The sequence below is a fragment of the Pseudophryne corroboree genome, chromosome 3 (assembly GCF_028390025.1).
Source record: "Pseudophryne corroboree isolate aPseCor3 chromosome 3, aPseCor3.hap2, whole genome shotgun sequence".
Lineage (NCBI taxonomy): Eukaryota > Metazoa > Chordata > Amphibia > Anura > Myobatrachidae > Pseudophryne > Pseudophryne corroboree.
In genome coordinates this window covers 273,515,555-273,587,643 of record NC_086446.1, presented here as the reverse complement: position 1 = coordinate 273,587,643, position 72,089 = coordinate 273,515,555, and the positions used below count along the sequence as shown (strand labels likewise).

The 72,089-nt window shown below is 45.8% G+C and overlaps 1 protein-coding gene and 1 long non-coding RNA gene across 2 annotated transcripts; one reads left to right on the top strand and one right to left on the bottom strand.

Annotated features, from left to right (window-relative positions):
• Window positions 1–19,589: 19,589 nt before the first annotated feature.
• Window positions 19,590–64,963, bottom strand: LOC135057693 (uncharacterized). Its single transcript, XR_010244306.1, has 4 exons — window positions 64,855–64,963; window positions 57,476–57,575; window positions 56,944–57,046; window positions 19,590–19,817 (listed from the first exon to the last, which is right to left on the bottom strand). It is a non-coding gene; the product is annotated as an uncharacterized LOC135057693 (long non-coding RNA).
• On the top strand, window positions 50,164–54,516 carry TCF15 (transcription factor 15). Its single transcript, XM_063963487.1, has 2 exons — window positions 50,164–50,909; window positions 54,070–54,516. Exons 1-2 carry the CDS (start codon window positions 50,433–50,435, stop codon window positions 54,142–54,144), a joined length of 552 nt encoding a protein of 183 aa, XP_063819557.1. The 5' UTR covers window positions 50,164–50,432; the 3' UTR covers window positions 54,145–54,516.
• Window positions 64,964–72,089: the final 7,126 nt, after the last annotated feature.

Here is a 72,089-nt window from a genome sequence, read left to right as displayed (position 1 = left end):
ATAACTAGATATTTTAATATGTTTATAATAGTTTAACGATTACAGAGCATTCAATTTACATTTGTTGAATGAGAGCAACCTACCAAAATTATTTACAGGTAGACAACAGAATGTGCCAATCAGTCCAGCAAGAAGACATAATATGGGGCTGGTTCAGAATCAGGAGCAAAACGAAACATTTTTCTCTTACATCCTAGAGGATGCTGGGGACTCCAAAAGGACCATGGGGTATAGACGGGATCCACAGGAGACATGGGCACACTAAAAGACTTTGACTGGGTGTGAACTGGCTCCTCCCTCTATGCCCCTCCTCCAGACCCCAGTTAGATTCTGTGCCCAGAGAGACTGGACACACACTAGGGGAGCTCTACTGAGTTTCTCTGGAAAAGACTTTATGTTAGTTTTTTTATTTTCAGGGAGACCTGCTGGTTACAGGCTCTCTGCTTCGTGGGACTGAGGGGAGAGAAGTCAGACCTACTTCTGCTGAGTTAAGGGCTCTGCTTCTTAGGCTACTGGACACCATTAGCTCCAGAGGGTTCGATCACTTGGTGCGCCTAGCTGCTTGTTCCCGGAGCCGCGCCGTCAACCCCCTCACAGAAGCCAGAAGACAGAAGCCGGGTGAGTATGCAGAAGGCAGAAGACTTCAGTAACGGAGGTACAGCGCAGCGGTCGCGCTGCGCTCCATGCTCCCACACACCAACGGCACTCACAGGGTGCAGGGCGCTGGGGGGGGGAGCGCCCTGGGCAGCAAGTTACTGAGGTGGTTAAAACTGGCAAAATCGGCATATTTGGGTGCCGGGGCACTATGTATGAATCCCCCCCCCCCCCCCCGTATAAAGATTAAAATTTAAGCGGGACTACAGCGCCGGGAAGGGGCGGGGCTTAGCCGCACAGCTTACCAGCGCCATTTTATCTCTTCACAGTGCATGCAGAGACGCTGGCCCGGACCTCCACTCTCCTTTCAAGTACTGGGAGCAAAACGGGGGGGGGGGGCACAGTCGAATTGGTGCTATATGATACAGTGCAATTTAGCATATATTATTGGTTTAGTAGTATATGGGCGCTGGGGTGTGAGCTGGCATACTCCCTCTGTGTTCTCTCTACAGGCTTCCCTGTGGGTCTGTCCCCTTTGGCCAGTGTGAGAGTGTGTGTGTGTCGGTACCATGTGTCAACATGTCTGAGGCTGAGTGCTCCTCCCCGGAGGAAGTTACTGGGGGCGCAGAGAAGGTGTTGGGAGTGGTTCTGTCGGCACAGCCGACTGCTGATTGGGTGAATATGTTGAGTACACTGAATGCAAATGTGGCGTTAACTAAGAGGCTAGATAAATCTGATTCTCAGACACAAATGTGGAGAAAATCCATGGAGGACGCCTTGTCTCAGGTACAGGCCCCCTCAGGGTCACAGAAACGTTCCTTTACCCAGATGGCAGATACGGATACTGACACGGACTCTGATTCCAGTGTCGGCTTTAGTGAAGCCACTTTACATCCAAAATTGGTAAAGAGTATTCAGTACATGATTAAAGATTAAAAATTAAAGATGCATATTTCTAAGGAACCTCCTGTTCCAGATACAAGGGTTTGTTTATTTAAAGGGAAAAAGCCTGAGGTGAAGTTTCCCCCCTCTCATGAACTGAACGCTCTTTGTGAAAAGGCTTGGGAGTCGCCTGACAAAAGGTGGCAGATTCCCAAGAGAATTTTTATGGCATATCCTTTCCCCTCTGACGACAGGGAGAAATGGGAGTCGTCTCCCAATGTGGACAAGGCTCTGTCCCGACTGTCCAAAAAGGTGGCGCTTCCGTCTCCTGACACGGCTGCCCTCAAGGATCCTGCGGATTGCAAGCAGGAAACGACATTAAAAGCCATTTATGTCACTACGGGTGCACTCCTCAGGCCTGCTGTGGCGTCGGCGTAGGTGAGTAGTGCTATTGCTAAGTGGGCTGATAATTTGGCATCTGACATAGATACTCTTGATAAGGATAACATTCTTTTGACTCTTGGTTATATCAGGGACGCTGCAGCTTACCTAAAGGATGCGGCGAGGGATATTGGCCTCCTGGGATCAAGGGCCAATGCCATGGCGGTCTCGGCCAGGAGGGCGCTGTGGATTCATCAATGGAATGCTGATGCCGACTCCAAGAAAGCTATGGAAGCTCTCCCTTTTAAAGGTAGTGTCTTGTTTGGTGACGGCCTTGCTGACCTGGGGGGTCATTCCGAGTTGTTCGCTCGTTGCCGATTTTCGCAACGGAGCGATAAAGGCAAAAATGCGCATGCGCTAAGTATTTTAGCACAAAACTTAGTAGATTTACTCACGTCCGAACGAAGAATTTTCATCGTTGAAGTGATCGGAGTGTGATTGACAGGAAGTGGGTGTTTCTGGGCGGAAACTGACCGTTTTCTGGGAGTGTGCGGAAAAACGCAGGCGTGCCAGAATAAAACGTGGAAGTGTCTGGAGAAACGGGGGAGTGGCTGGCCGAACGCAGGGCGTGTTTGTGACGTCAAACCAGGAACGAAACGGGCTGAGCTGATCGCAATGTAGGAGTAAGTCTCGAGCTACTCAGAGACTGCTAAGAAATTTCTATTTGCAATTCTGCTAATCTTTCGTTCGCAATTCTGCTAAGCTAAGATACAATCCCAGAGGGCGGTGGCCTAGCGTGTGCAATGCTGCTAAAATCTGCTAGCGAGCGAACAACTCGGAATGAGGGCCCTGGTGTCTACCGCTACTGCGGGTAAGTCTTCTTTTCTTCCTTATGTTCCCGCACAACAGAAAAAGGCACCCCATTATCAGATGCAGTCCTTTTGGCCTAATAAATACAAAAAAGGAAGGGGCTCGTCCTTCCTCGCTTCAAAAGGTAGAGAAAGGGGAAAAAGGTCGCCTGCTGTGTCTGGCGCCCAGGACCAAAAGTCCTCCCCCGCCTCTGCCAAGTCCACCGCATGACGCTGGGGCTCCCCTGTGGGAGTCCGTGCCGGTGGGGGGCCATCTCCGTATCTTCAGTCAGGTCTGGTTTCAATCGGCCATGGATCCTTGGGTCTTAGATATAGTGTCCCAAGGGTACAAACTGGAGTTTCAGGAGATGCCGCCCCCCCCCCCCCCCCCCCCCCGACGCTTTTTCAAATCGGCCTTGCCAGTTTCTCTTCCAGAAAGAGAAGTGGTGAATGCTGCGATACAAAAGCTGTGTCAACAGAGGGTCATTGTCCCGGTTCCCCCGTCCCAACGGGGGGAAGGGTTCTATTCGAGCCTCTTTGTCGTGCCAAAGCCGGACGGCTCGGTCAGACCGATTCTGAACCTAAAATCCCTCAATCCATACTTGAAAACTTTCAAGTTCAAGATGGAATCTCTTCGAGCTGTGATCTCCAGCCTAGAAGGGGGGGACTTTATGGCATCAGTCGACATAAAGGATGCCTACTTACACGTCCCGATATATCCTCCTCATCAGGCCTTCCTAAGATTTGCGGTGCAGGATTGTCATTACCAATTTCAGACGTTGCCGTTTGGGCTTTCCACGGCCCCGAGGGTCTTCACCAAGGTGATTGCGGAAATGATGGTACTCCTACACAAGCAGGGTGTCACAATTATCCCGTACTTGGACGATCTCCTGATAAAGGCGAGATCAAAAGAGCAGTTGCTAAGAAATGTGGAACTCTCCCTGACGGTTCTGCAACATCATGGTTGGATTCTAAATTTGCCAAAGTCTCACTTGATTCCGACAACTCGGCTGCCCTTCTTGGGCATGATCCTAGACACGGAACTACGGAGAGAGTGATTCTTCCGGCGGAAAAAGTTCTGGAAATCCAGACCATGGTCAAGGAGATTCTGAAACCGGCAAGAGTGTCGATTCATCAATGCACTCGAGTGCTAGGGACATGGCCGGATTAACAATGGGGTGGATGGAGTTGCAGCTCCAAGCCCCCCATTGAAAATAGGCCCACAGACCTCCCTGCAGTGCAGGCAGTAGCCAGTGCTGCCAAGAAAAAAAACATTTCCTGTCAGCACATACATCAGCTCACTCACCTCCGGCTGCCCATTCACCCCCACCCCAAACTGGTCAGCTTGTGTCCTGACCGCTTTGTGTTGCAAGGGGCGGGGCTTCGGACGGGCAAGGGGGCGGGACTTCGGACGGGCAAGGGGGCGGAGCCACGTAAATAGTTACGAGACAGCAGCCTCCTGTCAAGACCCTGCCCCTCTTTCATGAGGCATGTTATTGTTGGAAAGCTGCAGCAGGAAAGGTATGCTGCAGCAAAAGCAATCATGTTTTGATGGGCGAGGGGGCGGGGCTTCGGATGGGCATGGGGCGGAGCCTCGGAGATATCTTCGAGGCTCCGCCCCCTAACCCATCAGAAGCCCCACCCCCTTGTCCATCCAAACGTAAATGTTTTTGCTGCAGCATACCTTTCCTGCCGCAGCTTCCCAACAATAACGTTGAAAGAGGGGAAGGGTCTTGACAGGAGGCTGCTGTCTTTTAGGAGAGCTGGGTCCCTGGATGTCAGAGCTGAGGGGGCATGCAAACCATGTGAGTAGCAGCCCACACCAGGCCCCGAGGTCTGCTACGTAAGTGGTGTCTATGTCAGTAAGTTTTGAAGGGGGGGGGGATGTGTGTGTGTCGCTAAGTAAGTAGTGTCTGTCAGTAAGTAGTGTCAGTGTCAGTAGGTTTTGCGTGTGTGTGTGTGTGTGTGTGTCAGTAAGTAGTGTCAGTAAGTTTTGCATTGTGTCTGTCAGTAAGTTTTGCATTTTGTGTGTGTGTCTACTGTCTGTGTAAGTTTTGTGTTGTGTCGTGTGTGTCAATATGTTTTGCGTTGTGTGTGTGTGTGTGTGTGTGTGTGTGTGTGTGTGTGTGTGTGTGTGTGTGTGTGTGTTAGTCAGTCCTGCAAATGTGGCAGTACGCTCTGGTATGGCGTACCATTAAGAATGTGTCTGCCAGTATGCCATACCCCCGCCACACTGTAAAACACCACCACCAAGCTCCTAGATCTTGCTCGGAGGCGCCGCCAGCACCTTCTTCCTTTTCCAGGAAAAGGACTGCTGGGAGCATGAAGGTGATGTCATCACCATTCCGCACCTGGCAGACTGGCAGAGAAAAAGTGACGATGGGGTGCCGGGCCACCGGTGTGTGGGTGGTATTCAGTATACCAGTTGTTGGGATCCCAGCGCACAGTATACCGGCGCCGGAATCCCGACAACCGGCATACCGACACCTTTTCTCCCTTTTGGGGGTCCACGAACCCCCTGGAGGGAGGATAGCGTGGCGCTTATGCGCGCCACTGAGCCCGCAAGGGGCTCATTTGCGCTCACTTTGCTGTCGGGAAGCCGGCAGTCTGGATCCCGGCGCCGGTATGCTGGCCGCCGGGGACCTAGCCGCCGGCAACTCATACTACACCCCGGTGAGTAACTAATGGTCGGGACCCCTCCCCACAAGTACAATGAGGCGGCACTACCAAGTTTTGCTGGTGCAGTAAGATTTATTGATCCAGAATCTTACTAAATAAATCTTACTGCACCAGCAAGACTCAGGAGTGCTGCCTCATTGTACTCTGTCCACAGCTTGAAAAACCGAAGGAGGGCACTGGAGCAAATATTCACAACAGGATGAGTGCTGGGTACACATCTTATATATAATATTTTTTATTCTATAACAAGTGTCACATCCTGCTATCCTTGTCTCTGTAGTCCGCAGGGACAGGCGGTGTCTGTGCCATGGATTCACATAATATATAACCACTTCACCTAGTGTCACATGGTTACATCCCTTAATGACATGTGACCACGCCCACGGCACGCAGGCACAGTACCACTGAGAAAAAATGCTGTGTGCACCACAGGTGTCAGTAAGAAGTGTCTGTCAGTAAGTAGTGTTTGTGTCAGTACATTTTGCATGGTGTCTGTGTCAGTAAGTTTTGTGTGTGTCAGTAAGTAGTGTTTGTCAGTAGGTTTTGTACTGTGTGTGTGTGTGTCAGTAAGTAGTGTCTGTCAGTAAGTGGTGGGTGTCTGTGTCAGTAATATCCCTTTCACACCGCAAAAATAACCTGGTATAGACTGGGTATATTGCTGGGTCGACACGTTCCGATGTGTGTTGTGAAAGGGGTCATGGGCGAATTCCGGATTGCCTGACCCAGTAATTCAACCCGGGAATAAAGAAGGGTTATTCTCTGGTTAAATACCAGGTCCGGTGCAGTGTGAACGGGTCACCCAGGTCGATGCAACCCGGGACCCGTTCACTGCATAGGGATGATCTCATCTCCCAGCACCGTCTCTGCACCAGATGCCGACTCCATCTCCGCCCACAGATGAGTACCCGAACCGGCAAATTGCCGGGTCGGGTTGGCGGTGTGTAGGGTCAAATGCCGGGTCCCACCCAGGAATGGACCCATTTCCAATTCCCAGGTGGGACCCAGCATTGTGATGTGAGAGCGGTATAAGTATTGTGTTGTGTGTGTGTGTCAGTAAGTAATGTCTGTGTCAGTAGTTTATCTGTGTTGTGCGTGTGTGTCAGTCAGTAATATCTATCAGTAAGTGTCTGTGTCGGTAAGTTTTGTGTTGTGAGTGTGTGTGTTAGTAAATAGTGGTGATTGTGTCAGTAAGCTTTGTGTTGTGTGTGTGTGTGTGTGTGTGTGTGTGTGTGTGTGTGTGTGTGTGTGTGTGTGGTCAGTAAGTAGTGTCTGTCAGTAAGTGGTGACTGTGTCACTCACATGGCATAGGCCACACCTCCTATTTAGACCACACCACACTGATCACACCCCCACATCACTAGTCACACCACCGCAGCGCTTGTTACACCTCCTGCCGAGGCACACAATAGGCCCTTCCTAAATTTCAGCTCCAGGCCCATATGGACCTTAATCTGGCACTGGCTAGGGAAGATGGTTGCGGCTTACGAAGCCATTCCGTTTGGCAGGTTTCATGCCCGGGTGTTTCAGTGGGATCTGCTGAACAAATGGTCCGGGTCTCACCTGCACATGCACCGGAAAATAAGTCTATCTTCCAGGACCAGAATTTCTCTCCTGTGGTGGCTGCAAAGTTCTCACCTTCTAGAGGGACGCCGATTCGGAATCCAGGATTGGGTCCTGCTGACCACAGATGCAAGTCTCCGATGCTGGGGTGCAGTCACACAAGGAAGAAGTTTCAAGGAAAAATGGTCAAGCCAGGAATCTTGTCTCCACATAAATGTTCTGGAGTTAAGAGCCATTTACAACGGCATTCTGCAAGCGGAGAACATTCTTCAAGGTCTACCTGTCCTGATCCAGTCGGACAACATAAAAGCGGTGGCGTACGTAAACTACCAGGGCGGAACAAAGAGCAGGGCAGCAATGGCGGAGGCCACAAGAGTTCTCCGCTGGGCGGAACAGCACGTGAGCGCTCTGTCAGCAGTTTTCCTTCCGGGTGTGGACAACTGGGAAGCAGACTTTTTCAGCAGACACGATCTCCATCCAGGAGAGTGGGCCCTTCATCCAGAGGTGTTTGCAGAAGTGACAAGGCGTTGGGGAATTCCTCAAATAGACATTATGGCGTCTCGCCTCAACAAGAAGCTTCCGAGGTATTGTCCCAGGTCAAGGGACCCTCAAGCCAATGCAGTGGATGCCCTGGTAACTCCGTGGGTGTTTCAGTCAGTGAGCAAGCAATTTCTTTGTGGTTTCAGTCAGTGTATGTGTTCCCCCCGTTTCCTCTCATTCCAAGAGTGCTGAGGATCATAAGACGAACAAGGTTTCAGGCAATGCTCGTCGTTCCAGATTGGCCACGGAGGGCCTGGTATCCGGATCTTCAGGAATTACTCATAGAAGATCCTTGGCCGCTTCTTCTAAGAGAGGACCTGTTACTGCAGGGGCCATGCGTGTTTCCGGACTTACTGCGGCTGCGTTTGACTGCGTGGAGGTTGAACGCCAGATCCTAGCTTGTAAAGGTATTCCTGGGGAAGTCATCCCCACTCTCCTTAAGGCTAGAAAGGAGGTCACGGAAAACCATTATCACCGTATTTGGAGAAAATATGTGTCGTGGTGTGAAACCAAAACAGCTCCTGCGGAGGAATTTCACTTGGGTCGTTTCCTCCATTTTTTGCAGGCAGGCGTGGATGCAGGCCTGAAATTGGGTTCCATCAAAGTGCAGATTTCGGCTTTATCTATTTTCTTTCAAAAAAAATTGGCAGCCCTTCCTGAGGTTCAGACTTTCGTGAAGGGAGTGCTGCATATCCATCCTCCATTTGTGCCACCCGTGGCACCTTGGGATCTTGGTGTTACAGTTTCTTTTGTCTCACTGGTTTGAACCTTTGCGAAAGGTTGAGTTAAAGTTTCTCACTTGGAAAGTGGTCATGATTTTGGCCTTGGCGTCTGCAAGACGAGTGTCAGAATTGGTGGCTTTGTCTCACAAGAGCCCATATTTGATTTTTCATGTGGATAGAGCGGAATTGAGGACTCGTCAACAATTTCTGCCGAAGGTGGTTTCTTCGTTTCACATAAATCAACCTATTGTGGTACCTGTGGCTACGGATGTTGTGGCAGTCCCAAAATCTCTTGATGTCGTAAGAGCTTTGAAAATTTATGTCGCCAGAACGGCTCGTTAGGAAAACGGAAGCTCTGTTTGTCCTGTATGCTTCCAACAAGATTTGAAATCCTGCTTCCAAGCAGACTATTGCACGCTGGATTTGTAATACGATTCAGCACGCTCATTCTTTGGCTGGGTTGCCGTTGCCGAAGTCAGTAAAGGCCCATTCTACCAGGAAGGTGGGCTCACTTCAACTTTGCCGAGCAGCTACGTGGTCGGGTTCAAACACTTTTGCTAAGTTCTATAAGTTTGATACCCTGGCTGAGGAGGACCTCATGTTTGCTCAATCGGTGCTGCAGAGTTGTCCGCACTCTCCCGCCCAGTCTGGAGCTTTGGTATAGACCCCATGGTCCTTTTGGAGTCCCCAGCATCCTCTAGGACGTAAGAGAAAATAGGATTTTAATACCTACCGGTAAATCCTTTTCTCCTAGTCCATAGAGGACGCTGGGCGCCCATCCTAGTGCGTACTGTTACTTGCAGTTGTATTATTGGTTGTTGTTTTCGGTTACACGATGGTTGTGTATCGGTTATGTTCAGCTTGTTGCTGTTTTTTTCGTTTATACTGTTATCTGGTATTCCTGCTAATCCAGTTGTATGGTGTGTTTGTGGTGTGAGCTGGTATGTATCTCACCCTTAGTTTAACAAAAATCCTTTTCCTCGAAATGTCCGTCTCCCCTGGGCACCGTTCTTATAACTGAGGTCTGGAGGAGGGGCATAGAGGGAGGAGCCAGTTCACACCCAGTCAAAGTCTTTTAGTGTGCCCATGTCTCCTGCGGATCCCGTCTATACCCCATGGTCCTTTTGGAGTGCCCAGCATCCTCTACGGACTAGGAGAAAAGGAGTTACCGGTAGGTATTAAAATGCTATTTTTTTTTATCAATGCTGCACTTGGGCAGGCGGGGAAGATAGAAGATAGAAAATATGCAGAGATTTGGATCTGAGAGGGGAATTAGGAGGGGGGGGGGGGGGGTGTTAGGCTTATACTACGGAGAGGGAGTGTTAGGTTTAGGACAGTTAGGGTCAGGCTGCGGGAGTAGGGAGGGGGGGTATTAGGGGGGTTAGGATCAGGGTTAGTTTTCTTAGTTACTCTGTTGGTATTTTAATCTCTGGGATGCAGCTGACGGTATTTTGACAGCCGGCATCCCGATACCAACTCTGCTGTACAGTAGGTGCAGGTCAGCATATGAGGGTGTATTATGTACTATACAGTGAGTGCAGGTCAAAATATTATAGTGTGTCTACTATACAGTAGGTACAGGTCAGATTGTATACTGTGCATACAGCATGTACAGGTCAAAGTTTTGTTCGGATATGAGGGAGTGTGTACTGTCAAAGTCAGAAAAATATCTCTATGCACACTACCATATTTGCACCTCACACAGGTCCGTGCTGCGCATGCGTACGCTCTCCCGTACGTGCGCATACTCACAGTCGCGGGCACCCGCAGGCGCACGGTATGCGTATTTACGGTAGAGTTTATGTGATCGTAGCGTGCGACTCAATCGTTACATATTTTCACTATATAATGTATTTTGTAGATCATGGTCCCTTTGATAGATTCTGAAAGTTTGGTTAATATAGAATGTTCGTGAACAGAGAAATCCCTCTTTGTTTGATACGAAGGGTCAGACAGGAGTAATACAGTGGTGTTTAGTACCCATCGGAAGAGTATTTAATTAGCAATATTCCGGTGTTGGTTTGAAGCGGATTAATCGCTCGTGCGAATAGTTATGGACATAAGAAGTTTATGAACATTTACTGTATTTGCACTTACTTATCCATGCGGCGGGAAACCCAGTTTCCCTCCCACCTGAGCTGTTGGAAATAGTCACGGCCCACCTGTATGAATCAACCTATGACCTTTTGTTATAATGCGAGGAGGAATTCCTGTGTCCAATGAACAATGAGATTGTAGGGACCATTGAATTGCATTGTGTGTGGGGCATAAATAGACAGGCCGATCACATCCAGCTCTCACTCTCTTCAACGGTTCTCATTGCTGATAATCGGGAGCTGGATATCGAGGCGCATGCGATCGTTTCCCCTTGTGCGTAAGTGTTTCTCCGCAACTATATTGATCTTCTTGTTATTGTGGGCCAATTTCTCTCTCTCTCTCTCTCTTCTCCTCTTTCTCTCTTATTTTCTCTTAAATAGTAATTGTATTATATTTCCGGTGTAGTTATCTGGTTAGGTAGTCTATGTTATATTGTAGTGTATGATTTGTATTTGTATTAATTCTTTTGCAAGTATATCATTCATAATATATATATTAGGCGTTGGACCCTAAGCCCAGGTATCTGTGTATTTCTTATAGTGTTAAGTATTCTCAGAGCGTCGGTGACGCTCATACAGCTTTTGAGTTAATAAGGTTATACTGTGTTGCATTTACACTCTATCTATACACTAAGGTTTTACTGCACAATACACTGTTTATGGTTTAGATACAAAGGTTTAACATTGTGAGCGTCAGCGCCGCTGGTGATCTCCTCGTGGTCCCGAGCATCCGCTACGCTATAGCGAATCATTAAGTTAGTCAGCAGCCAATAGCGTGCCTGCCTGTGATCTCTTGGCCGTGAGCGAACGTAACGCTTGAGCGTCTCGACTACGGCTAAGCGATTGTTACGCAACGTGCGTACCCTTACGGTACTTCATACGTAGATAGCGTACAGTGTTCTTAGACCTCATAAAGGGTGTTATATAAGATAAATATTTAGCTTTATCAATTGCGGGCTCGTCCTGTCCTTCACATATCTGCACTAGGTAATTTCAGCAGACATTATCCAGCAGCAAAGGGCGGGAGATCATATTCCTCGTAGTGCTGTTTGGATAAGCGTCTGCTTCTCTTAGTAAAGGGTGCTGAAGGAATCCGGAAACCGGAGGTAAGAACAACACGCTAGTCTCTTTTAAAACTGTTTATTTTTTCTGTCTTGCGTACACACACACGCACACATATATATCTGCATTTCTTTTTTTCATTTGTGTATTTTCGTATATCACTCTCCTGTTTGCCAGTTTTATAGTTGATAAACGTGCTAAGAGAGATTTGCTGCTATTTTATAGGTTAAGAGTAAAAAGGTAATATAGTTAAAGTATAGACAAACACAGCTGTGCCTGAGAGACAAGGCGAAGTCAGTGTGGTGCGCGGTAGATGATAAAGGATCATCTACATTGATAAACGTATAAATTGTGTTACGGTGGATCTTTGCTTTGCGTACACGTGTCTCTAACAAAGGACTGAGACTTGCGTACGCAACCCAAGGGCCGACGCACGCAGCGTATATTACGCAACGGAGCGTACGGGTACGCCCACGTAACTCAAATCACAAGTGTTAATTTTTTTCCAACGCGATAAATAGCGCAACGCGGTAAATAACACAAGGCGATAAATCGCGCAAATCTATTTTAACATTCGAAATTTAAATTAACAGATCCTTCTCCTAATTTGTAACACATCTGGTCTAAAGAGAAATTTCTGCGCAGAAATAGAAATAGAAACAAAAGTGTATATGTGGTGAGTGAGTGTTTGTTTTTACAATTTTTGAGGTTGAACCACAAGAAAAGTCGAGTTCTCGTGAGGTACATGCGTGTAAGTGACGTACATGGTGGCTAGGGAGGCATCCCTGGTTAAAACATACAATTTGAGCATTAGAGTGTAGCAGACCAGGAGGTCATACTGTAACAGACCAGGAGGTCATAACAGACCAGCAGGTTTAGGTACAGCAGACAAGGAAGTCCGCTATACAGTCCACAGGCACAACACCTAAAAGGGTTGGTGCAACACCCATATAGGCCATACAAGCTCTGGCTGAAGGAATTCGCAGCCGTAATTTTCGATTCCACTGGTCGCTCCGTACATAAGATTAGTTGCTTATGTGCTGAACGATTGTACCGCACGTAATTGTGTGCATTAGTAAACCTGACCGGTACTATTTGTGTACGAAGGTCATAAACGCTATTTGTACATTCTAACGTGATTTGTGTAATTTTTTTTATTTTAAGGGAGGTTCGCTGCTCACTCAGGAACTATCCAACAACCAATAGTTACTGGAAAGAGTAAGTGTTCTTCGGATCACCCTCGCAGGTTCCAGTAAATAGAGGTTCAGGTCGCAGGGGCCCTGGGTCGAGTACGCCAGCACCATATCGGTGTGATCAGGTCGTATTGGTCGGCGTGGGCGAGTGAGTGGGGTACTCGGTAAACCGCCACCGTCAGCCTATTTTGAACATTTTGGTTTGCGTAAGGGTTGGCTGAATAAAGCAACACCTTCGAACTATGGGGGCCACTTGTTCAGGTAGGGGGCGATCAACCTCGGTTCGGGTTGATTCAGTGAACCGACCAGTCGGGTCGGCAAGGTACGTAATGTGTGAGAAATACGGAAGTCACACAGAAGCTTTATGTGATGAATGGGAGAGAATGACTGTACATGACGGGGAGAAATTCCCAAGAGTAGGTAGCTTCAGCACAGAAGTGTTAACGAATTTAAGGAGAAGGATATGTCTCATTAAATCAGCCAAGAGACGAATCAAGCATTATGATTATTTACAGTTGTGGCAACAGGAGGGTGACATACAGAGAGGATTGGCTCAGGCGGCGGGATCTGGCTCGATCAGAAAACTGATAGCCACGGCCCCACCGCCACCATATATATATCGGGAGAAAAATTGGTTGCGGAGAATGACGCACTAAGGTGTAACACACAAACACTTAGCAACTGTGTAAATGTTAAAGATAATGTTAACCAATTAACCAATGCAAGTATTAACCCGTGCAAGTTGTACCCTGTTTTGAACTTTCCTCAGGAGTGTGATCAAGAGGACGAATCAGCCACAATTTCCGCGCTCTCTCTAGCAGCCACCATAGCAGAGACCACAGTAGGCACAGCTCCACCCCCGAGATTAGTAACAAAGGCCCCTAGCGGAGGGATAGGTGAGGTCGTATCAACGGGTTGCCTTATTGACAGATGGGAAGGACCATACCAGGTCTTATTGACTAGCACTACAGCATTGAAGGTTGCTGAGAGAGAGACTTGGGTTCATTCGTCCCACTGTAAAAAGGTTGCTGATCCAGAGAGGCCCCGTGATAAGGAACAGACGGTAGAGGTTGTATCACTGGAGTGTCTGTTCCAGGAGGATTGAGGCGGCACCTGAGCATTGAAAATCACAAGACCAAAAGCAGTTGTCGATCCCCTGTTCCCTTTTATTGTTCTTCTCCAACTTCCCATCCCCTCTCCCTCAAATTATTTTTTTTCCCCCTTCTCATTCTTCTCCGTTTCCTCCTACAAGATGGACTTGCCCCAAGAGACTGTGATCCGGATTTTCCTGTTGACCATGATGTTGACCAGAGCAGTCTGTTCCGGCGAGAGTACCATGGAGGTCGAGAGAGGTTCTGGAATGGGTTCTGATGACAGAGATGGAGGCGTAGTTTTCCAAGAACAACATAATCAACAAGCAAAGGCGAGTATCAGAAAACGATCCGATAGCATTGACCATAGAAGGAATTGTGAAGGATTGTTAGCTGAAGAAAACTGTATCTGTCGGCTCTGTAACAATGTCATTGAGGATGGGTGCATAAAGAAATGCCAATCCAGTTTTAATATCCATATGGACCGGCATCCATTGAGTGACTATCACTCCTTAGTGGGTAGTGTGTTAAATAAAACAGATTGTTGGGTATGCTCTCAAGTACCTCAAGGTCATAGCAAATCAGGGCTAGTACCATTTCCTTTAACGTTAGGGGAGGTACTTGAGTTAAGTGGTGGGAGACCGGTGGACAGGAGGTTTAATATCTCCAGCCCTCCTAGTTTGAAGCTTCACCAATACCATGTGGATAGGTCCCTATTATGCTTTAACATCTCCAATCCCCGAAAGCCGGGAAATTGGGAAGTGTCATGGAGTAATCAAACCATGACCTTTTCGCATAGAGCAGATAGAATGCCTACAGATACAGAGCTTATACGCCACATAGCCAGTAGTGGAAAATCTTTCCGGTATAGGTATACCTTAGGAAATAGGATTACGAGAGTTGGAGAGGTATCACCAGGATACTGTGCACATATCGTACAACCTGATACGTGTACTAAGCAGATGGAAGAATTAGGGTTAGGAGATTTCACATGGAAGGTGTGTAATATGGTTATGTCCTACTCCGTCCCATATGTTCTCCCCGATGATGCATATTTCATATGCGGGAGAAAGGCGTATAAGTGGCTTGCCCCAAACTCTGAAGGATTGTGTTATATTGGAAAAGTACTGCCTGAAGTAATGACTGTATCACATGACAAAATGAAAGACATACACCGTGTTGCCCAAACTCCTTATACTCACACCCATTACGAGCACGTAGTTAAACGGCACCTGATAGAAAGAACAGAGCATCCGGCCTCTGACATGATCCATGAATCCACCGGGATTCAGTTTCTAATCGCGTTAGACATCACTCGCACCGCCAGAGGAGTGTTGAATTATAAATACATATCTGCGCTCGCCAGTTTGTTAGATAATATCACTGAAATGTATGATGACACGTTTAGGTATACTGGAAGAGAACTTCAGGCTTATAAAACAGAACTGGTACAGCATAGAATGGTTCTCAATTACCTCACAGCAGTGACAGGCGGATATTGTGTCACACTGGCAACACAATACGGCGTGAAATGTTGCACATATATTACGAATAGCACCGAGGACCCGGTCGAGGTCATAGACCAAAAGATGGACGATATTCTCCAACTGAAGTGGGAATTTCGCAGGAGACACAATCTCACTCTTGCTGCTGTAGGTAATGAGCTGACTGGTTGGGTGTCATGGTTGAACCCGCGAAATTGGTTCTCTGGTTTAGGAGACTGGGCTCAAGGAGTCATAATGGATGTTGGGAAGTTTCTCCTATGTATCTTAGGTGTTATCATAACGATTGGTTTGATATTTAGATGCGGTCAGGCTTTAATGAGGTGCAATCGTCGTATTGGGGTAATGAGTTTAAGGAGTGAGGAAACTGTAATTCCAATGAACTTGATTTATGACCCAAATGTAGAAACAATGATGTGATGAAAATGTGATTTCTACGGTCCGTTTCTTTCACCTGTTTTTCCGTTTCCTCCAAGGTAAAAAGACCCACTTGGACGAGGAATTTGATGAGCCGATATACAGACAACAGAGGGATTAAAGAAGAAGTTTTGACAACCTGATACACAGATTTTTGATGAACTATGCCATGGATCCCCAGTTTCCCTAGAAATTTTAAAATTACGCTAGCCCAACACTTTTTGTAAATCTATGGACATTGACAGCTTTTGCTCGCACCTTATGGGCAAAAGCACAAAGAAGACTGCATTCAACAGACACCAAACAAGACCTCAATCGACGAATGTACATTTACCTGACATAGAATACCACCGCATTTACCATAATTATGTCTTTTCTTCATTTCTACAACCCTCAGGTAATGACACACATAGTCGATAGGGAATACAGGCACAGATATCAGCAATCACATATCTCCCCCATTCATGTATCATCAACTAAAATGTGCTCCCCCATTTTGTTACAACCAAAGCCGAAAAGAGCTCGGTAAAGTTTGACAGCCCATCCACAGACCCGTACCACGGGATAAGAAGGAATTCAAATGTATACTTCGCAATACCTCGAAGCTTGATTTAAAACACGTACGGCACGATGATACATGACCCCCAAGCACGGATTCATACACACATGCTTCTGCTATCTCACTAGGTCATACCCTTTTCCTACCTTCTCCTCTCCTCCCCTACCCAACCATGTAAATGTATTAACCCCTGACATATATTTTTCTCTTTTTGAAATGTTTTAGAAGGTGGCAGTTATTGTTGACTGCCAAAGGGTGGACTGTCAAAGTCAGAAAAATATCTCTATGCACACTACCATATTTGCACCTCACACAGGTCCGTGCTGCGCATGCGTACGCTCTCCCGTACGTGCGCATACTCACAGTCGCGGGCACCCGCAGGCGCACGGTATGCGTATTTACGGTAGAGTTTATGTGATCGTAGCGTGCGACTCAATCGTTACATATTTTCACTATATAATGTATTTTGTAGATCATGGTCCCTTTGATAGATTCTGAAAGTTTGGTTAATATAGAATGTTCGTGAACAGAGAAATCCCTCTTTGTTTGATACGAAGGGTCAGACAGGAGTAATACAGTGGTGTTTAGTACCCATCGGAAGAGTATTTAATTAGCAATATTCCGGCGTTGGTTTGAAGCGGATTAATCGCTCGTGCGAATAGTTATGGACATAAGAAGTTTATGAACATTTACTGTATTTGCACTTACTTATCCATGCGGCGGGAAACCCAGTTTCCCTCCCACCTGAGCTGTTGGAAATAGTCACGGCCCACCTGTATGAATCAACCTATGACCTTTTGTTATAATGCGAGGAGGAATTCCTGTGTCCAATGAACAATGAGATTGTAGGGACCATTGAATTGCATTGTGTGTGGGGCATAAATAGACAGGCCGATCATATCCAGCTCTCACTCTCTTCAACGGTTCTCATTGCTGATAATCGGGAGCTGGATATCGAGGCGCATGCGATCGTTTCCCCTTGTGCGTAAGTGTTTCTCCGCAACTATATTGATCTTCTTGTTATTGTGGGCCAATTTCTCTCTCTCTCTCTCTTCTTCTCTTTCTCTCTTATTTTCTCTTAAATAGTAATTGTATTATATTTCCGGTGTAGTTATCTGGTTAGGTAGTCTATGTTATATTGTAGTGTATGATTTGTATTTGTATTAATTCTTTTGCAAGTATATCATTCATAATATATATATATTAGGCGTTGGACCCTAAGCCCAGGTATCTGTGTATTTCTTATAGTGTTAAGTATTCTCAGAGCGTCGGTGACGCTGTCAAAGTCAAAAATATTACATAGAGAGACCATATAAACTGCACACATATAAGTCGCTATACTTGCAAATATGCGCAGCGAGCACAGCAATATATGGAAACACACGCATTTGCTCGGACATGGCACAGAGATGGATTCGGCACTTGTTTCATACAGTACATGGTTATAATAATGAACAGCACCAGACATCATGGAGATTTAGAATTGGCTAATGAATTAATGTCATGGATGTGTATCATTCGAACCGAACCAGATAAACACATCATGTTTGGTATTGAAGCAAGCAGAATGAGGTGTGGGTTAGTTTGAGGCCTGTTGTGTTGTTGTGGGACATTGCAGCGGATAGATATGATTATATGAATAAAAGCTAAGATCATATTGTTAGAACAATGGATGCTCAAGACAACCTTTTACTAAGTTTTCAGGGCTGAACCGGATTAGCATATACAAAGAGAATGGTGACTCAATACAAAGGAGAAAGAAAGACCCCTCCCCCAGGTACTGGTCAAACAGGAAGGTAGTGGTCAGGTGTGGCCTCAGAGAACAGATGTAATGTAGCTACACTCACAGACACACACACAGCTACCTGGCACCAAGCAGCATGGCAGCTAAATCCCCAGGACATCTTCCAAACTAAAGGCTAAGTATTGAACTTCACATGGCTAGATAAGGAAACAGACAGATTGCTTTCTGGTTTAAATAGGATATTGTAACTTGGTTGTGTGATTGTTGGGTGTTTGTGGATACTCTGTGAAGTCTGTGATAAATTGGAACAGTATACAATCTGTAGCATAGTATCTGTGGTATTTGTTTGCCTATGGAGATTTAAAATAGATTGTGCTGGTTAGTTATAATATATATCCTGTTAATCATAAATACCACCATGCAGTTACGTTTGTGTTAATTACATTGTGATCTGGTCTTGTGATGAATATGCTCTGGTTATTGAGATACTGAAGTTGTTTGGGATGTGAAATTATGAGATGGTTCTAGGAAGTTGGATTACATTGTGAAAGGTGATTTAGATGGTTTGGAATTGTAAAATCAGAACATATGCATTGTTTTGAGGCTTGGACATTTTGGAAGAAAATGGAGTCTTGTGTCTTCTGCTATGTGATTGTGGTTTAGAATAAAGTGCCATGTGTTTGGACCTGCAAATCTAAAATGGCTGCTGCTGGATATCTTCCCCTCCCCCTTTCAGCCATGTGGTGTGGTCTTTGGAATCAAGTGGAGGTTTCTCAAAATGGAGTCTAGCTTCCATCCCATGCTGTATTCAGCATTGACTAACTGCGCAGCGATTGTCTCTCACATGTGTAGTTTTATCTGCAACCATGTTGTCTCTTATTTAATGTTATCATGAGCCATTTCTCTCTATTTCTCTCTTCTTCTCTTCCCCTTCCATTTTCCCATAAATAGTAATTGTATTGTATTGTATTTCTTGTGTAGTTATCTGGTTAGGTAGTCTCTGTTATATTGTAGTGTATCATTTGTACTGTTATCCCCTTTTTACAAGTATATTAGATATAATACAGTTAATAGGCTTTGGACCCTAAACCAGTATCTGTGTATTTCCTATAGTGTTAAGTGTTCACTTGAGCGTCGGTGACGCACAAGCAGCTTTGTAGTTAGTCAGGTTACACAAGGTTGCACTTACACCCTGTATTCACATTAAGGTATTCTGTGTATTTCATTGGTATAAGGTTTAGACATAAAGGTATAGCGTTGTGAGCGTCTGCGCCGCTGGTGATCTCCTCGTGGTCTCGAGCGTCTGCTACGCCATAGCGAATCATTACGTTAGTCAAAAGCCATTTAACGTTCTGTCCTGTGATCTCTGGGCCGTGAGCGAACGTGACGCTTGAGCGTCTCGCCTACGGCTGAGCGATCGTTACGCAACTAGCGTACCCATACGATACTTCTTAAGTAAACAGCGTACAGTGTTCTTAGACTTCATAAAGGGTTGGTTATACGACAAAGGAATTTAGCATTGTCAATTGGGGGACTCATCCTATCCTTCACATATCTCTGCTAGGTAATATCAGCAGACATTATCCATCAGCAAAGGGCGGGATCATATTCCTTGCAGTGCTGATTGGATAAGCGTCTGTTTCGCTTAGTAAAGGGTGCTGAGGGAATCCGGGACCGGAGGTAAGAACAGTACGCTATTGTCTTTGAAAATCTGGTTTTTATTTCAATTTGGTGCCAACTACACACTCAGGCCTAGAATAACTTTAGGAGTTTTGAATGATGACTTTCTTTGTGACAAGAGGCCGCATGGTCTGTCCACCATTTTGTGTGACCCTCATGGAGGTGGAAGGGGGAGGAGCAGCGGCCATTTTGGGAAGGTCAAATTTTTTTTATTTTTTTTTCTGAGCGGCTGGTTTTCAGTTGACTCAGGAAACAATCAGCCATCCACTGTCAAAAAGAAATCATCATTTAATGAGTTTTTTTTTTTATGCATTTATTTAATCTATATCATAGTCAATCATAAGTAATAGTGATTGGTACTTATATGTAATTTCATATGCGTGTGCTTACATCAATGTATGTTATTAGATTAAATTTAGAATTGCATTTTCATCTGTGTAAGTTTCACATCTCACCTTCCTGTTTGCCATTTGCATTGATAACGTGCTGAGAAAAAACAAGCACACAGCATAGAAGATACTGTGTGGTGTTTGGTAAGCGTTTATATAGTGAAATATCGCTTATAGTAAGGCGATACAGAAGCCACAAGACAATAGCACACATTTGTTCAGTTTCCAAAATTTAGTTTAAATACCTTACTTTACTGTAACGCCTCTGGGGAGAGCTATCAGACTACGGGAAATGATTTTTCTGATCAGAAAACTATAAGAATGATAGTGGGTTGAAAACGGTATGAGTGTATTGAATCCCGCTTTGTGGACTTTGTGATCTATGTGATAAAACGGTATTGAATTCCGCTTTGTGGACTTTGTGATCTGTGTGATCTATGTGGAACGTGATGAGCACGATCTGAGTGAAAACGTGCAACAGAGTGTGATAAAGTTTTCGTTGTATTACGCTCTGGCTGTTTTGGAGCACAGTAGGGAGACTCCAATGATCCTACCATTTATGGGCAACAAGTGTCTATAAGTGGTACGATTGGACCGCACGGTTGTATGTGTGACCAATAACGCAACGTGATATGAGGTCGTATATCCATGCGTAAATCTTGCCCTCATACGTGTTGTAGGGAGCACATGCAAGCGTGATTTGTGTAAAGAAAAAGGAAGGGAATTTTCTCAGGAAAATCTCTAGAGATAGGGCCTGCAACGGCTACACGTGTCTGCTAGAAGGCGGAACGGGGATACCCGGAGCAGAAGAAGTTCAGTGGAAGAGCTTTAAGGATTTCCAACGAAGTTCTGTGTTTGGTGCATTTTAGGAAGTTTTTCTGTGTTAAAAAGGTCCACAATGGCAGCCAAGTGCACAACACAGAGACGGTCGGAGGTCAGGATTCAGACTCCAGAGGCTTGCAGACCCCGAGGGTCTGCTCGGTTAGTAATGTGGGGGAAATATGGTCCCCACACTGAGACCTTTTGTGATGAATGGACACGAATGACTGCGGGGGATAAGGCACCATTTCCCGGGATAGGTAGTTTTGACTTAGAGGTGTTGCATAATTTAAGGCAAAGGATATGTCTCATCAAATCAGCAAAGAGACGAATCAAGCATTATGATTGTTTGCAGTTATGGCAACAGGAAAGTGAAATGCAAAGAAATGTAACTTACATATCTAACTTTCATCTTGAGAGGTGGCAATGGAGGGGATTGTGGTTGCGGAGAAAAGCACAGGGTTGAACAATAAAAACGCTCTTAGCAACTGTAGTATAGATTATAAGAATAAGTGTAATAAATGTAACAATGATTATTGTAATACTGTTGAATGTACAACTATTAACCTATGCAAGTTGCACCCCATGTCGAACTTCCCCCAGGAATACACTCATGAAAGTGAGGCCAGAACAATGTCGGCACCTCTTCCGGAAGCCATCCTACAAGACATCCAGGTGGACGCGACCAAATTGGTAAAGGCAATAATCAAACCCCCTAACGGAGGGTCAGGTGAGGTCGTGTCCACAGGTACGTACAATGTTTTATATCACGCACAAACAAATGTACCCCATATTATAAGACCAAAACAAGGTGATGTAATTGAGTTTAGTCCTGTCAGGGTGATCACAGTCCCCAATGGGAAGACTGACGATCAGGGAACCATTCCCGTCAAGGACAGTGCAATGCGCCATCCCTGGTCCCGGACAGAATTGAGATCAATCATGTCTGATTACCCAGATCCTAGGAAAGATCTAACTGTATGATCAAAGATTCACAGAAGGTATACCAACCCCCTAGACAACGACATAATCATGGTATCCAAGGAATCAGGTAGGTACAGGGAAAGCGGTTGATGGTGATGAGCATCCAAGCGTTTGAGGAGGCATCAAATCAACCAAAACCCCAGGCCATTGGCACATGGAGGAACTTAAGGATTTGTGATCTGTGCAAAAGAGAAGGGCATTATGCCAGTAACTGCAACAGCCCACATAAAATCAGACCCCCTAGACATGAAAATGAGCAAAAGTTATGACACACCAAATTACAAGCAGGGATCACATAGGAAGAATTTTGAGCCACACCCATAATATATAGTCAGGAAAGGTGATCATTAGGACTGATGGTAAGCCTGAGGTAACGGTTAATAAATTGGGAGGTCATTCACTGAAGACACAGGAATGACCAGGTGAAACGTTGTAAATGTATCTGTGAAATGTTTTTTTTCTCTCTCTCTCTCTATCCCCATCTCTGACGAGTATTGGTAAGAATTCACACATTGCATATCCGCTTGGTCCTTGCAGAAGTCTACCAAACCCCAGCATGACCTCCGCCACAATGTATTTCTGGCCAGATACAGACAGTGGAGTAATGCAGGTGCTGGTGGGGAGGGACTGCTCAAGGAGACCAGTAGACACATAGATATGACAGCCTAATAAGTCTGACAATGTTTTTCTAATGCTAACAATGTTTTCTTAATGTTGACAATGTTTAAAAATGTTTTGTTTCTCTTTTCTCATTGGTGGTTATTGTCGAGTTATGTAATGTATATATGCACATGAATTGTTCTCTATCTCTTTTGTTTTTTTGTTGTCTCTCTCTTCCCACTCATGTTTTCATGGTTTAAAGATGGTATGTCACCCCTCAGTTGGACCAATGGTAATGCCAGATTTTTGCTCCTTACAGAAAGATCGCCGGTTAGGAAGGAATATTGCATCACCAGAATGTTCGTTTGGAAGACTGAGAGACAGCACCTTTGAGAGGACAGCAGAACAAGAAGAACAACAAGACGAGAGAACTTATTATCGTAACAAGTTCTCTCCCCCTCAAACTGTTTTCTTATACCCCCTTTACAAATTTCTTCTTTTCTCCTCCTGTAAGATGGACTTGCCCCAAGAGACTGTGATATGGATTTTCCCGTTAACCATGATGTTGACCAGAGCAGTCTGTTTCGGTGAGAGTACCAGTGAGGTCGAGAGAGGATCCAGAAAGGTCCTGATGACTGAGACGGAGGTGTAAATTTCCAATAGCAACCCAATCACCAAGCAAAGGCGAGTACCGGGCACGATCTAACAACCATGTTATTTGTAAACAATTGTGAAGGATTGTTAGTTCAAAAAGAAAATTGTATCTGTAGGCTCTGTGACGGTCTGGTGGAGGATGGATGCATAAAGAAATGCCAGTCCAGTTTTAATGTCCATATGGACCGGCATCCATTGAGTGACTATCACTCCTTAGTGGGTAGTGTGTTAAATAAAACAGATTGTTGGGTATGCTCTCAAGTACCTCAGGGTCATAGTAAATCAGGGCTAGTACCATTTCCTTTAACGGTAGGGGAGGTACTTGAGCTAAAGGGTGGGAGACCGGTGGACAGGAGGTTTAATATCTCCAGCCCTCCTAGTTTGAAGCTCCACCAATACCATGTGGATAGGTCCCTATTATGTTTTAACATCTCCAATCCCCGAAAGCCGGGAAATTGGGAAGTGTCATGGAGCAACCAAACCATGACCTTTTCGCATAGAGCAAATAGAATGCCTACAGATACAGAGCTTGTACGCCACATAGCCAGTAGAGGAAAATCTTTCCGGTATCGATATACCTTAGGAAATAGGATTACTAGAGTTGGAGAGGTATCACCAGGATACTGTGCACATATCGTACAAACTGATACGTGTACTAAACAGATGGGAGAATTAGGGTTAGGAGAGTTCACATGGAAAATGTGTAACATGGTAATGACATATTCCGTCCCATATGTTCTCCCCGATGATGCATATTTCATATGCGGGAGAAAGGCGTATGAGCGGCTTGCCCCAAACTCTGAAGGGTTGTGTTGTATTGGAAAAGTACTACCTGAGGTAATGAGTCTAAGGAGTGAGGAAACTGTAATTAACCTGGATTTGGTATATGACTCAATGATAGAAACCATGATGTGATGAAAATGCGATTATACGGTCCGTTTCTTTCACCTGTTTTTCTGCTTTTCTCCAAGATACAAAGACCCCTTGGACGAGGAAGTTAACGAGACGCTATACAGACAACAGACAAGAACCAAAGATGAAGTTTTGACAACCTATGATATGGACACTTGATGAACTTTGCCATGGATCCCCAGTTTCCCTAGTATTTTTAAACTCACGCTAGCCCAACATTTTTGTAAATCTGATGGCACTGACAAAGCTATTTGCTCATGCCCAAAGAGCAATACAGCGCAAAGAAGACGACTCTCAACAGATACCGAACAAAACTTCAACAACAGATGTACATTTCCCTGACATAGAATATCATTGCATTTTCCATAAGTGTTCTTTATCTTCATCTCTACAACCCTCAGGTAATGACACACATAGTCGATAGGGAATACAGGCACAGATATCAGCAACCACATACCTCCCCCATTCATGTATCATCAACTAAAATGTGCTCCCCCATTTTGTTACAACCACAGCCGAAATGAGCTCGGTAAAGTTTGACAGCCCATCCACAGACCCTTAGTACGGGATAAGAAGGAATTCAAATGTATACTTCGCAATACCTCGAAGCTTGATGTACAACACGTACGGCACGATGATACATGACCCCCCAAACATGGATTCATACACACATGCTTCTGCTATCTCACTAGGTCATACCCTCTTCACACCTTCTCCTCTCTCCTCCCTTACCCAACCATGGAAATGTATTAACCCCTGACATATATTTTTCTCTTTTTGAAATGTTTTAGGAAGTGGCAGTTATTGGTGACTGCCAAAGGGTGGACTGTCAAAGTCAAAAATATTACATAGAGAGACCATATAAACTGCACACATATAAGTCGCTATACTTGCAAATATGCGCAGCGAGCACAGCAATATATGGAAACACACGCATTTGCTCGGACATGGCACAGAGATGGATTCGGCACTTGTTTCATACAGTACATGGTTATAATAATGAACAGCACCAGACATCATGGAGATTTAGAATTGGCTAATGAATTAATGTCATGGATGTGTATCATTCGAACCGAACCAGATAAACACATCATGTTTGGTATTGAAGCAAGCAGAATGAGGTGTGGGTTAGTTTGAGGCCTGTTGTGTTGTTGTGGGACATTGCAGCGGATAGATATGATTATATGAATAAAAGCTAAGATCATATTGTTAGAACAATGGATGCTCAAGACAACCTTTTACTAAGTTTTCAGGGCTGAACCTGATTAGCATATACAAAGAGAATGGTGACTCAATACAAAGGAGAAAGAAAGACCCCTCCCCCAGGTACTGGTCAAACAGGAAGGTAGTGGTCAGGTGTGGCCTCAGAGAACAGATGTAATGTAGCTACACTCACAGACACACACACAGCTACCTGGCACCAAGCAGCATGGCAGCTAAATCCCCAGGACATCTTCCAAACTAAAGGCTAAGTATTGAACTTCACATGGCTAGATAAGGAAACAGACAGATTGCTTTCTGGTTTAAATAGGATATTGTAACTTGGTTGTGTGATTGTTGGGTGTTTGTGGATACTCTGTGAAGTCTGTGATAAATTGGAACAGTATACAATCTGTAGCATAGTATCTGTGGTATTTGTTTGCCTATGGAGATTTAAAATAGATTGTGCTGGTTAGTTATAATATATATCCTGTTAATCATAAATACCACCATGCAGTTACGTTTGTGTTAATTACATTGTGATCTGGTCTTGTGATGAATATGCTCTGGTTATTGAGATACTGAAGTTGTTTGGGATGTGAAATTATGAGATGGTTCTAGGAAGTTGGATTACATTGTGAAAGGTGATTTAGATGGTTTGGAATTGTAAAATCAGAACATATGCATTGTTTTGAGGCTTGGACATTTTGGAAGAAAATGGAGTCTTGTGTCTTCTGCTATGTGATTGTGGTTTAGAATAAAGTGCCATGTGTTTGGACCTGCAAATCTAAAATGGCTGCTGCTGGATGTCTTCCCCTCCCCCTTTCAGCCATGTGGTGTGGTCTTTGGAATCAAGTGGAGGTTTCTCAAAATGGAGTCTAGCTTCCATCCCATGCTGTATTCAGCATTGACTAACTGCGCAGCGATTGTCTCTCACATGTGTAGTTTTATCTGCAACCATGTTGTCTCTTATTTAATGTTATCATGAGCCATTTCTCTCTATTTCTCTCTTCTTCTCTTCCCCTTCCATTTTCCCATAAATAGTAATTGTATTGTATTGTATTTCTTGTGTAGTTATCTGGTTAGGTAGTCTCTGTTATATTGTAGTGTATCATTTGTACTGTTATCCCCTTTTTACAAGTATATTAGATATAATACAGTTAATAGGCTTTGGACCCTAAACCAGTATCTGTGTATTTCCTATAGTGTTAAGTGTTCACTTGAGCGTCGGTGACGCACAAGCAGCTTTGTAGTTAGTCAGGTTACACAAGGTTGCACTTACACCCTGTATTCACATTAAGGTATTCTGTGTATTTCATTGGTATAAGGTTTAGACATAAAGGTATAGCGTTGTGAGCGTCTGCGCCGCTGGTGATCTCCTCGTGGTCTCGAGCGTCTGCTACGCCATAGCGAATCATTACGTTAGTCAAAAGCCATTTAACGTTCTGTCCTGTGATCTCTGGGCCGTGAGCGAACGTGACGCTTGAGCGTCTCGCCTACGGCTGAGCGATCGTTACGCAACTAGCGTACCCATACGATACTTCTTAAGTAAACAGCGTACAGTGTTCTTAGACTTCATAAAGGGTTGGTTATACGACAAAGGAATTTAGCATTGTCAACGCTCATACAGCTTTTGAGTTAATAAGGTTATACTGTGTTGCATTTACACTCTATCTATACACTAAGGTTTTACTGCACAATACACTGTTTATGGTTTAGATACAAAGGTTTAACATTGTGAGCGTCAGCGCCGCTGGTGATCTCCTCGTGGTCCCGAGCGTCCGCTACGCTATAGCGAATCATTAAGTTAGTCAGCAGCCAATAGCGTGCCTGCCTGTGATCTCTTGGCCGTGAGCGAACGTAACGCTTGAGCGTCTCGACTACGGCTAAGCGATTGTTACGCAACGTGCGTACCCTTACGGTACTTCATACGTAGATAGCGTACAGTGTTCTTAGACCTCATAAAGGGTGTTATATAAGATAAATATTTAGCTTTATCAGTACTATACATTAAGTGTATAGATTGTAAGCTTGCAAGCAGGGTTTTGGTTTATCATTGTTTACAATTCAAAAGTGCAATGGAATTTGCTGCGCTATATAAGACACTGTTAAATAAAATAATAAATTCTTGCAGGTAAGAGTATGAGGGTGTATGTGCTGTGCATACAGTTAGTGCAGGTCAGAGTATGAGGGTGTGTATGTACTATATAATGAGTGCAGGTCAGAGTATGATGGTGTATGTACTATACAGTGAGTACAGGACAAAGTATGAGGGTGTGTATGTACTATAGAGTGAGTGCAGGTCAGAGTATGAGGATGTGTATGTACTATATAGTGAGTGCAGGTCAGAGTATTATGGTGTATGTACCATACAGTGAGTACAGGTCAGAGTATGAGGGTGTGTATGTACTATTTAGTGAGTGCAGGTCAGAGTATGAGGATGTGTATGTACTATATAGTGAGTGCAGGTCAGAGTATGGGGGTGTGTATGTACTATACAGTGAGTACAGGTCAGAGTATTATGGTGTATGCACTATACAGTGAGTGCAGGTCAGAGTATGAGGGTTTGTATGTACTATATAGCGAGTGCAAGTCAGAGTATTATGGTGTATGTACCATACAGTGAGTGCAGGTTACAGTATGAGGGTGTGTATGTACTATACAGCATACTTGCCTACCTGACCCTCTCCATGAGGGAGAAAATGCTCTGTTCCTGGACTTTCCTGGTAATGTATAATTGCCATCACCTGTGGTGAGCTAGGTAATTGATAAGAAAGGTGTTTCACCACAGGTGATGGCAATCATACATTACCAGGAAAGTCCAGGAACAGAGCATTTTCTCCCTCATGGAGAGGGTCAGGTAGGCAAGTATGCTATACAGTGAGTGCAGGTCAGAGTATGAGGGTGTGTATGTACTATATAGTGAGTGCAGGTCAGAGTATGAGGGTGTGTATGTACTATATAGTGAGTGCAGGTCAGAGTATGAGGGTGTGTATGTACTATACAGTGAGTGCAGGTCAGAGTATTATGGAGTATGCACTATACAGTGAGTGCAGGTCAGAGTATGAGGGTTTGTATGTACTATATAGCGAGTGCAGGTCAGAGTATTATGGTGTATGTACCATACAGTGAGTGCAGGTCAGAGTATGAGGGTGTGTATGTACTATACAGTGAGTGCAGGTCAGAGTATGAGGGTGTGTATGTATTAACTATACAGTGAGTGCAGGTCAGAGAGTATTATGGTGTATGTACAGTGAGCAGGTCAGAGTATGAGTGTGTATGTACTATACAATGAGTGCAGGTTAGAGTATGAGGGTGTATGCACTATACAGTGAGTGCAGGTTAAAGTATGAGGGTGTGTCTACTAGAGATGAGCGGGTTCGGTTCCTCGGAATCCGAACCCGCACGAACTTCATGTTTTTTTCACGGGTCCGAGCAGACTCGGATCCTCCCGCCTTGCTCGGTTAACCCGAGCGCGCCCGAACGTCATCATGACGCTGTCGGATTCTCGCGAGACTCGGATTCTATATAAGGAGCCGCGCGTCGCCGCCATTTTCACACGTGCATTGAGATTGATAGGGAGAGGACGTGGCTGGCGTCCTCTCCATTTAGATTAGGGTTGAGAGAGAGAGAGAGAGATTGACCTGAGGCTGTGATACTGTAGAAGAGAGTGCAGAGTTTAGTGACTGACGACCACAGTGACCACCAGACAGTGCAGTTGTTTGTTTTATTTAATATATCCGTTCTCTGCCTGAAAAAAACGATACACACAGTGACTCAGTCACATACCATATCTGTGTGCACTGCTCAGCCCAGTGTGCTGCATCAATGTATATATATATCTGACTGTGCTCAGCTCACACAGCTTATAATTGTGGGGGAGACTGGGGAGCACTGCAGTGCCAGTTATAGGTTATAGCAGGAGCCAGGAGTACATAATATTATATTAAAATTAAACAGTGCACACTTTTGCTGCAGGGGTGCCACTGCCAGTGTGACTAGTGACCAGTGACCTGACCACCAGTATATATAATATTAGTAGTATACTATCTCTTTATCAACCAGTCTATATTAGCAGCAGACACAGTACAGTGCGGTAGTTCACGGCTGTGGCTACCTCTGTGTCGGCACTCGGCAGCCCGTCCATAATTGTATATACCACCTAACCGTGGTTTTTTTTTCTTTCTTTATAGTCATACTAGTTACGAGTATACTATCTCTTTATCAACCAGTCTATATTAGCAGCAGACACAGTACAGTGCGGTAGTTCACGGCTGTGGCTACCTCTGTGTCGGCACTCGGCAGCCCGTCCATAATTGTATATACCACCTAACCGTGTTTTTTTTTTCTTTCTTTATACATACATACTAGTTACGAGTATACTATCTCTTTATCAACCAGTCTATATTAGCAGCAGACACAGTACAGTGCGGTAGTTCACGGCTGTGGCTACCTCTGTGTCGGCACTCGGCAGCCCGTCCATAATTGTATATACCACCTAACCGTGTTTTTTTTTTCTTTCTTTATACATACATACTAGTTACGAGTATACTATCTCTTTATCAACCAGTCTATATATTAGCAGCAGACACAGTACAGTGCGGTAGTTCACGGCTGTGGCTACCTCTGTGTCGGCACTCGGCAGCCCGTCCATAATTGTATATACCACCTAACCGTGGTTTTTTTTTCTTTCTTTATACATACATACTAGTTACGAGTATACTATCTCTTTATCAACCAGTCTATATATTAGCAGCAGACACAGTACAGTGCGGTAGTTCACGGCTGTGGCTACCTCTGTGTCGGCACTCGGCAGCCCGTCCATAATTGTATATACCACCTAACCGTGGTTTTTTTTTCTTTCTTTATACATACATACTAGTTACGAGTATACTATCTCTTTATCAACCAGTCTATATTAGCAGCAGACACAGTACAGTGCGGTAGTTCACGGCTGTGGCTACCTCTGTGTCGGCACTCGGCAGCCCGTCCATAATTGTATATACCACCTAACCGTGGTTTTTTTTTCTTTCTTTATACATACATACTAGTTACGAGTATACTATCTCTTTATCAACCAGTCTATATATTAGCAGCAGACACAGTACAGTGCGGTAGTTCACGGCTGTGGCTACCTCTGTGTCGGCACTCGGCAGCCCGTCCATAATTGTATATACCACCTAACCGTGGTTTATTTTTCTTTCTTTATACATACATACTAGTTACGAGTATACTATCTCTTTATCAACCAGTCTATATATTAGCAGCAGACACAGTACAGTGCGGTAGTTCACGGCTGTGGCTACCTCTGTGTCGGCACTCGGCAGCCCGTCCATAATTGTATATACCACCTAACCGTGGTTTTTTTTTCTTTCTTTATACATACATACTAGTTACGAGTATACTATCTCTTTATCAACCAGTCTATATATTAGCAGCAGACACAGTACAGTGCGGTAGTTCACGGCTGTGGCTACCTCTGTGTCGGCACTCGGCAGCCCATCCATAATTGTATATACCACCTAACCGTGGTTTTTTTTTCTTTCTTTATACATACATACTAGTTACGAGTATACTATCTCTTTATCAACCAGTCTATATATTAGCAGCAGACACAGTACAGTGCGGTAGTTCACGGCTGTGGCTACCTCTGTGTCGGCACTCGGCAGCCCGTCCATAATTGTATATACCACCTAACCGTGGGTTTTTTTTCTTTCTTTATAGTCATACTAGTTACGAGTATACTATCTCTTTATCAACCAGTCTATATATTAGCAGCAGACACAGTACAGTGCGGTAGTTCACGGCTGTGGCTACCTCTGTGTCGGCACTCGGCAGCCCGTCCATAATTGTATATACCACCTAACCGTGGTTTTTTTTTCTTTCTTTATACATACATACTAGTTACGAGTATACTATCTCTTTATCAACCAGTCTATATATTAGCAGCAGACACAGTACAGTGCGGTAGTTCACGGCTGTGGCTACCTCTGTGTCGGCACTCGGCAGCCCGTCCATAATTGTATATACCACCTAACCGTGGTTTTTTTTTTCTTTCTTTATACATACATACTAGTTACGAGTATACTATCTCTTTATCAACCAGTCTATATATTAGCAGCAGACACAGTACAGTGCGGTAGTTCACGGCTGTGGCTACCTCTGTGTCGGCACTCGGCAGCCCGTCCGTAATTGTATACTAGTATCCAATCCATCCATCTCCATTGTTTACCTGAGGTGCCTTTTAGTTGTGCCTATTAAAATATGGAGAACAAAAATGTTGAGGTTCCAAAATTAGGGAAAGATCAAGATCCACTTCCACCTCGAGCTGAAGCTGCTGCCACTAGTCATGGCCGAGACGATGCAATGCCAGCAACGTCGTCTGCCAAGGCCGATGCCCAATGTCATAGTACAGAGCATGTCAAATCCAAAACACCAAATATCAGTAAAAAAAGGACTCCAAAACCTAAAATAAAATTGTCGGAGGAGAAGCGTAAACTTGCCAATATGCCATTTACCACACGGAGTGGCAAGGAACGGCTGAGGCCCTGGCCTATGTTCATGGCTAGTGGTTCAGCTTCACATGAGGATGGAAGCACTCAGCCTCTCGCTAGAAAAATGAAAAGACTAAAGCTGGCAAAAGCAGTAGCACCGCAAAGAACTGTGCGTTCTTCGAAATCCCAAATCCACAAGGAGAGTCCGACTCCAATTGTGTCGGTTGCGATGCCTGACCTTCCCAACACTGGACGTGAAGAGCATGCGCCTTCCACCATTTGCACGCCCCCTGCAAGTGATGGAAGGAGCACCCGCAGTCCAGTTCCTGATAGTCAGATTGAAGATGTCAGTGTTGAAGTACACCAGGATGAGGAGGATATGGGTGTTGCTGGCGCTGGGGAGGAAATTGACCAGGAGGATTCTGATGGTGAGGTGGTTTGTTTAAGTCAGGCACCCGGGGAGACACCTGTTGTCCGTGGTAGGAATATGGCCGTTGACATGCCTGGTGAAAATACCAAAAAAATCAGCTCTTCGGTGTGGAAGTATTTCACCAGAAATGCGGACAACAGGTGTCAAGCCGTGTGTTCCCTTTGTCAAGCTGTAATAAGTAGGGGTAAGGACGTTAACCACCTCGGAACATCCTCCCTTATACGTCACCTGCAGCGCATTCATAATAAGTCAGTGACAAGTTCAAAAACTTTGGGTGACAGCGGAAGCAGTCCACTGACCAGTAAATCCCTTCCTCTTGTAACCAAGCTCACGCAAACCACCCCACCAACTCCCTCAGTGTCAATTTCCTCCTTCCCCAGGAATGCCAATAGTCCTGCAGGCAATGTCACTGGCAATTCTGACGAGTCCTCTCCTGCCTGGGATTCCTCCGATGCATCCTTGCGTGTAACGCCTACTGCTGCTGGCGCTGCTGTTGTTGCTGCTGGGAGTCGATGGTCATCCCAGAAGGGAAGTCGTAAGCACACTTTTACTACTTCCACCAAGCAATTGACTGTCCAACAGTCCTTTGCGAGGAAGATGAAATATCACAGCAGTCATCCTGTTGAAAAGCGGATAACTGAGGCCTTGACAACTATGTTGGTGTTAGACGTGCGTCCGGTATCCGCCGTTAGTTCACAGGGAACTAGACAATTTCTTGAGGTAGTGTGCCCCCGTTACCAAATACCATCTAGGTTCCACTTCTCTAGGCAGGCGATACCGAGAATGTACACGGACGTCAGAAAAAGACTCACCAGTGTCCTAAAAAATGCAGTTGTACCCAATGTCCACTTAACCACGGACATGTGGACAAGTGGAGCAGGGCAGGGTCAGGACTATATGACTGTGACAGCCCACTGGGTAGATGTATGGACTCCCGCCGCAAGAACAGCAGCGGCGGCACCAGTAGCAGCATCTCGCAAACGCCAACTCTTTCCTAGGCAGGCTACGCTTTGTATCACCGGTTTCCAGAATACGCACACAGCTGAAAACCTCTTACGGCAACTGAGGAAGATCATCGCGGAATGGCTTACCCCAATTGGACTCTCCTGTGGATTTGTGGCATCGGACAACGCCAGCAATATTGTGTGTGCATTAAATCTGGGCCAATTCCAGCACGTCCCATGTTTTGCACATACCTTGAATTTGGTGGTGCAGAATTTTTTTAAAAACGACAGGGGCGTGCAAGAGATGCTGTCGGTGGCCAGAAGAATTGCGGGACACTTTCGGCGTACAGGCACCACGTACAGAAAACTGGAGCACCACCAAAAACTACTGAACCTGCCCTGCCATCATCTGAAGCAAGAAGTGGTAACGAGGTGGAATTCAACCCTGTATATGCTTCAGAGGTTGGAGGAGCAGCAAAAGGCCATTCAAGCCTATACAATTGAGCACGATATAGGAGGTGGGATGCACCTGTCTCAAGCGCAGTGGAGAATGATTTCAACGTTGTGCAAGGTTCTGATGCCCTTTGAACTTGCCACACGTGAAGTCAGTTCAGACACTGCCAGCCTGAGTCAGGTCATTCCCCTCATCAGGCTTTTGCAGAAGAAGCTGGAGACATTGAAGGAGGAGCTAACACGGAGCGATTCCGCTAGGCATGTGGGACTTGTGGATGGAGCCCTTAATTCGCTTAGCAAGGATTCACGGGTGGTCAATCTGTTGAAATCAGAGCACTACATTTTGGCCACCGTGCTCGATCCTAGATTTAAAGCCTACCTTGGATCTCTCTTTCCGGCAGACACAAGTCTGCTGGGGTTCAAACACCTGCTGGTGAGTAAATTGTCAAGTCAAGCGGAACGCGACCTGTCAACAACATCTCCTCCTTCACATTCTCCCGCAACTGGGGGTGCGAGGAAAAGGCTCAGAATTCCGAGCCCACCCGCTGGCGGTGATGCAGGGCAGTCTGGAGCGACTGCTGATGCTGACATCTGGTCCGGACTGAAGGACCTGACAACGATTACGGAGGATGATGATGAGGTGGACATCTTGCCTCTGTAGAGCCAGTTTGTGCAAGGAGAGATTAATTGCTTCTTTTTTGGTGGGGGTCCAAACCAACCCGTCATATCAGTCACAGTCGTGTGGCAGACCCTGTCACTGAAATGATGGGTTGGTTAAAGTGTGCATGTCCTGTTTATACAACATAAGGGTGGGTGGGTGGGAGGGCCCAAGGACAATTCCATCTTGCACCTCTTTTTTCTTTTCTTTTTCTTTGCGTCATGTGCTGTTTGGGGAGGGTTTTTTGGAAGGGACATCCTGCGTGACACTGCAGTGCCACTCCTAGATGGGCCCGGTGTTTGTGTCGGCCACTAGGGTCGCTTATCTTACTCACACAGCTACCTCATTGCGCCTCTTTTTTTCTTTGCGTCATGTGCTGTTTGGGGAGGGTTTTTTGGAAGGGACATCCTGCGTGACACTGCAGTGACACTCCTAGATGGGCCCGGTGTTTGTGTCGGCCACTAGGGTCGCTTATCTTACTCACACAGCTACCTCATTGCGCCTCTTTTTTTCTTTGCGTCATGTGCTGTTTGGGGAGGGTTTTTTGGAAGGGCCATCCTGCGTGACACTGCAGTGCCACTCCTAGATGGGCCCGGTGTTTGTGTCGGCCACTAGGGTCGCTTATCTTACTCACACAGCGACCTCGGTGCAAATTTTAGGACTAAAAATAATATTGTGAGGTGTGAGGTATTCAGAATAGACTGAAAATGAGTGGAAATTATGGTTTTTGAGGTTAATAATACTTTGGGATCAAAATGGCCGCCAAATTCTATGATTTAAGCTGTTTTTTAGGTTTTTTGGAAAAAAACACCCGAATCCAAAACACACCCGAATCCGACAAAAAAAATTCGGTGAGGTTTTGCCAAAACGCGGTCGAACCCAAAACACGGCCGCGGAACCGAACCCAAAACCAAAACACAAAACCCGAAAAATTTCCGGCGCTCATCTCTAGTGTCTACTATACAGTAGGTGCAGGGCAGATTGGCAGACGTGTACTGCTACATCTGAGAGGCATGTCATAAAAATGACTTACATCCAAATGTAAATGATCCCCAAAGTTAGGAAGATCTACTTGTTGAAGAAGACACTGATATTTTACAGGATTTGTTAATGTTTTACAAGAGGTTCCATATACTGTAAGTGGCCGCAAATAACCTTATATAAAATGCATGTAGCCATAGGTATTATTGTGCCTTATAACCAATGCAAGGAAATGGCACTGATGATCCCATTTGAATGTATGTATCTCAGATTTGTTTTTTTCCCCCCACGAATGTAACAGTTACATAATGGGTATAAGGTGCAATCAGGGAGATTGCTGGACTATTCAGGGAGTCAGGGAGATAGCTGTTATTTCAGGGAGTCTCCTGCAGAATGTAGGAGGATAGGTAACTATGGTGTACAGGTCAGAGTGTGAGTGTAGGACAAGGTATGAGGGCATGTGTACTTTATAGTAAGTGCAGGTCAGAGTATGAAGGAATATGTCCTGTGCATAGAGTGAGAGCAGGTCAGAGTGTGTACTGTGGAGTGAGTTCATATCAAAGCACACTTGCCTACTCTCCCGGATCATGCAGGGGTCTCCCGATTTTTGGTGTAGTCCGTCCCCTGCACCCCAGAAGAGTGGGAATCCCATAATATGAACTGTTATAAGGTGAACTGGGAATACTGGTGGTCATTCCGAGTTGTTCGCTCGCAAGCTGCTTTTAGCAGCTTTGCACACGCTAAGCCGCCACCTACTGGGAGTGAATCTTAGCTTATCAAAATTGCGAACAAAAGATTAGCAGAATTGCGAATAGACACTTCTTAGCAGTTTCTGAGTAGCTCCAGACTTACTCGGCATCTGCGATCAGTTCAGTCAGTGTCGTTCCTGGTTTGACGTCACAAACACACCCAGCGTTCGCCCAGACACTCCTCCGTTTCTCCAGCCACTCCCGCGTTTTTCCCAGAAACGGTAGCGTTTTTTCACACACACCCATAAAACGGCCAGTTTCCGCCCAGAAACACCCACTTCCTGTCAATCACATTACGATCACCAGAACGAAGAAAAAACCTTGTAATGCCGTGAGTAAAAAACCTAACTGCATAGCAAATTTACTTGGCGCAGTCGCACTGCGGCAGAGCCGGCCTTAGGCATAGGCAAACTAGGCAAATGCCTAGGGCATTTGGTATGCTTAGGGGCATCAGCAGATTCTGCTGATTAAAATGATATGCGGCATGCCTATATTGTGTGTGTGACTGCGGCTGTATCTGCATACAAAATGCTACGTTGCGTGTCTTCCTGAAAATCACTGTAATGTAGCATTTCATATGCAGATACAGCCGCAGTCGGACACAGAATATAAGCATGCTGCATATCATTTTAATCAGCAGAAGCTGCTTGTGCATCCTAGCCACATAGTAATGCAAATAAGATGCATTTTCATAAACAAAAGGCGCCCGACGTTAGCAGAGCTGCCAGCTGACTCACGCCAGGCATTTCCTGCAGAACTAGCGGTGGTGCTAGGGGGCACCAGCCAAAATCTTGCCTAGGGCATCATATCGGTTAGGGCCGGCTCTGCACTGCGGACATTGTGCATGCGCATTAGCGGCTATTCGCTCCGTTGTGACAAAAAAATAACGAGCAAACAACTCGGAATGACCCCCACTTTGTGGCATAGTGTGTACTGGCAGTCCTACAATGTGACATCATGTAAACTAGGGAACTACGATGGTTCAGAAAATTAATTAGGGCACTACCATGGGCCATAATATTAACTAGAGTATTGCTATGGCTCAGAAAATGAATGAGGGCACTATTATGGGGCATTGACTTAATAACTGCTGTGGACAAGAGCCCCATCATTATGTTGCTTTGGGGCCCACAGAGTTCTGGTTACACCCCTGCAAGGGGGTGAAGATATGATTGTGCCAGGAGAGTAGGTAAGTAGGATTGATGTTAAAAAATGTTTTCTAAAATTCCTTACAACATTCTGTACGCAGTCATCCTTGAGTTTTTTATTTAATGATTTTAATAATAAATATGCTCTACACAGGTGAATCTGCAAATCTGAGACTTCACAATATCATGCAATATCCCCTGCGGGCTGACAACACCCCATCCAGCGTCTGTTCATGCACCTGCAGCGAATGACCACACCCCTTCAGTGCAGCATACAAACTTCTTTTGTGGGCAGCTGTTATAGTATCCCCAGGTGGGCCCTGCAGACCAAAGTCTGACACTGGCTGCATCATCATGTGACACCAATACCCCAACTGGCAGCTTCCACTTTATGGAATGGGGAAGAGGGGCAGGGGCGATGAATAGGATGGCAGCAGATTATAAATACAGAATAACTGTATTATGCAAAGTAATATCGTGCAGTGCCAGGATTACCACACAGTTGAGCGCTGGATCCAGGGGGTAAATTTACTAATACCCCTTTCACACCGCACAAATAACCAGGTATCGACCCGAGTCAATGGGGGTAATTCTGAGTTGATCGCAGCAGGAATTTTGTTAGCAATTGGGCAAAACCATGTGTACTGCAGGGGAGGCAGATATAACATGTGCAGAGAGAGTTAGATTTGGGTGGGGTGTGTTCAATCTGCAATCTAAATTGCAGTGTAAAAATAAAGCAGCCAGTATTTACCCTGCACAGAAACAAAATAACCCACCCAAATCTAACTCTGTCTGCACATGTTATATCTGCCTCCCCTGCAGTGCACATGGTTTTGCCCAATTGCTAACAAAATTCCTGCTGCAATCAACTCAGAATTACCCCCAATGTGCGGTGTGAAAGCGCCATGTCGGATTTCCCAAGTCATCTGACTCGGTAACTCAACCTGAGTTATAAGCAGTGTTGAGACGATCCGGGACCCGTTTATAAGATAGGGAGAGGCGAGGCTGAGATTAGCTCATCTCCCAGCGCCGCCTCCACCTCCGCTGCCGGCTCCGCCCCCCACCGCTATGGCAACCGACCCGGCATATTGCCGGGTTTGGAAGCCATCAGAGAGAGGTAGGAGAGTCTCCAATGCCGGATCCCACCCGGGAATGACCCGTTTCCATTTCCCGGGTGGGATCTGGCACTGGAGATGTGAAAGTGGTATAAGAGTCTTATTTGACAAATTGCTGGACATCACTGGAATGTTTTAGACTCAAAATCACAAATTGACTAAAGGGCGTTTTTGAGTGTCTAGGTTGATCCAATGGGGATACTCATCAGTTTGGGTAGTGTTCGATGATTTCATTCAATTTACAATAGACTCCACAGCCAAACAGAAGTATGAATCGGCTGACTTCTTTTATCTGAGGAACATAGCCAGAATCAAGCACTTAGGGGTCTATTTACTAAGCCTTGGATGGACATAAAGTCAACAAAGATAAAGTACCAGCCAATCGGCTCTTAATGGCCATGTTACAGGCTGGGTTTGAAAAATGGCAGTTAGGAGCTGATTGGCTGCTACTTTATCTCCATCCACTTTATCTCCATACATTTATTCCCTAAGGAGGAGTGTGGATCAATAACGGCTAGCTAGACAATCAATAGCATGATGCATAATGTCGACAGTGACAATAAGTCGGCAGATGATTCATCAACAGGTACAAAAGGTCAGCATGTTCAAACAGTTGACATGGAAATGATCAACATAAATAATAGTTGACACTTTTTTGTTTTTATCCCAAATCTAACCCGAATGCTCCCCCAGATGCCTAACCCTAACCGTCCTCTCCCATAGTCTAACCCTAACCCAGTGACTAACCCTAACCGTCCCCTCCCATAGTCTAACTCTAACCCAGTTACTAACCCTAACCATGTAGAAAATATGTGTTGACCATTTGTGTTGACCATGTCGACCTTTTATACCGGATGACCATTCATTTGTAGACTATTTGTCAATGTCAACATAATGCATGTCGACTATGAGGTGTTGATCTTTTGTATTGTTGACCTAGACTTTGGGGGTCATTCCGAGTTGATCGCACGCTGCCGATTTTTGCTGCGCTGCGATCAGGTCTCTACTGCGTATGCACCGCAATGTGCACGTGCATCATACGGGTACAATGCGGATCGTTGCTGAGCTATGGATTTAACGAAGAATACATACGCACAGCCGATCGCAAGGAGATTGACAGGAAGAGGTCATTTATGGGTGTCAACTGACCGTTTTCTGGGAGTGGTAGGGAAAATGCAGTCGTGTCCGGGCGTTTGGAGGGCGGTTGTGTGACGTCAATTTCGGCACCAAAAAGACTGAAGTGATCGCAAGGGCTGAGTAAGTTCAGACCTACTCTGAAACTGCACAAAATGTTTTTTTGCAGAGCTCGGCTGCACAGGCGTTCGCACTCTTGCAAAGCGAAAATACACTCCCCTATGGGCGGCGACTATGCGTTTGCACGGCTGCTAAAAACAGCTAGCGAGCGATCAACTCGGAATGAGGGCCATTGTCAATCTTGCAACCGGATACCCCTCAAAAGATCTACCTACAGTCATACTTGCATTTTTATCATCACATCTAGACTACTGCAATGCCCTCTACCTTGATCTCCCAACAAAAGAATTGCACTGCTTGCAGATGGTACAAAATACCTCTGCCAGGCTATTAACCAACCAGCCCCGTTCCAGCAACATAACACCCATTGTAGTTAAAGAAAGAAGAATGAAAAACTGCGCTATTCTTATATACAGCCCCCTTCTAGCTGGTTGCTGCTCGTGACACTATGTGGGAATACTACCGGATCCCACTTGTGGCGTGCTAGATAAAGTAGATAAGTGTCTTAGCGCATACCTAGCATGAAAGTGTGAATTTTAAACCTTGTGTTTGCAACAAATATCCACAATGAGACAAAATCATAAAATGTCAATTTATTAGTATTGGCACACAGAGACTCTTTACAAACAGCCAGTACTAGGAATGCTCATTTTGATCATTTATTAAGGATAACAACAAATCCTTTTCCCTTTTTCTGGATAAGAGACTGTCAACACACCAGTGGGGTAAAACGCTAAAATAGTGTGCCCACTGGAAATTCAACATGTTTGTTTGTATGTTGTATGTCAGTCATGTGTACCGGTACTAGGGGGCAAAAGAGATTTTAGTAGTATAAGCTACATAGATTAACATTCACTTTTAAGATCTATAAAGCTTTTTAGAAATCCATTATATTATATATATCTCTATTTATCTTCAATTATTATTTCTCATTTATTTATATTTATTTTTATCCAATACTAATAAATTGACATTTTATGATTTTGTCTCATTGTGGATATTTGTTGCAAACACAAGGTTTAAAATTCACACTTTCATGCTAGGTGTGCGCTAAGACACTTATCTACTTTACATAACACCCATTCTCTACTCCCTTCACTGGCCACTTGTAGGATGGATAATAGTTTTCAAGATTGACTTACTGATTTTCAAAGCCCTACATGACCAGGGCTCAAGGTACCTCCTACATGACCAGGGCTCAAGGTACCTCCTACATGACCAGGGCTCAAGGTACCTGAAGCAGCTTTTGATTCCTTACTGTCTTGCGCCATTACTGCAGCGACAGGGAGCGACGGGCAGCAACGGGATGGTGCGAACAAAGCGATCGCACGGACAATCGCAAGGTGATTGACAGGAAGAGGCCGTTTGTGGGTGGCAACTGACCGTTTTAGAGGAGTGTCTGGAAAAAACACAGGAGGAACCAGGCATTTAAAGGGAGGGTTTCTGATGTCAGCTCCGGCCCCGATCATCGCACTGGAAGAGTAAGTCCTGGGCTGTGCAGAGACTGCACAAACATTTTGTTTGTGCAGCTCTCTGCACTTGCAATCGCACCTCTGCACAGCAAATACCCCCTCCCCCTGACTACCTGATCGCAGCAGTGCAAAAATCGCCTGCTAGTGATCAGGTCTTAATTAGGCCCATAGTTATGTATATAACTATAAAAACATAGTATATATAACTATAAAACACACACCACAATATACATTACATACGTAGTTTTTTTACAGGAAAAATACAAATGACCAAAAAACACAGTAATCCAGTATTAAAAAAATAAATAATATTTAAAAAGTGCTGAAAACAAACAAACAAACAGCATCCTGTGTAATGCTGTTATTCACAGCTGCTGTTCTCCCTGGGCACAGTCCCCCCCCCCCCACCCCTCCCCAGGACCCATATAGCAGTCTCTACCCCCCCTCCCCTGGATCCATATAGCAGTCTCTATCCTCCCCTCTCCCCTAAACCCATATAGCAGTCCCTACCCCCCCCTTCCCACACGCTCCCCTAAACCCATATAGCAGTCCCTGCCCCCCTTCCCACACCCTCCCCTAAACCCATATAGCAGTCCCTGCCCCCCTTCCCACACCCTCCCCTAAACCCATATAGCAGTCCCTACCCCCTTTTCCCTGAATCTATATAGCAGTCTCTACCCTCCTCCCCCCCCCCCCCCCCCCCCTCCCCTCCCCTGGACCCATATAGCAGCTTTTAAAGTTAAGCACAGATCCCTTTACCTTTTTTTTCACAGTGGCAGATCTGCTGCCCAGATGATATGCTGCCCGCTACCAAATCCACGCTGCCCAATGATCCACGCTGCCCGCTGTGCTGCACGGAGTTGCTGCTGCTGCCCGAAGTTGCTGTCCACTTCTGCTGTGGCTCCGCCCCCGTGCCGCCCAGCGCATGACTTCACAGAGGAAATCCCAATCAGCAGACCCTGTGACGTGACAAGGATTTCCACAGCGGTGCCAAGTCTGGGAGCTGTGTAGCGCAATGACAAGCGGGTCAGCCAGTTGGGCCGCTTGTCATTGCACACTGGTGGGGAGCGCGGGCCACATGTTGCCCACCCCTAATGGAGATGAAGGACTATTATCAGTACCTAGAATCACCATGAATTCACCTGGGGGTTGAGCTTTCAGCTTTACGGCTCAGACTCTCTACAGCGCTCTCTTCCATGCAGTTTGAGAAGCCCCCACTCTAGAATCCTTAAAAAATAGACTCAAGATTCACCTGTTCACCCAGGCATTTCTCAAATGTCCCTTGTTAAGCATGTTTTGTATTTTATGTTGTAATGTCAAATGTAAAGCACTTTGAGTTCTATTGGGAGAAAAGTGCTACATAAATAACATTTATTATTATTATTATTATTATTATTATTATTATTATCTGCAATCAAATTCTATGTTTCTATATCAGAGATATCAGCTGTCCCCCGTTGTCGATTTCTAGAAGAACAGCTAGTATTATGTACTTCGAGGTGTCTGGCGATGCAGGACCTGATGTGCACATGTGCAGAAAGGATCCTGTGCGTGCACCGTAGAGTTAATATTGGTTTGCATGCATATATCTCTGAATCAGGCCCAATGCTGTATAATTACTAGTGATGAGCGGGTTCGGTTCCTCGGAAACTGAACCCCCCCCGAACTTTACCCATTTTACACGGGTCCGAGGCATACTCGGATTCTCCCGTATGGCTCGGTTAACCCGAGCGCGCCCGAACGTCATCATCCCGCTGTCGGATTCTCGCGAGATTCGGATTCTATATAAGCAGCCGCGCGTCGCCGCCATTTTCACTCGTGCATTGGAAATGTTAGGGAGAGGACATGGCTGGCGTCCTCTCCGTTTATTCATTGTTGAGTTGATGCAAATATTTGTGCTTGCTTATACAGGTTGAGTATCCCATATCCAAATATTCCGAAATACGGAATATTCCGAAATACGGACTTTTTTGAGTGAGAGTGAGATAGTGAAACCTTTGTTTTCTGATGGCTCAATGTACACAAACTTTGTTTAATACACAAAGTTATTAAAAATATTGTATTAAATGACCTTCAGGCTGTGTGTATAAGGTGTATATAAAACATAAATGAATTGTGTGAATGTACACACACTTTGTTTAATGCATAAAGTTATAAAAAATATTGGCTAAAATGACCTTCAGGCTGTGTGTATAAGGTATATATGAAACATAAATGCATTCTGTGCTTAGATTTAGGTCCCATCACCATGATATCTCATTATGGTATGTAATTATTCCAAAATACGGAAAAATCCCATAACCAAAATACCTCTGGTCCCAAGCATTTTGGATAAGGGAGACTCAACCTGTATCATTGTGGGGACTGGGGAGCAGCTTTATATTATATATATATTTTTATATTAATATAGGAGTACAGTGCAGAGTTTAGCTGATCAGTGACCACCAGTTTTATGCCTGAAAAAAACGCTCCTTATCTGTGCTCAGTGTGCTGCATATATCTGTGCTCACACTGCTTAATTGTGGGGACTGGAGAGCAGCTGTATTATATAGGAGGAGTACAGTGCAGAGTTTTGCTGAAAGTGACCACCAGTATACGTTGTCTGCCTGAAAAACGCTCCATATCTGTGCTCAGTGTGCTGCATATATCTGTGCTCACACTGCTTTATTGTGGGGACTGGGGACCACCAGTATAATATTATATAGGAGGAGTACAGTGCAGAGTTTTGCTGACCAGTGACCACCAGTATACGTTGTCTGCCTGAAAAACGCTCCATATCTGTGCTGCATTGTGTAGTATATAGTAGTACAGTGCATAATTTTGCTAACCACCAGTATATAATATATAGGAGTACGGTACAGAAGGCCACTGCTGTACCTACCTCTGTGTCGTCAAGTATACTATCCATCCATACCTGTGGTGCATTTAAGTTTTGCACAGTTTGCTGACCACCAGTATATAATATATAGCATTACGGTACAGTAGGCCACTGCTGTACCTACCTCTGTGTCGTCAAGTATACTATCCATCTAGATTCTATACCTGTAGTGCATTTCAGCTGTGCAGTTTGCTGACACAGTGACCACCAGTATATATAGCAGTACGGTACGGTAGGCCACTGCTGTACCTACCTCTGTGTCATCAAGTATACTATCCATCTAGATTCTATACCTGTGGTGCATTTCAGTTGTGCATTTTGCTGACACAGTGACCACCAGTATATATAGCAGTACGGTACTGAAGGCCACTGCTGTACCTACCTCTGTGTCGTCAAGTATACTATCCATCTACATTCTATACCTGTGGTGCATTTCAGTTTTGCAGTTTGCTGACACAGTGACCACCAGTATATATAGCAGTACGGTACGGAAGGCCACTGCTGTACCTACCTCTGTGTCATCAAGTATACTATCCATCTACATTCTATACCTGTGGTGCATTTCAGTTGTGCAGTTTGCTGACACAGTGACCACCAGTATATATAGCAGTACGGTACGGAAGGCCACTGCTGTACCTACCTCTGTGTCGTCAAGTATACTTATCCATCTACATTCTATACCTGTGGTGCATTTCAGTTGTGCAGTTTGCTGACACAGTGACCACCAGTATATATAGCAGTACGGTACGGAAGGCCACTGCTCTACCTACCTCTGTGTCGTCAAGTATACTATCCATCTACATTTTATACCTGTGGCGCATTTTAGTTTTGCAGTTTGCTGACAGTGACCACCAGTATATATAGCGGTACGGTACGGAAGGCCACTGCTGTACCTACCTCTGTGTCGTCAAGTATACTATCCATCTACATTCTATACCTGTGGTGCATTTCAGTTGTGCAATTTGCTGACACAGTGACCACCAGTATATATAGCAGTACGGTACGGTAGGCCACTGCTGTACCTACCTCTGTGTCGTCAAGTATACTATCCATCTACATTCTATACCTGTGGTGCATTTTAGTTTTGCAGTTTGCTGACACAGTGACCACCAGTATATATAGCAGTACGGTACAGAAGGCCACTGCTGTACCTACCTCTGTGTCGTCAAGTATACTATCCATCTACATTCTATACCTGTGGTGCATTTCAGTTGTGTGCAGTATATATAGTAGTAGGCCATTGCTATTGATACTGGCATATAATTCCACACATTAAAAAATGGTGAACAAAAATGTGGAGGGTAAAATAGGGAAAGATCAAGATCCACTTCCACCTCGTGCTGAAGCTGCTGCCACTAGTCATGGCCGAGACGATGAAATGCCATCAACGTCGTCTGCAAAGGCCGATGCCCAATGTCATAGTAGAGAGCATGTAAAATCCAAAAAACAAAAGTTCAGTAAAATGACCCAAAAATAAAAATTAAAAGCGTCTGAGGAGAAGCGTAAACATGCCAATATGCCTATGTTCATGGCTAGTGGTTCAGATTCACATGAGGATGGAAGCACTCATCCTCTCGCTAGAAAAATGAAAAGACTTAAGCTGGCAAAAGCACAGCAAAGAACTGTGCGTTCTTCTAAATCACAAATCCCCAAGGAGAGTCCAATTGTGTCGGTTGCGATGCCTGACCTTCCCAACACTGGACGGGAAGAGCTTGCGCCTTCCACCATTTGCACACCCCCTGCAAGTGCTGGAAGGAGCACCAACAGTCAAGTTCCTGATAGTCAAATTGAAGATGTCAGTGTTGAAGTACACCAGGATGAGGATATGGGTGTTGCTGGCGCTGGGGAGGAAATTGACAAGGAGGATTCTGATGGTGAGGTGGTTTGTTTAAGTCAGGCACCCGGGGAGACACCTGTTGTCCGTGGGACGAATATGGCCATTGACATTGCCTGGTCAAAATACAAAAAAAAAAAAATCAGCTCTTTGGTGTGGAATTATTTCAACACAAATGCGGACAACAGGTGTCAAGCCGTGTGTTGCCTTTGTCAAGCTGTAATAAGTAGGGGTAAGGACGTTAACCACCTAGGAACATCCTCCCTTATACGTCACCTGGACCGCATTCATCAGAAGTCAGTGACAAGTTCAAAAACTTTGGGTGACAGCGGAAGGAGTCCACTGACCACTAAATCCCTTCCTCTTGTAACCAAGCTCCTGCAAACCACACCACCAACTCCCTCAGTGTCAATTTCCTCCTTACACAGGAAAGCCAATAGTCCTGCAGGCCATGTCACTGGCAAGTCTGATGAGTCCTCCCCTGCCTGGGATTCCTCCGATGCATCCTTGAGTGTAACGCCTACTGCTGCTGGCGCTGCTGTTGTTGCTGCTGGGAGTCGATCATCATCCCAGTGGGGAAGTCGGAAGACCACTTGTACTACTTCCAGTAAGCAATTGACTGTCCAACAGTCCTTTGCGAGGAAGATGAAATATCACAGCAGTCATCCTGCTGCAAAGCGGATAACTCAGGCCTTGGCAGCCTGGGCGGTGAGAAACGTGGTTCCGGTATCCACCGTTAATTCAGAGGCAACTAGAGACGTGCAAGAGATGCTGTCGGTGGCCCGAAGAATTGCGGGCCACTTTCGGCATTCAGCCACCGCGTGCCGAAGACTGGAGCACCACCAAACATTCCTGAACCTGCCCTGCCATCATCTGAAGCAAGAGGTGGTAACGAGGTGGAATTCAACCCTCTATATGCTTCAGAGGATGGAGGAGCAGCAAAAGGCCATTCAAGCCTATACATCTGGCCACGATATAGGCAAAGGAGGGGGAATGCACCTGACTCAAGCGCAGTGGAGAATGATTTCAACGTTGTGCAAGGTTCTGCAACCCTTTGAACTTGCCAGACGTGAAGTCAGTTCAGACACTGCCAGCCTGAGTCAGGTCATTCCCCTCATCAGGCTTTTGCAGAAGAAGCTGGAGACATTGAAGGAGGAGCTAAAACAGAGCGATTCCGCTAGGCATGTGGGACTTGTGGATGAAGCCCTTAATTCACTTAACCAGGATTCACGGGTGGTCAATCTGTTGAAATCAGAGCACTACATTTTGGCCACCGTGCTCGATCCTAGATTTAAAACCTACGTTGTATCTCTCTTTTCGGAAGACACAAGTCTGCAGAGGTTCAAAGACCTGCTGGTGAGAAAATTGCCAAGTCAAGCGGAACGTGACCCGTCAACATCTCCTCCTTCACATTCTCCCGCAACTGGGGGTGCGAGGAAAAGGCTAAGAAATCCGAGCCCACCCGCTGGCGGTGATGCAGGGCAGTCTGGAGCAAGTGGTGACATCTGGTCCGGACTGAAGGACCTGCCAACGATTACTGACATGTTGTCTACTGTCACTGCATATGATTCTATCACCATTGAAAGAATGGTGGAGGATTATATGAGTGACCGCATCCAAGTAGGCACGTCAGACAGTCCGTACGTATACTGGCAGGAAAAAGAGGCAATTTGGAGGCCCTTGCACAAACTGGCTTTATTTTACCTAAGTTGCCCTCCCTCCAGTGTGTACTCCGAAAGAGTGTTTAGTGCAGCCGCTCACCTTGTCAGCAATCGGCGTACGAGGTTACTTCCAGAAAATGTGGAGAAGATGATGTTCATCAAAATGAATTATAATCAATTCCTCCGTGGAGACATTCACCAGCAGCAATTGCCTCCAGAAAGTACACAGGGATCTGAGATGGTGGATTCCAGTGGGGACGAATTAATAATCTGTGAGGAGGGGGATGTACACAGTGAAAGGGGTGAGGAATCGGAGGATGATGATGAGATGGACATCTTGCCTCTGTAGAGCCAGTTTGTGCAAGGAGAGATTGATTGCTTCTTTTTTTGGTGGGGGCCCAAACCAACCTGTCATTTCAGTCACAGTCGTGTGGCAGACCCTGTCGCTGAAATGATGGGTTCGTTAAAGTGTGCATGTCCTGTTTATACAACATAAGGGTGGGTGGGAGGGCCCAAGGACAATTCCATCTTGCACCTCTTTTTTCTTTCATTTTTCTTTGCATCATGTGCTGTTTGGGGACAATTTTTTTGAAGTGCCATCCTGCCTGACACTGCAGTGCCACTCCTAGATGGGCCAGGTGTTTGTGTCGGCCACTTGTGTCGCTTAGCTTAGTCACACAGCAACCTTGGTGCACCTCTTTTTTTCTTTGCATCATGTGCTGTTTGGGGACTATTTTTTGAAGTGCCATCCTGTCTGACACTGCAATGCCACTCCTAATTGGGCCAAGTGTTTGTGTCGGCCACTTGTGTCGCTTAGCTTAGCCATCCAGCGACCTCTGTGCAAATTTTAGGACTAAAAATAATATTGTGAGGTGTGATGTGTTTAGAATAGACTGGAAATGAGTGGAAATTATGGTTATTGAGGTTAATAATACTATGGGATCAAAATGACCCCCAAATTCTATGATTTAAGCTGTTTTTTAGGGTTTTTTTAAAAAAACACCCGAATACAAAACACACCCGAATCCGACAAAAAAATTTCAGGGAGGTTTTGCCAAAATGCGTCCGAATCCAAAACACGGCCGCGGAACCGAATCCAAAACCAAAACACAAAACCCGAAAAATGTCCGGTGCACATCACTAATAATTACCTTTCCTTACTCCACCAAGAAAACACAGAGCGAGGGCTGGAGTTAAGGGCCCCATACACTAGGACGATAATGCCCGATTTCATCCGATTTCGGGTATCCGGCCCGATATATCGGATAAAATCGGGCATTTTGGAGGCGTTTCCGATCCGATGTGATGCACGTTCCCATGAGCATCGGATTGGATCCTCCAGATTGAATATGCTGCACATTCAATCTGTTCCGACCCCGCAGGCATGGCTGGGATCGGCCAGGATCACCCAAGATACATCGTATGCAAAAGGACAGCATACGTCATACAATGTATCTTGGGCGATCCTGCCCCCCGGAAGGCTGCCGGGGGTGATCGCCCGCAACGTGTCAGACGGACATGTCGCGGTAGTGTATGGGGCCCTTTACCAGAGCCGTAACTAGGTGTGTGCCGATGGTGCCTTGCCCACAGCGCAAATGCACTGAGGGCGCACCATTGGGCATCATACCCGCACAGCCGTTCGCTCCGGGTCCAGACTCATAGCCGAAGCCGCCGCCGGCCCGCCTGTGTCCAGCTGAAGCCGGCCCGCCTGCGTCCCGCTGAAGCCGCCGCCGCCTGCCTGCCTTTGTCCCGCTAAAGCTGCCACCACCCGCCCACCTGTGTCCCGCTGAAGCCGCCACCCGCCTGTGTCCCGCTGAAGCCGCTGCTGCTGTAAGGTCCCGGCAGCGCTGCGGCTGAGGTGTGTGTCAGGGCGCGGCTCTTCTCATTGACCTAGCGGCAGCCCTGGCCTGAAAGCCGGCTCGGCGCCCCTCCACTGCAATTCGGGAGAGACGTCACGTGATGACATCAGACGTCTCTGCCACACTGCCCTGCGCCCTGCCCCTACTGCTGCACAGTGAGGAGCTGCAGAGCTGGTGTGGTTGAGGAAGGAGAAGAGATCCAGAGCCTCTGGAAGAGGCTGTGCTGGTGACTATGACGCTGTCTGCCGTAATATGTAAAAAGGGGACGCTGTCTGCCGTAATGTGTAAAAAGGGGGACGCTGTCTGCCGTAATGTGTAAAAAGGGGGACGCTGTCTGCCGTAATGTGTAAAAAGGGGACGCTGTCTGCCGTAATGTGTAAAAGGGGGATGCTGTCTGCCGTAATGTGTAAAAAGGGGGACGCTGTTTGCCGTAATGTGTAAAAAAGGGTACTGGATGCTGTAATGTGTAAAACGGGGACTGGCTGCTGTAATTTGTAAAAGGGGATCTACCTGGTGTAGTGGCGCTACTGTGCGGCGTAATTTGAATAATGGAGACTACTGTGCACCGTAGTATGAATTGGTATTATTTTGGGGCCACACCCCTTCCCTATGAAGCCATGCTTCTAATTTTTTGACGCGCACCTACGGCGCGCACTGCACATATTTTGCATCAGGGGGGGACGCCAATGCCGTTTCTTGCACACAGCGCTAAAATACCTAGTTACAGCACTGCCCTTTACACAGATGAAACACAAGGCAAATTCATTTAAATTAAAATACTATTTTCTGTCTTTGACTAGTGGCTGTTGCACAATAGCTGTAATGTAAAACCTCCTATAATGCATATGACAAACGTTACATTACAGAACAGCTTTGTCCGTGATAAATCATTTTACATCTTCTCCCCTGCGCTGCCAGCAAAGGAAAAAGTTAGATGGTTTTAGATGAATCTTCATTTAAAGAAAACGTAAATCATCCTACTTCCGATTTACTGAATAAAACTGGTGAAACTCTGCTGGTGGCTTTCTAAACAGAAGCTGTGTGCTTGTAGTGGGACCATATGCTAGTAATGCTGCTGCCAGTAGCCCCTCCCATGTATTATATATACAGATTCCTAAGAAGCCACCAGAGCTTAATGCGACTCCTCCTTTCTTGCTGTGGGGAGGAAACTACATGAACAGCTGTGAAGACATTAGGAGAATTAAATTCATAGGCACGGGTTTGGAGAACCATCAGGCCTTCTTATGAGCTATAATACAGATAAACCACATTTCTCTGAAAAAGGAATTAAGTAATCAATCTATAAAGGGGACAGCCGGGGTGACTGCTGAAGATTGCTGGCAATTTTACAAAGCAGCAGGTAACGAGGGACACGATCTGGCATTAGAGAAAGCATGGCTTTTACTATGCTCCGATCCATGCCTACGCATGTGATTTACCCGGATCTGAGTATGATGTCTGAGGATGAAGAGAACAGGAGCGAGAGTGACACTTCTGATCAATCGTTTGACTGCTATGAAACGTCGGCTAAGAAGATAAAGGTTCCCCGGACGACAGGACAGGTGGTGGTAGTGAAGCAGAGGCAAGCAGCTAACGCTAGGGAAAGAGATCGGACACAAAGCGTCAACACTGCGTTTACTGCCCTGCGCACACTGATACCCACCGAGCCAGTGGATAGGAAACTCTCCAAGATAGAGACTCTGCGCTTAGCATCCAGCTACATCTCCCATCTGGCTAATGTACTTCTACTAGGGGAGGGCTGTGAGGATGGACAGCCGTGTTTCAGTACAGTCTACAGACCCAGGGATGAAGCTGACGGCAAACTTCCACGCAGCATCTGCACCTTCTGTCTCAGCAATCAGAGAAAGGGGGTAAGTTTTATACCTTGCAATGAATTTAAAACACACCGATACTAGACATCAAATTAGATACTAGAATTTCTTTTCAATTGAAACAATGTGATTCCCAATAACTGCACTGATTGGCAAACCTGTATCCCTCCATCTAATGCAGGGATTCCCAACCATGGTCCTCAAGGCACACTAACAATCAAGGTTTTAAGGATAGCCGTACTTAAGCACAGGTGACTTAATTAGTATCTCAGTTATTTTCATTTAACCATCTGTGCATAAGCATGACTATCCCAAAAACCTGGACTGTTAGTGTACCTTAAGGACTGAGGTTGGGAAACACTCATCTATTGTCCGTTTAAAATGCTATCCAAATGTGCCTCTATATCAGGGTTTCTCAATTCCAGACCTCAAGTACCACCACCAACAGGTCATATTTTGTGGATTTCCTAAATGATATACTGTATAGGTGAGTAAATCTATGTTGCTGGATCTGTAATTATCCCACCTGTTTCCACACTACATAAATCCCTTAAGACATGACATGTTGGAAAAACATGAGGATACCAACCACTGATTTACAGCAATGTTTGTAATGTCACAGTTTCATTAAATCAATACATTTAACTGTATTTATAATTAACTTTAAAAAAGCAGCTGCATTGTAATTTCCTTACCTCTCACTCAAAGTTCTACCCTTAATATTGTGATTTATGTTATGTTTGAGACATACATCAGGGCTAGCATTCCCAACTTCGTTAGGAGCAAAGCAATAAAGAGTAACTAACTTTGCATATTGGTAAAACCGTGCTGCAGTGCAGGTGGGGCAGATGTAACATATGCAGAGAGAGTTAGATTTGAGAGGGGTGTGTCCAAACTCCTATAAAAATTGCAGTGTAATAATAAAGCAGACAGTGTTTGTGGGGTAAGTGTAAAAGTTGCCAGTATTCACACAACATGTAACTTGTATTTGCACTTCTTGCATTGCAACATGGTTTGTCCACATAGTTTTCTTTTTGTGTCTCACAACAAGTTCTCTTAACATATAACACTGCAAGATTCATATAGAAAATGTAGAGCAGTGTAAAACTGTCTCTGAGGTCTCTTTCTACAGTACTATATTACAATTGCCGTGTTATAGTGCAGAGTCCAGCAGTGCACAGTAACAAAGGGAAGCACTGCATTTAAGGACAATATTCAGCCTTTTCCTGTAGGATAACTGGGTTGTTTTTCCATGGGCCTTCAGCTATTGTGATACATTTTGACCCCGGTGATGAGGTTCGTCCCATAATAATTATATCCGTGTACAGTAACACAAACCTGCAGCTTGCCACTGAACAAATGTAGTCTCATGAGTGTGGTACAGTTATTTGTCTGTATTTATTTTACCTATATAACTGCGGATTCCCTTCCTAAACAAATAAATGTCCTACTGCAGTCCCGTCAGGTATCCATCGCTCTTTGTATAATTCTCTGCTGTGCAATTTGCACCCATGAGGCAAGTGTTTTAGAACACACTTCCCTACTTCAAAAGGCACAAGTCACATGTTTGTATAGCGTTAGCATGCTAATGATCTCTGGACTGATTTGGATACCTGTCGACAATGTGTTGAACTTGTTGATTTTCTAACAATTAGGTGTTTTTCTTAATGAAAAGCAGTGTCCGTGAGTCAAATAAGCCATGCTTCTTTTTCCAACTGTACTGTGCCATTGCTGACTCAACAAATGTGATAGTGACACAGCTGACCTAGAACTGTATAAGACAGTGGTTCTAAAACTTTTTTAAAGTACGCCAACCTAGAGCAGGCATTCCCAACCACAGTCCTCAAGGCACACAAACAGTGCAAGCTTTAGTGATATCCAAGCTTCAGCACAGGTGACTTAACTAGTAGCTCAGTTATTTTGATTTAACCATCTGTGCTGCAGCCTGGATATCCCTAAAACCTGCACTGTTAGTGTGCCTTGAGGACTGTGGTTGGGAATGCCTGACCTAGAGTATCAGAATTTTTCATGGCATCCTAGGCCAAAAGTTTTTTATTGAGAAATTCAGAAAAAATATTAAATTAAGTAAATTGTGTATATGTCATCCTTAGGGTCAGTTATGTGGATTCGCCTCTGTTTGTCCACATAGTTTATGATTGTAAGCCACAAGCGCTGGTTTTGTCTTTTACATTGACCACAGTTAATTTGAATTGGCCCTGGACCTGGACCACCAACCCAGGGTACACCTTCAAGTACCCCGATGCACTCCAGGGTGTATAGACACACAGGGCGGAATTCAAATGTTATCGCACCCTCGATCTCCCGTCTAAAGTGACAGGAGATCGCAGGGCGATATTCAAATGCCCCCACTTATCGCGCTGGTCGTGACCATTACACTTGGGTTTAGGAGCGCAATGCACCTAAACCTGACTTTTCGTACCCATCGGCAGCAACATTTGAATAGCTGCCGGCGGGTGTGATAGCGGGTGGGAGAACATTTGAATGTGGCCCACAGTGTGAGAACCACTGGTATAAGACATTCAATTCTGATAGCTCTCTTCCTTTAATGTTGGCATTGAAGGAGGGCATGGTCACATTAACTATTCAACTTTTAATGGGATATTTGCTTTAGACAGGACGTCATTATACCTATGTACAGACACACTGTAAAACCAGACTATAGGAAAACAAAATTTCCCCCTGCTTATACTCTGGTAGCTGTAAAATTGTTACCCTTTAAAAAGCACAGTGACCATACATGTGAACTTGTCATAAGTGATAAATGGCTAAATAAAAGATGCATTGTATTTATTAATATCCTTATGATAATACCTTAATTTAAAAAAAAAAAATACTACTGTGCAACAACAATATTTTACTCTTAGGAAAGGGTTTATACTTTTTCTTGGCACTGTCTGATGTTATGTGGACAGCAATCTAAACCGCTGATTGGTGGACATCGATTATCGGGGAAATTCAACATATTAATATTTCACGTCTCGCCATTTTTTGGTGTGACTCTGCAAGTCAGGGAAATCCAACATGTTGGATTTCTGTGATCATTCAAGACAGCCTTCGGCAGAACAGGGAATTGCGACAATCAGTCACAGATGTATGGGGTGTCAAGAAAACGTCACAGAAACTGTAAGTAGCTACTTTAGACAGCATTTACTGACATTGAAGTGATTTGTCTTTACAGGCCACAAGAAGGGAACACACTGGGAACTGTCTCAAAGTAAGAGGACTGAACACGCTACGTATTCCACAGAGATGATCTGCAAGTTTCTCCAGCTTGGAGGTTGGACTGAAAGATTATAGGGCCCAATACATTTATTTTTATACAAAACAGAAGATGACTGTGAAGCCCAACAGGTGACGAAAAGAAGTTTCTACAATTGCCAGCCGGAGCTATTCATTTATCCCTGGATCCCGGTGTGCACAGGAAGATCTGAGCAAGTTCTGTCAATGCTGTGTACATCTGGTGACTATGGGGAAGGGGAAATTCACTGTGATAATGGTCTGGACCTTTTATCTCATTCAAGACAAGACTTTTGGGCCAAGGACCCTTAGACCAGAACTGTTTCAACTAAATATTTGTACATATTCAGTAAATTTATAGATTTTAATTAAAATAACATTATTGTCAGATACGTTTTTCCTGTTAAAAAGATTTTTCTCTGCACTGACTTGAAGTACAGACATACTTGCTGCGGGAGGTACCCAAGAAGAGCTGGCAGATCTCCCACATCCTGCTCGCACCCTAGTGAAGCGGACAGGATAGAGAGCTAATCTCTGGAATTTGCGGGTCCGTGGGGAGGGAGTGGGGCTAAAATTATGCAAATCGCGTGATTTTAGCCCAGCCCCCTCTCTGCTGACCCACAAATTACTGCATTTTCCGGAGGTGGTGACGGGGCTTGTTGATCTCAGAGCCAGGCCCCACCCCCCAAAGTTCTCTACAGTGCTTCCTGTCCCAGCTTCTCCCAGAGAAGTCGGTAAGTATGCGTACAGGGTAACAATGAAATTCAAAACCGCGAACGGGTTACACTTCAATGACTAGTAAATTTTACACATGTACAAATATAGAACATTCAGTTTGTAAAGGAATAGGCTTTGTGAGGTGATATCTAGGTGTTTTTGCTGTCAATGGACTTAATTTACGAGATGCACTGGAAGTGCATCACAAAGCAATTAGGTTTTACGTCACTGGGCCTAAATATTTTGCACAGAGCAATGCATATTGCACACCTGCTCTAAGGCTAGAAGTGACCCCAGAGATGCAGTACACTGTGCATAAGTGTAAATGTCACTTCACTTTATAGCCACAACATAGTCATACCTTCCAACATGACCCTCTCCAGGAGGGACACAATGCTCTGCTTCTGGACTTTTCTCTTAATGTATGATTGCTGGCACCTGTGTTAAACAGGTAATGGATAAGAAAGGGGTTTCAGCACAGGTGCCAGCAATCATACATTAAGAGAAAAGTCCAGAAGCAGAGCATTGTGTCCCTCCTGGAGAGGGTAATGTTGGGAGGTATGACATAGTCACCCCTATCATTATATTTAAGTTATCGATTTGTTTCTTAAAATGCTGCCCAGTCAGCCTCTTTGATGGGTAAAATGAATCACAAACATTAGGAAACACTGAGGTTGGTTTTGTGTGTTTGAAGAGTTATTTATATTGGGCAGAGGGCCTACAAATTCTCCTTTCCACTGAAGTGAAACTGAAAGCTGCAAAGTGTGCATCAGTGTAAGTACAGGAAGAAACAGATTTTCACCAGCTCAGAGCTGCTGTGAAATGTAAGCAGGGTCGGACTGGCCCACAGGGGTACCAGGGAAACCACCGGTAGGCCCCACTGCCTGACGGCCCACTCCTTCCTCTAGGGATCAGGTCCCAGACTGTGCACCTGTATTATACATGGTAGATAAGTTGTATTACACTGCACTAAACTATTGTGTATTTCAATCCTCTGTGGAAGCTGGCCACACCCGCTTTGTAGGCTGTCCTCACCACTAAGTATGGGCCCCTATAACTGCATTCCCCCGGTGGGCCCTTCATGTCCCAGACCGACACTGAATGTAAGTTCTCCTGTGGAGTGAAAGTGGCTGTGTGCCCTTCCACCCATAACAAGGTGTCCTACTCTTTATCGCAGATAAATAATTTAGCTTCTCCAGGTAAATCGATTTGTCACTATTTCACAACACTAGGCACTCTCTATACTTTGCAAGGAGTTCCCAGTAATGCCAGCCTCCACAAACCATGCTGTCTTTCTCCACCAATTAATGCACTTTGGCAGAAGGCAAAACTAAGGAGCGGGACATCTGTATTTTGACCACTTTAAATTAAGCACTTTCATTTTTTGCTAAACAATACATTCCGTATAAGGGGCCTATTAATCCTATAATATTTGCAGGAAGGGAGCTCTGATATCTGCTGTGGTCCCTCAATTCCCTAGAGGAGAAGCATTTCGGAGTTTGTCCCTGGCTTAGCCTGGGAAGGGGCTCTTAGACAAGGGGGGCGCCCCCACTATTTCGGCCCTCCACATCTTGTCAGCACCGCCCCCACTATGGGACTGAACAGGAGGATATATTAGATTGTGTGTATTCAATTTAAGCCATTATAGAAAGTTTTCTTGTAGTGGAAAAAAGACTTCCTCCTTCTGCTGCATTAGAGGGAGAGCTGGTGATGTCTGTGTGCCCCAGCTCACCCCTTAATCCGGCTATGGCATATGCTTTGGTGTGTATCCACCATCATAACATAGACTTTGACTGCAGATAAGTACCACTTGGCCCTTCAAGTCTGCCCCATTTTTACCTATTGGTAACCTCAACTTAATTTGATCAATAGGGCCAGATTTATCAAGCCTTGGTGAGAGATGAATTGCACGGTGATAAAGTACCAACCAATCCGCTCCTGTCATTTTCAAACACAGCGGTAATATGACAGTTGGGAGCTGGTTGGTTGGTACTGTATCACCGTGCAAATTATCTCTCTCCAAGGCTTGATAAATCTGGGCATCAGTTCTTTGTAAGGATATGTCAGCTGCAAGCTCGTACATGCTAAAACATGGCACCTGTGCTGCTGTGTCCAGTCTGCGTAGCTATCAGTTACGTGCGGTGAGGTAAATGGCTGGCAGTGCCTCATCTGTCATAGTCCAGTATACTCCAGAGTTTTGACTATAAAAATGATTAGAATAATACAAAGAAGATATGTTTAATATAAAGATTGGACAAAATATAATAGCTCACTTGTGGCTGAAGAGTTTTTCATAACTTGTGCTCTATCACATAGGGGGATCCGGACTGAAAGTCGACAGTAACTAGGTTGACAATGTCTAGGTCGACCACTATTGGTCGACAGTAACTAGGTTGACAGGGTGTCTAGGTCGACAGGGTCTTTAGGTCGACATGTTCTAGGTCGACAGGTCAAAAGGTCGACATGAGTTTTTAATGTTATTTTTGTGTCGTTTTCTTCGTAGAGTGACCGGGAACCCCAATTAATACACCTGTGCACCAACTGGGAGATCTGTAAAATGTGCACTGTTAGGGGTTCCTGAGTACTGGAGTTGGGAAATACTGCTCTATCAGATTATATACAACACTTACCTGGGGATCTGTATTTATGAGCTCTGCTGTGCCTGTAATTGCTGTACATATGCATGTAATTGTCTGTGATATCCAACACTCCGCCATCTGCAAAGTCATCCTGCAGTAGGCAACATAATAACAATATAACAAAATGACATATATTACTAATTCAGTATTTTAACTATACTTAAATAAATTACAGACTTTAATGCCATTTAATAGTAGGGGAAAAAATATTATGTTCTGTTTTATTTTAGTGAAGAAAATGCTGTAAAAAAAATATTTACTGTCCCCTATTGGGCAAATATAAGAATTAAACTCATCGCCCTTTCAACTACCACGGAAAAGTTCTTCAGCTCCACAACCCTGAACACTGACCACAAGAATGTAACACACCATCCCCACGTATTGGTGGATGAGTCACTCACACACAGTCAATGCACTCATATCCCCATTGTGCAACAGATTCAGTAACTTCTAGATAAACACCCACATTATCAGTCATTTCATTTCTCCTCTAAACGTCCTTTAGGGTACCACAGGCAGCTTAGTCCTAATTTTCTGTTTGTGTCAACAGAATTTATAGTCGGGAGTGTTCTGGGATTTGCACAAGTGATTCACAAGTCTGATCAGTATGTCTGGACATTTTTAGCTGATGCACAATGTTTAATCAAATCTAAAACTAGCTCCATTAAGTATCAGTCAGTCGCTTGGTAAGCAAAATTCATAAGATATTCTGTTGACATCATTAAATTCCAAGGAAAGAAAAATTCAGTATACAAAAACTCACACAGTGGGGTAGATGTATTAACCTGGAGAAGGCATAAGGAAGTGATAAACCAGTGATAAGTGCAAGGTGGTAAACACACCAGCCAATCGGCTCCAATATGCAAATTGACAGTATCAATTTGTCATGTACGGTAACATTAAATAGGGGGGCAGATGTATTAAGCCTGGGAGAAGGGATAAAGAAGTGATAAGTGCAAGGTGATAATGCACCAGCCAGTCAGCTCCTAACTGTCATTTTTCGAATCCGTAATGATTGGCTGGTGCTTTATCACCTTACGCTTATCACTGCTTTATTACTTCCTTATTCCTTCTCCAGGTTAATACATCTGCCCCATTGAGGCAGATGTATTAACCTGGAGAAGGCATAAGGAAGTGATAAACCAGTGAGAAGTGCAAGGTGATAAACGCACCAGCCAGTCAGCTCCTCTCAATTTGCATATTGGAGCTGATTGGTGCGTTTATAACCTTGCATGTATCACTGGTTTATCACTTCCTTATGCCTTATCCAGGTTAATACATCTGCCCCATAGTTCTCAACCTTTTTTTGGCGAGTATCACATAACCACAATATGATTAGGTCAAGTACCATTTTGCAAAAGTAATGGATCTATTAACATTTGTGACATTCCTCCATATCAAAATTGGTGTCCAGTATTATACCTTGCTCCCCCTTAACCTGTATGTCCATTCATGTGCTCTCTACCCACTCTGATCCATATGTTCATTCATCGGTTCCTGTCCTACCTTATCTGTATATACTATTTCTAACTCCCTCATCTGTATATGCTCTCTCCACCTCAGTCCCTCATCTGTATATGCTCTCTCCACCTCCGTCCCTCATCTGTATATGCTCTCTCCACCTCCCTTCCTCATCTGTATATGCCCTCTCCACCTCACTCCCTCATCTGTATATGCTCTCTCCACCTCACTCAATCATCTGTATATGCTCTCTCCACCTCACTCAATCATCTATATATGCTCTCTCCACCTCCCTCCCTCATCTGTATTTGCTCTCTCCACCTCCCTTCCTCATCTGTATATGCTCTCTCCACCTCACTCCCTCATCTGTATATGCTCTCTCCACCTCCCTTCCTCATTTGTATATGCTCTCTCCACCTCACTCCCTCATCTGTATATGCTCTCTCCTCCTCCCTCCCTCATCTGTATATGCTCTCTCCACCTCACTCCCTCATCTGTATATGCTCTCTCCACCTCCCTTCCTCATCTGTATATGCTCTCTCCACCTCCCTTCCTCATCTGTATATGCTCTCTCCACCTCACTCCCTCATCTGTATATGCTCTCTCCACCTCACGCCCTCATCTGTATATGCTCTCTCCACCTCACGCCCTCATCTGTATATGCTCTCTCCTCCTCACTCCCTCATCTGTATATGCCCTCTCCACCTCACTCCCTCATCTGTATATGCTCTCTCCACCTCCCTTCATCTGTATATGCCCTCTCCACCTCACGCCCTCATCTGTATATGCCCTCTCCACCTCACTCCCTCATCTGTATATGCTCTCTCCACTTCCCTCCCTCATCTGTATATGCTCTCTCCACCTCCCTTCCTCATCTGTATATGCTCTCTCCACCTCCCTTCCTCATCTGTATATGCTCTCTCCACCTCCCTTCCTCATCTGTATATGCCCTCTCCACCTAACGCCCTCATCTGTATATGCTCTCTCCACCTCACGCCCTCATCTGTATATGCTCTCTCCTCCTCACTCCCTCATCTGTATATGCTCTCTCCACCTCACTCCCTCATCTGTTTATGCTCTCTCCACCTCCCTTCCTCATCTGTATATGCTCTCTCCACCTCACTCCCTCATCTGTATATGCTCTCTCCACCTCACTCCCTCATCTGTATATGCCCTCTCCACCTCAGTCCCTCATCTGTATATGCTCTCTCCACCTCACTCCCTCATCTGTATATGCTCTCTCCACCTACCTTCCTCATCTGTATATGCCCTCTCCACCTCACTCCCTCATCTGTATATGCCCTCTCCTCCTCACTCCCTCATCTGTATATGCTCTCTCCTCCTCCCTCCCTCCCTCATCTGTATATGCTCTCTCCTCCTCCCTCCCTCATCTGTATATGCTCTCTCCTCCTCACTCCCTCATCTGTATATGCTCTCTCCTCCTCCCTCCCTCATCTGTATATACTCTCTCCACCTCACTCCCTCATCTGTATATGCTCTCTCCACCTCCCTCCCTCATCTGTATATGCTCTCTCCACCTCCCTTCCTCATCTGTATATGCTCTCTCCACCTCACTCCCTCATCTGTATATGCTCTCTCCACCTCACGCCCTCATCTGTATATGCTCTCTCCACCTCACGCCCTCATCTGTATATGCTCTCTCCTCCTCACTCCCTCATCTGTATATGTCCTCTCCACCTCACTCCCTCATCTGTATATGCTCTCTCCACCTCCCTTCCTCATCTGTATATGCCCTCTCCACCTCACTCCCTCATCTGTATATGCTCTCTCCACCTCCCTTCCTCATCTGTATATGCCCTCTCCACCTCACGCCCTCATCTGTATATGCCCTCTCCACCTCACTCCCTCATCTGTATATGCTCTCTCCACTTTCCTCCCTCATCTGTATATGCTCTCTCCACCTCCCTCCCTCATCTGTATATGCTCTCTCCACCTCCCTTCCTCATCTGTATATGCCCTCTCCTCCTCACTCCCTCATCTGTATATGCTCTCTCCTCCTCCCTCCCTCATCTGTATATGCTCTCTCCTCCTCACTCCCTCATCTGTATATGCTCTCTCCTCCTCACTCCCTCATCTGTATATGCTCTCATCTCCTCCCTCCCTCATCTGAATATGCTCTCTCCTCCTCCCTCCCTCATCTGTATATGCTCTCTCCACCTCAGTCCCTCATCTGTATATGCTCTCTCCACCTCCCTTCCTCATCTGTATATGCCCTCTCCACCTCACTCCCTCATCTGTATATGCTCTCTCCACTTCCCTCCCTCATCTGTATATGCTCTCTCCACCTCCCTTCCTCATCTGTATATGCTCTCTTCTCCTCCCTCCCTCATCTGTATATGCTCTCTCCACCTCACTCCCTCATCTGTATATGCTCTCTCCTCCTCACTCCCTCATCTGTATATGTCCTCTCCACCTCACTCCCTCATCTGTATATGCTCTCTCCACCTCCCTTCCTCATCTGTATATGCCCTCTCCACCTCACGCCCTCATCTGTATATGCCCTCTCCACCTCACTCCCTCATCTGTATATGCTCTCTCCACTTCCCTCCCTCATCTGTATATGCTCTCTCCACCTCCCTTCCTCATCTGTATATGCTCTCTCCACCTCCCTTCCTCATCTGTATATGCCCTCTCCACCTCACGCCCTCATCTGTATATGCTCTCTCCACCTCACGCCCTCATCTGTATATGCTCTCTCCTCCTCACTCCCTCATCTGTATATGCTCTCTCCACCTCACTCCCTCATCTGTATATGCTCTCTCCACCTCCCTTCCTCATCTGTATATGCTCTCTCCACCTCACTCCCTCATCTGTATATGCTCTCTCCACCTCCCCTCCTCATCTGTATATGCTCTCTCCACCTCCCTTCCTCTTCTGTATATGCTCTCTTCACCTCCCTTCCTCATCTGTATATGCCCTCTCCACCTCACTCCCTCATCTGTATATGCTCTCTCCTCCTCACTCCCTCATCTGTATATGCTCTCTCCTCCTCACTCCCTCATCTGTATATGCTCTCTCCTCCTCACTCCCTCATCTGTATATGCTCTCTCCTCCTCCCTCCCTCATCTGTATATGCTCTCTCCTCCTCCCTCCCTCATCTGTATATGCTCTCTCCTCCTCCCTCCCTCATCTGTATATGCTCTCTCCTCCTCCCTCCCTCATCTGTATATGCTCTCTCCTCCTCCCTCCCTCATCTGTATATGCTCTCTCCTCCTCCCTCCCTCATCTGTATATGCTCTCTCCTCCTCCCTCCCTCATCTGTATATGCTCTCTCCTCCTCCCTCCCTCATCTGTATATGCTCTCTCCTCCTCCCTCCCTCATCTGTATATGCTCTCTCCTCCTCCCTCCCTCATCTGTATATGCTCTCTCCTCCTCCCTCCCTCATCTGTATATGCTCTCTCCTCCTCCCTCCCTCATCTGTATATGCTCTCTCCACCTCACTCCCTCATCTGTATATGCTCTCTCCACTTCCCTCCCTCATCTGTATATGCCCTCTCGTCTCTCCACCTCCCTCCCTCATCTGTATATGCTCTCTCCACCTCCCTTCCTCATCTGTATATGCCCTCTCCACCTCACTCCCTCATCTGTATATGCCCTCTCCACCTCACTCCCTCATCTGTATATGCTCTCTCCTCCCTCCCTCCCTCATCTGTATATGCTCTCTCCTCCTCACTCCCTCATCTGTATATGCTCTCTCCTCCTCCCTCCCTCATCTGTATATGCTCTCTCCTCCTCCCTCCCTCATCTGTATATGCTCTCTCCTCCTCCCTCCCTCATCTGTATATGCTCTCTCCACCTCCCTACCTCATCTTTATATGCTCTCTCCACCTCACGCCCTCATCTGTATATGCTCTCTCCTCCTCACTCCCTCATCTGTATATGCTCTCTCCACCTCACTCCCTCATCTGTATATGCTCTCTCCACCTCCCTTCCTCATCTGTATATGCTCTCTCCACCTCACTCCCTCATCTGTATATGCTCTCTCCACCTCACTCCCTCATCTGTATATGCTCTCTCCACCTCCCTTCCTCATCTGTATATGCTCTCTCCACCTCCTTTCCTCATCTGTATATGCTCTCTTCACCTCCCTTCCTCATCTGTATATGCTCTCTCCTCCTCCCTCCCTCATCTGTATATGCTCTCTCCTCCTCACTCCCTCATCTGTATATGCTCTCTCCTCCTCCCTCCTTCATCTGTATATGCTCTCTCCTCCTCCCTCCCTCATCTGTATATGCTCTCTCCTCCTCCCTCCCTCATCTGTATATGCTCTCTCCTCCTCCCTCCCTCATCTGTATATGCTCTCTCCTCCTCCCTCCCTCATCTGTATATGCTCTCTCCACCTCACTCCCTCATCTGTATATGCTCTCTCCTCCTCCCTCCCTCATCTGTATATGCTCTCTCCTCCTCCCTCCCTCATCTGTATAGGCTCTCTCCTCCTCCCTCCCTCATCTGTATATGCTCTCTCCTCCTCCCTCCCTCATCTGTATATGCTCTCTCCTCCTCCCTCCCTCATCTGTATATGCTCTCTCCTCCTCCCTCCCTCCCTCATCTGTATATGCTCTCTCCACCTCACTCCCTCATCTGTATATGCTCTCTCCACTTCCCTGCCTCATCTGTATATGCTCTCTCCACCTCACTCCCTCATCTGTATATGCTCTCTCCTCCTCCCTCCCTCATCTGTATATGCTCTCTCCTCCTCCCTCCCTCATCTGTATATGCTCTCTCCTCCTCCCTCCCTCATCTGTATATGCTCTCTCCACTTCCCTCCCTCATCTGTATATGCCCTCTCCACCTCACTCCCTCATCTGTATATGCTCTTTCCACCTCACTCCCTCATCTGTATATGCTCTCTCCACCTCACTCCCTCATCTGTATATGCTCTCTCCACTTCCCTCCCTCATCTGTATATGCCCTCTCCACCTCACTCCCTCATCTGTATATGCTCTCTCCACCTCACTCCCTCATCTGTATATGCTCTCTCCACTTCCCTCCCTCATCTGTATATGCCCTCTCCTCCTCCCTACCTCATCTGTATATGCTCTCTCCACCTCACTCCCTCATCTGTATATGCTCTCTCCACCTCCCTTCCTCATCTGTATATGGTTTCTCCACCTCCCTCCCTCCCTCATCTGTATATGCCCTCTCGTCTCTCCACCTCACTCCCTCATCTGTATATGCTCTCTCCACCTCACTCCCTCATCTGTATATGCTCTCTCCACCTCCCTTCCTCATCTGTATATGGTTTCTCCACCTCCCTCCCTCCCTCATCTGTATATGCCCTCTCGTCTCTCCACCTCACTCCCTCATCTGTATATGCTCTCTCCACTTCCCTCCCTCATCTGTATATGCCCTCTCGTCTCTCCACCTCCCTCATCTGTATATGCTCTCTCCACCTCCCTGCCTCATCTGTATATGGTCTCTCCACCTCCCTCCCTCATCTGTATGCACTCTCCCCACTCCCTGAGAACATGGGTTCGATTCCCACCATGGCCCTAACTGTGTGGAGTTTGTATATTCTCTCCGTGCTTGTGTGGGTTTACTCCAGTTTCCTCCCACAATCCAAAAATATACTGGTAGGTTAACTGGCTCCCCCAAAAATGTGTGTGTTTGTGTGTGTGTGTGTGTAAGCTCCACTGGGTCAGGGACTGATGTGAATTGCCAAATATTCTCTGTAAAGTGCTGCAGAATATGTGTGCGCTATATAAATAACTGGTAATAAATAATCTGCAGGTGTCCTCCCTCCCTCATCTGTATGTACCCCCTCCTCTTCTGTATGTGCTCCACCCCGTATGTGCACCCCAATCCTCATCTGTATGTGCTCTCACCCCATCCCTCCCTCCTTTATCTGTATGCCCATTCATTTGTTCCCCCTCAGTTGTCAACTTACCATTTTGATGTTTGATCCCCTCTGTCTCTGACTGTGTTTTCCAGCTCGGCTGCTCCAACTCCAGTTTCTGCCCAGAGCCTGCTGTCACATGCTCCTTCTGAAGTCTCCAGTTGGGGCCACACCAGCAGGTCACTGACCAGCGTTGTGCACATAATGCTGTTATTGCAACATTTCTCATTTACAGCGTAGTGATTAGCCCAGGGTTACGGCCCTACAGGCTGCACAGGTAGTGCTCGAGCACCACCTATCCTTGCTGATCATACCACCTGTTGAACCTCTGCCTTTAATTAGCATAGGAATACCAATAAGTTCTCTATGTATGCAGTTGGAAATGACTATAAAAACATCAGGATGTCCATATCGACATGGTTAAAATGTTAACGTTCTACATGTCAGCACCTGCAGCATGACAACAATTAAAATGTCGACTTATGACATGTCTACATAGTAATAATGTCAACCATACAAATTCTTATTATTAGCCTTACATTTTTATGGTGCCACAATGGGTCCGCAGAGCCTTAGAGTACAGAGAACAGAAATGTTAGGGTTAGGTGTTGACATTCAGCATGTTCATTCTATGGCAGTGCCAGCTTGTTACAAGTTGAACGTGTCGGCATGTTGACAAATCACACTGAAACCATTCTGCACAAAGTATTAATAGTTATATTCCATCATAGGTCTTTCCAGACAACCATCATCTGTCCGCCCCATACAAGTGCCAGTACTGCAATTAGGTGATGTACTGCAGGATCGTGGTGACCCTGTGAAGGTGTGACAAGCAATTATCTCACAATTCACATTGAATTGTAAGGTGAATAATACCATTGACACTGTGTGTTTACCAAGTAACCTTTATTGGTTACTAAAGGACCAAGCCACCTATTTCTAAGAAGCCTTTTTATCATCAATTTTATCAAGTTCAATGTGTGATATATGATCCCAATATGTGGATTACTAATCTTCTGAGTGCTGTTCTCTCTACTATGCTCATTACACTACTGCTCCAGTCTATGGCTGTCACACTAGAGCTATAGCCCATGCCTGTTACACTATGGCACCAGCTCCATGCCCAGACTTGTGCCCATCATCTATTTTTCAGGTGCAAGGAAATATGGGGCACAACAAAGGACCATGCTCCTGTCTCCAGCAAAACCACCTACAAATGAGAAAATAATGAAATGAATTAATAATGTGTTACATATGCTAGCCAGAGCAATCTGTAGGTGATAAAAAGATAGGCGCATGCATACCAAGCCGTATGCTTATTCACAGCATTTGTCTCTCTTGTTAAGCAATATGGGGACGGACGCTATAGAGGCAAGGACCAGGTACCATGAATAGGAGGTATGGACAGCCAATCTGTGAAACTTAGATGTCAAAAGCTTACCCTGATAGCTGTGTATTTTGGGGGTCATTCAGAGCTGATCGCACGCTAGGATTTTTCACTGCGCTGCGATCAGGTCAGAACTGCGCATGCGTATGCACTGCAATGCGCAGGCACGTTGTATGGCTACAGAGCGGATCGTTGCTGGGCGATGAATTATACGAAGAATCCATTCGCACAGCCGATCGCAAGGTGATTGACAGGAAGAAGGCGTTTCTGGGTGTCAACTGACCATTTTCTGGGAGTGGTAGGAAAAACGCAGGCGAGTCCAAGTGTTTGCAGGGCGGGTGTCTGACGTAAATTCCGGGCCAGAACAGGCTGAAGTGATCGTAGCGGCTGAAACTGCACAAAACTTTTTTGTAGTGCTCGGGTGCACATGCGAACGCACACTTGCAAAGCAAACATATGCCCCTTTCACATCGCACAAATAACCCGGTATCGACACGGCGTATTGCCGTGTCGAAAAGGGTCAGTGTGCGATGTGAAAGCTCCTTTGCTGAATTAGCGGGTCGCCTGACCCGGTAATTCAACCCGGTAAAAAAGAAGGGTTATTACCGGGTTGAATACCGGGTCAGGTGCAGTGTGAATGGGAGCCGTTCCGATGCGACACGGCTCCCATTCACAGCATAGGGAGAGGCGGCGCAGGAGAGGAGCTCATCTCCCAGCGCCGCCTCCACCCCCGCCCCTACTGCTGCTGCGCCCCCCGCTGCTATGGCAACCGACCCGGTGTATTGCCTGGTCGGAAAGCCAGCAAAGGAGCGCAAATGCCGGATCCCACCCGGTAAGGACACGTTTCTCTTACCGGGTGGGATCTGGCATTTGCGATCTGAAAGCAGCATTACACTCCCCTATAGGCGGCGACTATCTGATCGCAGCGCTGCAAAAAATAGCTAGCGAGCGATCAGGTCTGAATGACCCCCTTTGTTCTATGGACAGCACGGTTCCCCAGAAGCATGAATGGTAAGTTCATGGGTGACAGACAGTGGCGGATTTAGGGGGGGGGCACCAAGGCACGTGCCCCCCCCTGTCATTTTTAGTTGATTTTTGTATTGCTGCGGGGGCGCCACTGATTTAGTGCAGACTGACATGCGGACGAGCGTCCGCATGTCTGTCTGCGGTCTCGTTTCCTCCCCTGCTGTTAGGAGGGACACGGAGGGCACAGTGCACGCCTCCCTGTGTCCCTCCTGGGTCTCCGGCGGCCGCGGGTCTCATAAAGGAAGTGCCGTTCGTGAGCACTTCCTTTATTAGAGTGACCCGCGGCCGCCGGAGACACAGGAGGGACACAGAGAGGCGTGCACTGTGCCCTCTGTGTCCCTCCTAACAGCAGGGGAGCGGGGGGAGCGGGGGGAGCGGCGGCGGCGGAGGAAGCGGGGGGGGGATGCACTGAGGGGGCATATCTGGCACTGGGGGGGAATATCTGGCACTGGGGGCATATTTGGCAGGGAGGGGGGGGGAGAATATCTGGCACTGAGGACATATATGGCACTGGGGGGGGGGGGATATCTGGCACTGGGGGCATATGTGACACTGGGGGGGGGAATATCTGGCACTGGGGGCATATGTGGCACTGGGGGGGGGAATATCTGGCACTGGGGGCATATGTGGCACTGGGGGGGAATATCTGGCACTGGGGCATATGTGGCACTGGGGGCATATATAGCACTGGGGGGGGATATCTGGCACTGGGGGCATATGTGGCACTGTCGGGGAATATCTGGCACTGGGGGCATATGTGGCACTGGGGGGGGTATATGTGTACCTGGCACATGGGGGGGGGCTATATTTGGCACTGGGGGCATGTGAGTACCTGGCACCGTGGGGGAATATCTGGCACTAGGGACATATGTGGCACTGGGAGCACAGCCCTAGCAACAAGGACTACCTCCTAGCAATGAGCATGACACCCAGTGCATGAAACCCCTGGCAACGAGCATGACACCCAGTGCATGAAACCCCTGGCAACGAGCATGACACCCAGTGCATGAAACCCCTGGCAACGAGCATGACACCCTGAGCATGAAAACCCCTGGCACCGTGCATGGAACCAAGAGCATGAAACCCCTGGCAACGAGCATGACACCCAGTGCATGAAACCCCTGACAACGAGCAGGTATTTGAAAAGTAATTAGAAGCCTTACTGTAGGACTTAATGTGTAATGGGCATTACGGTGTGTGGCATAATGTATCACGGACATTGCGGTGTGTGTCATAATGTGTCACAGGCATTACGGTGTATGGTATACTATATCGCTGGCATTGTGATATGTGGTATAATGTCTCAGGGTCATTGCAGTGTGTGGCATAATGTATCACGGACATTGCGGTGTGTGTCATAATGTGTCAGGCATTACGGTGTGTGGTATACTATATCACGGGCATTGTGGTATGTGGTATAATGTCTCAGGGTCATTGCAGTGTGGCATAATATATAACGGGCATTGCGGTGTGTGGCATAGGGTATAACGGGCATTGCGGTATGTGTCACAGGCATTACGGTGTATGGTATGCTATATCACGGGCATTGTGGTATAATGTCTCAAGGTCATTGCAGTGTGTGGCATAATGTGTCACAGGCATTGTATGTGCTATAATGTATTGGGCATTGCAGTGTGTGGTATAATGTATCACGGACATTGCAGTGTGTGTCATAATGTGTCACAGACATTGTATGTGCTATAATGTATCAGGGGCAGTGCAGTGTGTAGCATAATGTATAACGGGCATTGCAATTCCTGTCATAATGTGTCACAGGCATTATAGTGTGTGGCATAATGTGTCGGGGGCATTACGGTGTGTGCATATTGTGTCATGTGCATTATTGTGTGTGCATACTGTGTCATGTGCATTATTGTGTGTGGCATAATGTCTAAGGGCCATTGCAGTATGTGGCATAATGTATACTGGGCATTACTATAAGGAGGAAAAATGACAAATAATGTAAGGGGCATGAATCAGGATTATTTTTCTTTCCTGTGGTGGCCAACGTCTGGGCGTGCAGGTTGCAAAACTGGGGTATAAGGTAGTCTTTTCCTGCAATACCACGCCCATTCCAATGAAGCCACACCCATTCCAAAGAAGCCACGCCCCTTATGGTGCCCCCCTGTAATTTTTTTCTGGATCCGCCCCTGGTGACAGATAATAAAATTAGACAGAAATGCTGTGTGGATCCACTACAGTGGCAGTTGATGTCAGAGATCGTCCTCAAAAACGCCTGGGCACGCTTGTGTATTTTCTGACACACCCAGAAAACGTTAGTTTTCCGCCCAGAAATGCCGGCTTCCTGTCAGTCAAACAACGGCTACACTGCGATTATGATATGTACACAATTTCTGTCGCTATTACCCATCGCGTGCACAATGTGAATGCTACGCATGTGATGTTGTTCAATAATAACTAAATTTGTGATATCTCTGAATAGCGATCTTCCATGCTGAATTAGGCCCAGAATTCAGATGCTTTCTGCAAGATTAAAAAGGTATATGGTATGTAAGTGTGCTGGCTGCAGTGCAGCAATTCACTATTTGTACTTCAAGTGCACACAGTGTCGAGGTTTTCTAGTAGATAATGTAGTATCCTGTCATCCCTCCATTGTGTAGGTGACAGATCCACTTCAATACTTGTTAATTTAACCTTGCAGAAGAAGGAATCGCCGTTTCTTCAGCAATACTGTACGCCTGTTGGGAATAATACATGTATCCCCACAGACACCGCATTTACCGCTCAGCCATGACGAAACATGCCGCTGCACAGCGTAATCATCACAGCCGTACAGCGCCTAACACTCCTGCGGAACCAGAACAAATATCCAACCGATCACATATAAGATAGTGATTTCTGATCATTGAGAAGAAGCGTTTCTTTTGAACTGCCAAACGAAAACGTCTTGTTGTAAATCTTTACAATTAGTAACCGGAATTCAGCGATGAATTGTCAAGAGTCGACTCCACTTGTATATTAGGGTGAGTGTGGCCTCCATAGTGCACAGTGATGAGTGCAGTGACTTTATAATAGCGCATACTAAGTTGCCCGGGCTGCAGACAATTCTTATGCTTTAGGGCCGGTATCCAGATTCCAGCTGGCCCAAAATAGTGCTTGGTCAGATGCAGGCTGCGTACAGCCGTGAAGGGGAAGAGCGGACTCCGATAAGTGGCGAGGCACGAGGATGCAGTGGTGGTAACTTTCATTTATTCCCCATCCATTACCAGTGCCAACATGTCCATTGCTTACTCTGCACAGTGCATGTCACATCGGCTCCCCAGTCTTTGGAACTGAAGTTGTTTTGTGACCTGCAGATCGTTCTGGAGACCAGGGAGGATGTCTGGTGATGCATTATCAAACCTGAGCAAATCACTGGGGATTTCCTCTCAAAATCCAAATATATCAGTTAGTGATGAGCGAGTTCGGTTCCTCGGAATACGAACCCCCCCGAACTTCACCCATTTTACACGGTTCCGAGGCAGACTCGGATCCTCCCGCCTTGCTCGGTTAACCCGTGCGCGCCCGAACGTCATCATCCCACTGTCGTATTCTCGTGAGATTCGTATTCTATATAAGGAGCCGCGCGTCGACGCCATTTTCACTCGTGCATTGGAGATGATAGGGAGAGGACGTGCAGCGTTCTCTCAGTTGTGTTCAGTGTGCTGCAAATATCTGTGCTCAGTGTGCTGCAAATATCTGTGCTCAGTGTGCTTGCAAATATCTGTGCTCAGTGTGCTGAAAATATCTACGTTCTCTGCCTGAAAAATGCTCCATATCTGTGCTGCATTTCTAGTATATAGTAGGAGGACAGTGCAGAATTTTGCTGACCAGTGACCACCAGTATTATATCAGTACGGTACAGTAGTCCACTGCTCTACCTACCTCTGTGTCGTCAAGTATACTATCCATCCATACCTGTGGTGCATTTTAGTTGTGCGCAGTATATATAGTAGGAGGACAGTGCATAATTTTGCTGACCACCAGTATATAATATATAGCAGTACGGTACAGTAGTCCACTGCTCTACCTACCTCTGTGTCGTCAAGTATACTATCCATCCATACCTGTGGTGCATTTAAGTTGTGCGCAGTATATATAGTAGGAGGGCAGTGCATAATTTTGCTGACCACCAGTATATAATATATAGCAGTACGGTACAGTAGGCCATTGCTATTGATATATTACTGCCATATAATTCCACACATTAAAAAATGGAGAACAAAAATGTGGAGGGTAAAATAGGGAAAGATCAAGATCCACTTCCACCTCGTGCTGAAGCTGCTGCCACTAGTCATGGCCAAGACGATGAAATGCCATCAACGTCGTCTGCCAAGGCCGATGCCCAATGTCATAGTAGAGAGGTACTGTGTCCCTGGTACCAAATACCATCTAGGTTCCATTTCTCTAGGCAGGCGATACCGAAAATGTACACAGACGTCAGAAAAAGAGTCACCAGTGTCCTAAAAAATGCAGTTGTACCCAATGTCCACTTAACCACGGACATGTGGACAAGTGGAGCAGGGCAGACTAAGGACTATATGACTGTGACAGCCCACTAGGTAGATGTATTGCCTCCCGCAGCAAGAACAGCAGCGGCGGCACCAGTAGCAGCATCTCGCAAACGCCAACTCGTTCCTAGGCAGGCTACGCTTTGTATCACCGCTTTCCATAAGAGGCACACAGCTGACAACCTCTTACGGAAACTGAGGAACATCATCGCAGAATGGCTTACCCCAATTGGACTCTCCTGGGGATTTGTGACATCGGACAATGCCACCAATATTGTGCGTGCATTACATGTGGGCAAATTCCAGCAAGTCCCATGTTTTGCACATATATTGAATTTGGTGATGCAGAATTATTTAAAAAA

Coding starts and splice junctions, on each gene's coding strand:
- TCF15 (XM_063963487.1), top strand. CDS start 50,433: ATGGCTTTTACTATGCTCCGATCCATGCCTACGCATGTGATTTACCCG. Junction 50,910..54,069: donor TCAGCAATCAGAGAAAGGGG/GTAAGTTTTATA, acceptor TTGTCTTTACAG/GCCACAAGAAGGGAACACAC.